Source organism: Palaemon carinicauda, chromosome 45, assembly GCF_036898095.1.
Source record: "Palaemon carinicauda isolate YSFRI2023 chromosome 45, ASM3689809v2, whole genome shotgun sequence".
Taxonomy (NCBI): domain Eukaryota; kingdom Metazoa; phylum Arthropoda; class Malacostraca; order Decapoda; family Palaemonidae; genus Palaemon; species Palaemon carinicauda.
In genome coordinates, this window is record NC_090769.1 from 19,802,531 (window position 1) to 19,867,335 (window position 64,805).

At 36.9% G+C, this 64,805-nt stretch overlaps 2 protein-coding genes across 4 annotated transcripts; both read left to right on the forward strand.

Annotated features, from left to right (window-relative positions):
• Positions 1-5,923: 5,923 nt before the first annotated feature.
• LOC137634776 (mitoferrin-1-like) lies at positions 5,924-17,429 on the forward strand. Its single transcript, XM_068367307.1, has 4 exons — positions 5,924-6,209; positions 11,372-11,594; positions 14,025-14,081; positions 14,909-17,429. The coding sequence occupies exons 1-4, from the start codon at positions 6,093-6,095 to the stop codon at positions 15,664-15,666; spliced, it is 1,155 nt and encodes a 384-aa protein (XP_068223408.1). The 5' UTR covers positions 5,924-6,092; the 3' UTR covers positions 15,667-17,429.
• A 7,668-nt stretch (positions 17,430-25,097) lies between these two features.
• Positions 25,098-59,763, forward strand: Stlk (Ste20-like kinase). 3 transcript variants are annotated; one of them, XM_068367071.1, is made up of 8 exons: positions 25,119-25,252; positions 39,858-39,995; positions 48,681-48,899; positions 52,924-53,156; positions 55,028-55,199; positions 55,394-55,580; positions 56,037-56,285; positions 59,189-59,763. In XM_068367071.1, exons 2-8 carry the CDS (start codon positions 39,891-39,893, stop codon positions 59,266-59,268), a joined length of 1,245 nt encoding a protein of 414 aa, XP_068223172.1. In that variant the 5' UTR covers positions 25,119-25,252; positions 39,858-39,890; the 3' UTR covers positions 59,269-59,763. The 3 variants fall into 3 exon arrangements, with proteins under 3 accessions (XP_068223173.1, XP_068223172.1, XP_068223171.1); XM_068367070.1 differs by lacking the exon at positions 39,858-39,995 and adding an exon at positions 30,916-31,157 and having other exon boundaries at positions 25,123-25,252; XM_068367072.1 differs by lacking the exon at positions 39,858-39,995 and having other exon boundaries at positions 25,098-25,252.
• Positions 59,764-64,805: the final 5,042 nt, after the last annotated feature.

Sequence of the window (64,805 nt, forward strand, 5' to 3'; positions counted from 1 at the left end):
ATTATCATCAAGGAAGACAAGCGTTATATAATAAATTTTCCAAATTTCCTGAATTGCATATTGATAAAGCCAGTAGGGGACCCCTTTCATATCATGTATTGCAATAAAAAAGGAGATTGAGATCTGAAAAATGTCAATTCATTGACTATCATTCCACCTGGTAGACTGATAAAGTCCACTTGAAACTAGCAACGTCAGGTTTAATCCAAGGCCAAAACCATTCTCATATATTCTTTTGGCCTTGGTCTAAGTGGTAAAAGAAATTCAAATCAAGAAATGTTTAATGTATGTAGTTTATTAATATGTACAGTGCCTATTAAATAGCTTATTTGTTGTTATTTCTTTTTAAATAAATTAGTCAACCAATAAATGATTACATAATTTCTTAAACGCACCTATTAAATAGCTTATTTACGTTATCTTTAAATAAATGTCATATTATTACTCGGACAATCTTGTACTCTTACTAATACAGTATCTCTCTCTTGATATCTTTCTCGGAACTTCGGAAGTAACCAACATTCTAATCTGTTAATTCTCTTCATGCCTTCTTCATCATGAGAATCAATACTACACAGTATTCTAGTAGTTTTGTCCCATGTGTGACCAAGTTGTGGAATGATCTTCCTAATCAGGTAGTTGAACTGGTGCAACTTCAAAAGTTCAAATTTGCAACAAATGTTTTTATGTTGAACTGGCTACGATAAAGTTTCTTTTGTTTTAATGTTGTTACTGTTCTTAAAATATCTTGTTTTAATTGTTCAGTCCGTCTCTTGTAGTTTATTCACTTCCTTTCCTCGCTGGGCTATTTTTCCCTGTTGGAGCCTTTGGGCTTATAGCATCCTGCTTTTCCAACTAGGGTTGTAGATTAGCTAATAATAATAATAACAACACTAACAATACTACTACTACTACTAATAATAATAATAATAATAATAATAATAATGATAATAATAATATCTACACTTCATTCACAACAGGGACCGGGTAGCTGTCAGTAAACCTCCATGAGTATGCATTGAGCAAAAGGTCTCAATCATTCGATTTTGCAAGGTGATAAAGTTGCTTGGTTACCGTAAACAGCTGTTTTCGGTGGGGCAATGCAACTTTGACCATATAACGAGTTATTCAGCCAAATCCATTGCCCAAAGCAAACATGCAATGTCTGTTTGGTGATAATCAAATCCAGTATAACTTCTACATCAGCTTTCAATGTGCAATTTGTTTTGAAAATGGATGCTTTCTTCTTCCCAATAACCAAACTTCTACATTGTATTGGCTTTAAATACCTGAATGTAAGGCTGATTTGATAAACGGTGTTTTTACACCCTTTTACCCTTTCTGAGCGGTGATACCCTAACGAGATGAAAAGGTTTTACCTTTTCTGAGCGGTGATACCCTAACGAGATGAAAAGGTTTTACCCTTTCTGAGCAGTGATACCCTAACGAGATGAAAAGGTTTGTGTATCGCCATGATTAGCTGAACTGTACTAGTCACGGACACCCATACTAGGTTAGTTTGCTGAGAGCAATCAGGCGAAAATCACACACCATCAACAATTAACCAGCGTGGTGATGAAAACAGGCCAAACCCCAGACATGAACAAGGACATATTTGAGGCTTTTGTCCTGCAGTACGGACCACACGGCTGCATATGCTGTTGTTGTGATTTTTTTTCTTCTATTTCTACAATTCTTACATTCTATAACCCTTTTCAATAGACGTGAATCCAGGGATATTCAACTCTCTTCGATCATCTCACACCCAGGAAAATCTCAGTGGCAGATTTCTTGAAATATATATTCTTTATTTGTCCTTAGTTCTTTATTCTTGATGAATACGTTCCTTCCCTTTTATAATATTCTTATATTATATTCTTCCTTCTATCTTTTCCCTTCAGATCAACGTAACTGAGCTTAAGACCTTATATAGGCCTTCAAAATACCAGTACAACTTGAAAATGAAAGTTGTAAATCTTGTGATTAAAGAAAAGTAAATGATGGAAATGGATAAACTCCATATAAATTCACCAATGATAAATATATATAAAAAACAACCAATTTGTATTAATTCTCTAAATCATATTTTATCAACTTTCTGGTTTCTGTGTCGTGTTTAAGGATTATAAACATGAATCAGAGTGTCTGATCTCCCAAACCAGTTAGGCCTATAGTCTAATCTTGGTGCCCACGCTATAGGTCATCGGCCACACCTTGGTCTATGTGAGCCATATGATTCTCGAAATGCTTTAAAGGTACATGACAAATATATTTCATGGGTCCTGTAGTGTTCCAAAGCAATTCTGCGAGGACCCAGGATCAGAAAAAAGCAGTTTTCAAAGTTAAAACAAGTCCTATGGATGCTTAATTTCCGTGGGTCGTTGGTCTTATATTGAAATATACGAGTTATTACCTTTTAAGAATTTCATATATCTAATTCAATTTGCTATTTGTTATGTACTACATATATTCAGACCGCCTCTCTCCTTCACTTTTATTTATACATTGTTTCATAGTGATATTTTGAAGAAAAAAAATGTACGGTCTTCATGAATTATACATAATAGGAGTTATATTTATCATATTCAATTATTCATCGTCAAAGATGAAAGAAAATAGGATAGTACTGAAGCACTTGTTTTGTTTAAAATATAAAAAGAAAAAAGAAAACTAGACCGATGTCTGAAATGAAGTGTGACCTAGAGAGATAGGAAAATAAATTTTTTTTTTCTTGTCTTGCGTCACACGCATTTAATTGTCTTGACCTTGTTACCAAGATATTTGCTTGCGGCATTTTCTAGGTTAATTTAACGAGAAATTACAGCTGCTTCTTAGAACATTAACCATGGAGTTTTGTAGTCTAAGAAAGTTTTACAATGGTTTTGATCTGATAGGAAATTCTATATATATAAATTCAGAGGTCAAAATGTCAATGACATACCAGAAAACTTTCTTTTTACCTCGGGGCATATCAGCCATCCATTCAGGAACACTATAGATGCCGGCTTTTCACATGCCAAAAATCTATTGTAATTTTGAAAACCACGTGGAGGTCATAGGCTCATAGCTATTCAGCGTTTTCACCAACAGTGAAAAGTGCCTCAAACGTTTAGAAGACATTTTTGCTTTTATTAAGGCTTGATATCAACAAAGGCGGTATAAATAGCAGATCACCGGAATTGGAAAGATTTAATTTTTCTTTATGACGTAGTATATGGTTCCTTTAATCCTCTTTTTCATTGGATATGTTAGTTACCGATGACAATTTCTACTATTCACAGCATAAAGCTGACTAGAAGCCGCGGGATTTTACCACTGGCCTCCGTCTCTCCTACCACGGTTTCACCGGCCGCCATATTTTGCCACTTCCCACATCCGAGTTGGGAAATTTTGCTTACCATTACTCTGTATGTCCGGCATTCCAAATTTCCATGCTTCCATTTAAATTACATGACAGTAAGGGAATGGCCGAAGAAGAAAAATCATCATTTAAAGTTGATTTTTATTAAATAGTTAGTATTATCAGCAAAATGCATGACATATTAAAAACAGATAGTTATAATTCTAAATGATTTTAAACAGATATACCGTTAATAAACAAGTGTGGAAGATAACCCATATATAAGTTTTTCTTCTGACCATCCATATAGATGGATGAAATCGCTTGGAAATTTTTTCATAAAACGGTATCCACCATCTCAGTATATGGTTATTGTACAGCATAAATTAGTGATGGCTGAACATAAGAAAATAAAATAATTTTTATTCTCGGGAACAAATGAAAGTGCACATGTAACCAAAATGAAGGCCACGTTTGTTTTCTGAAATCGAATGACATAAATTTCCTATACGCGAGTCCCTTTTCCCCGTGGGCCTTAATGAATTAGACATAGGTGTTCTATAAAACATAGTAATAAGTAACATTTTCATAGTGGAATGAAAGTAAACGTAAAAAGAGAAAATCGATGAAACAGACTTACGACGATACAGGGTGATAGTCGAGTCCGGACATCACCTATTGCAGCGCCATCTATAAAAATTGCACTTGGAAATATTCTAAACATTTCCATTGCGAATTTAAACAATTATGGCGTACTTTATTTGTATTTTGTTAATTTGTAAAGCTAAACCTACGAAATAATGGATTGTGATATAAGATAACGACAAAATAATATGGAATAGATGGCAGCACCACCTTACCGCCGAACCGTTCCCTGAAAATAGGAGGTAGCGATAATCAGAGTTGCCATTGCTGCGCCTTTCACGCCAAATTTGGCGCATTTTTAGAGAATTTAGCGCGTTTCTCTTATCTGGCACGGTTGCGCTATTTGACGTCATTTAAACAAATCCAACATGATATTATTGCATTACCAGGTGATAATATATGACAAATCATGCATGAAATATATTTTCTCAGATTGATAGTGTGTAATAAGACAAAATGCTTGTCTTCTAGAGGGTTTTTTCCAGACAACTATATTGAAACAATTTCCGCTTTATCATTTTTTAAAAAAGTTTTTATACTTTATATTTGAAAGATTTATTCTAATTTTGTTACTGTTGTTTTTATACTTTAAATATGGAAGATCTAGTCTAATGTCACTGTTCTTAAAATGATTTATTTCAATTGCGTCTCTTGTAGTTTATTTCCTTGCCTTTCCTCACTGGGCTATCTTTCCCTGTTGGAACCCTTGGGCTTATAGAATCTTGTTTTCAAACTAGGTTTGTAGCTTAGTGTGTAATAATAATAATAACAATAATATATATATATATATATATATATATATATATATATATATATATATATATATATATATATATATATATATATATATATATATATATATATATATATATATATATATATATATATATATATATATATATATATATAATTGAGGTACCAGTACCGCTAAAGAGTTATTGGGTCTTTTGACTGGCCAGACAATATTACGTTGAATACCTCTCTCTGGTTACGACTCATTTTTCCTTTGCCTACACATATGCCGAATAGTCTGGCCTATTCGTTACATATTTTCCTCTGTCCTCATATGTCTAACAACACGGAGATTACCAAACAATTATTTTTTTTTTTTTTACTCAGGGGGTTAACTACTGCACTGTAATTGTCCAGTGACCACTTTCCTCTTGGTAAGGGTAGAAGACACTCTTTAGTTATGATAAGCAGCTCTTCTAGGAGAAATACACTTCAAAATCAAACCATTGTTCTTTAGTCTTGGGTAGTGCCATAGCCTCTGTATCATGGTCTTCCACTGCCTTGGGGTAGAGTTCTCTTACTTGAGAGTACACTCGGGCACACTATTCGATCTTATTCCTCTTTCTCTTGCCTTCTGAAGTTCTTATAGTCTGTGTAAGAAAGATCTATTTTAATGTTACTTTTCTTAAAAATATTTTATTTAAATTGTTCATTATTTCTATTGCACTTTATATATTTCCTCGTTTCCTTTCCTCACTGGGCTATTTTCCATGTTGGAGCCCTTGAGATTATAAGATTCTACTTTTCAAAGTAGGGTTGTAGCTTAACTTGTAATAATGCTTTTTTGTTGACCAGGCGGACATGAGTCTTTTATAGTTTGTTTATGACATATTTGTTTTTGATGTTAATAGTTTATATATGACATATCTGTTTTGACGTTGTTACTGTTTTTAGAATGATTTATTGTTAATTTGTTCTCTTCATTTATTTATTTCCTTATTTCCTTTCCTCACTGGGCTATTTTTCCCTGTTGGAGCCCCTGGGCTTATAGCATCTTGCTTTTCCAACTAGGGTTGTAGCTTGGATAGTAATAATAATAATAATAATATTATTATTATTATTATTATTTTGGCGCTTTTCTGGCGGATTTCAAAACCTCGCGCAGCGGGTTTTCCAAAAAACAGTAATGGCAACCCTGGACGAAATCAGTCAGTCTGCTTTGGGACGGCGAGGTGTGAATGACTGTATGTGTGTTTCGCTGACTGTATGTAGCTAAAATAGTGTAACCCAACTATAATTTAAGTCTCGTACGAAAGCAACAAGTGTAAATAAGTGATCTATTCGTAAATCAAACGGTTTTATTAAAGCAGGAGCCATGGAGTTCGACGATTATGAAAGTCTTCCGACCAGTAATGTGAGAGTGCATATGACCGCCGGAGCAGTTGCTGGAGTCTTGGAACATTGCGTAATGTTCCCCGTAGATTCCGTCAAGGTTAGTTAAGCCCTTCGTTTTTAATACCTACGAGGGATTAATTGATGTATTAATAAACTAATAGACACAAGGGGGCTTTACATATGAGCTGGTAGATGTATGAGTGAATTAGGCTGCCGTAGTCGAGTGTATGAAAGGGTGATTTTTAACCATGGTAGAGTTAGTTAAGCCCTTCGTTTTTAATACCTACGAGGGATTAATTGATGTATTAATAAACTAATAGACTCACGGGGGCTTTACTTATGAGCTGGTGGACGTATATTTGAATTAAGCTGCCATAGTCGAGTGTATGAAGTTGGTGATTTTTAACCATGGTAGAGTTGGTTAAGGCCTTCGTTTTTAATACCTACGAGGGAATAATTGATGGATTAATCAACTAATAGACACACGGGGGCTTTAACTATGACCTGGTAGATGTATATTTGAATTAGACTGCCGTAGTCGAGTGTATGAAATTGGTGATTTTTAACCATGGTAGAGTCGGTTAAGGCCTTCGTTTTTAATACCTACGAGGGAATAATGGATGTATTAATCAACTAATAGACACACGGGGGCTTTAATTATGAGCTGGTAGATGTATATTTGAATTAGGCTGCCATAGTCGAGTGTATGAAATTGGTGATTTTTAACCATGGTAGAGTTGGTTAAGGCCTTCGTTTTTAGTACCTACGAGGGAATAATTGATGTATTAGTAAACTAATAGACACACGGGGGCTTTACTTATGAGCTGGTAGATGTATGAGTGAATTAGGCTGCCGTAGTCGAGTGTATGAAATTGGTGAGTTTTAACCATGGTAGAGTTGACCTATTAAATCCTTATTTTTCAATTGCTACGGCAGAGTGATTAATACATTAATAAACTAATACACATAATTACTTTACGAGGTGGCAAATATAAATTTGAATTAGGCTACCGTAGTTGAGAGAAATTGGTAGACGGGTTTCCGTACGGTATACCACTACAGCAATCTCTGTAGCCTGTAGGTAACAGGTTTTGATCTCGTCATTTTGTACTATCCTAAAATTAAACTTTCTCTAATAGTGTTATGTACGTCTCGTAGTATAGCATTACTTGGAATGGGTTTATACGTACAATGTACGTAAGATATCCTTTTTTTAAGACATGTCCTCTTGCCGTAAGGTACTTTCATTATTATTATTTCTTGCTAAGCTACAATCCTATTTGGAGAATTAGGATGCTATAAGCCCAGGGGCTCCAATGGGGAAAATAGCCCAGTGAGGAAAGGAAACAAGATAAAATTAAATATTGCAAGAACAGTACTAGGTAATGGTCCCCAAACTTCCACCACGAAGACTGCATCCTAGATTAGGTTAGCGACCAGGCATGCTAGCAAATTAGCAAGTAAGCTTTTGATGAGAAGGTTGTATTGCCCTAGAGATGAAGAATTTGAGGAAAGACGGAAGAGCTTGAGGTATATAGGAGCGAGGAATTGGGAGATCGGGAAGAAACAGGTGGAGGATTTTTTATAACGATGGACAGGACCTTCCGCGGTCATACACCATGTAACCTTACTTACAAGGGGTGTCCTTAAACCTAACAGGGACTGGGTCCTCCCTCCCCTTTTTGACTGCCGTATCCTTATCGATAGGGTTGAATATGAGGGAGTTATCAGACATAGCCATTATTATACATACACCCCAAATAGAGATTTTCGTCATCACAACGATGGCATGTAATTAGATTGGATTGCTCTCAAGCTTCGTACTTTTGGGCAATCGGTTGGTAGGGGAAAGTCATGGTAGAAGGTAAGGCTGTATACACGATCATTACAGAATATTAGTTTCATTTGTTTTCATCCAGATTGGCTACTTATTAAAGTTGTCTTTCTTAAACTTGTACCCTAAGCAGAGATAAAGAACTTGGTTGACCTTACCATGTGACATGTGTGTACTGTTTGAAACTAAGGGGTAGTATGTATGTGGGGACAGGCATTAATTTTTTTTTTGTTAGGGTAGGTAGGGGAGCATTTGTATAACAATGGACCTGGGCTCCCGCATGCATAGAAAATGGAAATATGCTTCCTATTACTAGTCATCTGTGAGCCGTGGCTGTCATACCATGTAACCCATGTCCGTTGTTCTGGAAAACTTCTTCACAGAATCACCACCTACCTATAACCTGTGTCGTTACCTACTGTATTTAACTAACGAGGGTGGTTAGACCCCCCTTAGACTGTTGTATGCTTAGCTTACCCTTTTCTCTCCCAAAGTAATAAATTTGGGTGAACTAGATTCATCTAATAATATATATTGATAGAAACAAATACAGTATAGCTGTTCTTGATATTACTCGAAGTCACTGAAGTCTGATGTGGGGTGCTCGTAGGTTGTGGGACAGCCATAAAACTTTATCAATCAGGAAAATGTTGATCATTCCAATAAAGATAGGATTGTGTTATAGGATTTAACTAGAACAAAACAAGCCTGCTTACTTTTATGTTAAAGTCTCTACGAAGTGATGACGATGACTAAAAAATACTATATGTAATTTACTGTTTTAAGAAAGAAATGGAAGATACTGTAATGCGTAGTACCTGAGTAGATTGACCTTTTTTTTTTTTTTTTTTTTTTTTTGCAAAGTGTTTGTTGTCTAAATGTGGATTTGTTTATATATTGAGGCATTTGATAAAAGCAATCCCAGTTGGCTGTGGGGCTGTTGATCCTCTGATGGGCCTTGATAACCCTATTGTTTCAAAGGTAATATTTTGAATTGAAACCTTCATTAATTTTGTTATTGTGGTTGTAGTTATTTTACTTTTATTGGTGGTGTTATACAGTTATTGATACGACAACTGTTATTTCATTTATTTTCAATGGAGCTGTTGTTGCTTATTTGAAAATATGAAACATCACCAAAATAGTCATCAAGTCACGTACCGCTTGCCAGCTATGTAGGAATGTGCAAAGAATGATTACTGTAATTGCGGCCAAGGTGACTCCCACTGAGTAAACAATTTGTTTCAGCGAGATATTGAAGAACGGTCCCATTTGATGGAGGTACTTCTAATCTACCAATGAGCAAAACTTGAACCTTTATTCTTTGAAGGGACCGGGACTGTTTTTCGATCGTTCCTTTTCTTGTTTTGATTGTTAAATGGGTTAGTTTCCATCGGCAATAAATCTATCCCTCCCGATATTCAACACATTTACTCATGAGGGAATTGTAATTATGGGGACACAATTATGCCTTACCCGGCAGAGATGATACATCCTATTATAGACTCTTGCATACTGGGGATTGGAAGCCCCCCTTCTCCCAGATAATATCTTAAAGAAAGCTAAGAATAGCCAGTGACATTTAATAGAGAATTGTACTAATAGTTGGTTGAACTTGACAGTTGTATTCCCTAACATCTCTACTGGCAATACAAGCCTGTCCATCCAAAATATGATTTTATCGATATAGTAAATAGTGCTTTAGAATCAGATATAGCTTTTATTACCAGACCTAGATTTCCAGAAGTCGCTGAATAGGTGTGTCCTCACCTGTTGGAAGAGTTTGACCCTCTAGATCTCACAACTAATTGCCCCAAGATGCCTATAAGTCATAGAAAATTCACGATGCCTTCTAACTCGGTATGGAAGGTCATGACCTTAGGTCATAGGAAATGCTGAAATTAACTCCAGCCTAACTTTGCACACCAGGGCCTGCCCGTTTCTTTTTTAGCACTGTATTGTGGGCATGGGAGAAAGTGGCAAAGGAATCAGTGACTCAGATGTTTTCCTCAGAATTTTATATGTATTAGTTTCATTTCTCTCCATTTCCCACTTATTGGTCTTTGGTGTGTTATACAGTAAACTCTCCATAACCACAGCCAATTGAGTGCTTGTGGAATTCCATAGTTAATAGGCTAGATAAACTCTACGGTTGTTTGGAAATTCCTTCTATAGAACATAGTTCTGTACTGCACATTATTAAATGCTGTACAATACACTTTTGTATATGAAAGTATACTACTGTACCTAGCAGTATTAATAATGCTTATAGCACACTAGTACTGTATAAAGCGCCTTACCATACACATATGTATATGAAAGTACACTACATAGCATTAACAATAATGCCTATAACACGCTATAGTACTACATAAATCACTGTACAATACATTTATGTACTTTTTACATCCACAACACCATACTGTCAAAATCCTCCAGTAAACTATGCTGTACTTTTAAAAAAGCTTGAGAAATTTAAACTACAGTACATTAACATTTTATAAATATAATACTGTACATATTCTAAACACACTACATACAGTACTAGTAGGTGCACCACTCGGATGCCATGAAGAGTGGCTTGGGGATCACAGCAGGTGCATCTGGATCTGTGTCACTGGACGAAAGTTTAGACATGGATGGCATTGAGGAGACAAAACTGGTAGCAGGAGCTGTAGGTGGTTGTGACTTGACAGCAGACGACAACGATGGTACTGCTTTGTCGGCTGACTATTGATGGTGTTGGGTCTTTAACTGTTTCTCTAGCAAAGGTAGCATAACACCCATGGTTTCTATAGTCACAATATGGTTCCAAACATGGTTCACATTTTCTCGTTTTGTCTTTTAAATCACAGGTCATTCTAAAGTTTGATTATGTGGCTCATCATATTTGGTTTCCAGTTGTTGTCTTGCATAAACATCACAAAAACCAAGCTGTTTTGAAGTACTTTTTTTTTCTTTTTTTAAATGAATGTGCAGTTGGACAGGAATTCCTGGCACACCTTGCTTAAGAAATTTTTCTTGTCACACACTTACTGTGCGGCGAGTAACCAAACAGGTCATATAGGAAGGGATGGCAGAGTTGGTGAGTGGGCTACACGCTTTGCAGTTACGGAGTAACGGCACACTTCCTCAGAGAGAGGTTTACTTTTAAAAACACTATTTGTTTCCAAATTGTAATTGTCATATACTCGAGTAATGATATTTGGGTACTGTATATTGTCAAAGACTTCATCTTACAGGTAGTAAACTAATAAAAGACCTGGTACAAGTCAAAGCTAAGATTTATATGTATCAGTTTCTGTTTGGTGGAAGTATGTTGTAGATTCATTACATTAGTAAGAGTGAAGCTGTACGTTACGGCTAACTTATGCAATGTAATCTCAAACTTTTTAATGTTAAACAATTTTTTTTATATATTCCAGACCAGGATGCAGAGCCTGGCGCCATCTCCCGAAGCTGCATACAAAAGTATACGAGAAGGTTTAGTCAAAATGGTCAATTCGGAGGGGATTATGAGGCCGTTGGGTGGTGTGAATGCTGTGATCATTGGTGCTGGACCCGCTCATGCTTTGTATTTTTCTGCGTACGAGGGAATCAAGACAAAGTTCAGTACCAATAACTCTGTTCAAAATCATATTGTTAATGGTAAGTACTGTAGAAGTTTATTAGATATATAATTTATGCTGTATTACAGTATTATTATTATTATTATTACAAGCTGAGCTACAGCCCTGGTTGGAAAAGCAAAATGCTATAAGCCCAAGGACTCCAACAGGGAAAATTACCCAGTAAGGAGAGGAAATAGATAAAACATTCAAAATGTTTTATCTATTTCCTATTGCTCCAGCTACAATATGAACTTTGGCATTATAATCCCTTTCTGGATTCAGAAGATTTTGTAACTCAAAATAAATCTTTCATATATAAACCCATAAATGATTTAGAAAAAAAATAGAGGAAGAGACAATAAGATAGAATGGTGTTCCCATGTATACCCTCAAGCAAGAGAACTCTTACCCCAAGACAGTGAAAGACCTTGGTACAGAGGCTATGGCAGGACTAGAGAATAGATATAAGGTTAGGGGAAAACTTTATAACGTACCATGTGCATTTATGCAACTGTGGGGTTTTCCCTCCGTGCTGAAGTCTCCTTGTCCCCAGTCAACATTATGAATCCAAAGAAACTCAAGTTTCAAGATTGAAGGAGATATTTGTTTTATTGATTTACTGAATGCAGTTGTGAATTAGTTCATTATTGTCTGTTTTATGTTGGTGGTTGCAAGCAATTACTGAAAGAAGGTAAAGATGGACACGTACATAGGCTCAAAGAGTAGAAAAAGTTCATGTGCTGTATGTTTGTAAAGTAAAGTTTCACAGCTAGAAAAGTTAAAAGTATTTTCCTACACAAATACTGTACTTCACTGAAGGTGGTCAGCTAATTACTCACTTTCGACTTCGTCTGAAAGCAGTATGCTAGTACTCTTGTTGCCTCTCAGATTTTGGAGGTGTTAATAGTTTTTCAATTCCCTTTCTAAATAATTGATGTGGGCAGACAGATTGATGTGTTTAGTAAACCTAAAATAATTAATAGAAAGTATAAAGATATGCAGTTTTCCAGATAAGCCACTAGTGTTCCATAATCTTGCAATTTTGCCATTGATCTCATCATCCTTTTGGGTGCCATGAGTGTTCAGAAATGTTCTCTTGCTGTGTGTTGCTGTACAGCAATGACAAGAACCTGAACCTAGAATGTTGGTGTTCCTTTAGCTTCAATGGTGCTCTGTCAGCAAGAGAAATTTGTTTTGCCACCTCAAAAGCTGCCCCCTGTATTATTGCCCTGATTCCCCCTTCCCTTGTGGAGGCGTTGAAGTGTGTGTCACATGCTCATGGTGTGTGTGCTGTTTTTGAAAAGTCCCCTGTGACCTCTTTCTCCTTGGGAGTGCCATCTTAGGTTGCTGAGACCTCGACCCCAAAGAAGACTGGTAGGCAAGAAGAATCTTATGTACTTCTCCGCCTAGTTCGTCCTCATCCTACACTGCCTTTTCTTAGAAGTTAGCAAAAAAGTCTAGGAAGACCAATTAACAGGAGTTGTGTAAGTTTCGACTGATCCCTCCCTACTTAAGCTAGAGAGAGACTTTGCAGTATTGAAGACTAACTCAGATCTGGAAGGCCTCTTGGTTCATGATACAGTGGCTTACGCTCCTGATATCAATGCTCAGTCTTGTACCGAAATGAGCAGGCTTGCTGTTGATTGAAGTAAAGGGCCCAACCCTTCTTTCCCCATGTTCCTGGATGCTCAAACTCTCTCTTCTCTATAGAGGAGTGGTTCAGTACTGAGGCAACCCAAACTGTTAAGCTGTCTCTATGTGCTCTACTCTATCAATATTTGGGGTATCTTGTCGAATCAAGCATGCACCATGTCATCCCTTCCTTTAAACGGATGGTCGAGGTATACCTCTGTATCTCTCCATAAGGATACTGTACCCTGTACTTTCATTCCGAAAGAAGAGAAAATTGCTCTTTGTGGTGTGAAAGGAACTAGCGATTGGTTTCCTTGCTTTTACAACTGATTGGGCATTCCCTTAAGTGAATGGGGTTAGGAAATCGATCCTTAGTGTACTTGTGGTTGGTCACTGCACGTTCTCCTTGGGAGGTCCTCGGGCAACTCTTCCATTTGTATGTTCTTTCCCGTGTGGCCAATCCATGCGCTGGGAAGATCCCACGCACTTGCACTTACCTGCAAGTTTTATAAAGCATCAAATTGCCCTTTTCGTGGTATACACAAGACACACCTGCTCACTACTCGATGCCTGGCACACTTTCATGCTCCTCAGAGGCTTTAAAGTATAGTACTGTCTATGGGTGCGTAATGGCGAAGGCAACCCTGTTGTTGAGTTGGAGAAAGTAATTGGGCTTAGTAAGAAGCATTTGTTCAAAAGAATAATTTTTTACTTATTGCAGAGTTTGTATTTTGAAGCATACTATGTAGCATGTGAATATTGGGTAAACATTGAAATGAATTTTATAATGAAAATTTTCTTTACCCTCTTACTGGATATTATTTTTTTTTAACAGCTGGTGCTGGTTGTGGGGCAACACTTCTGCATGATGCCATTATGGTTCCTTCTGATGGTAAGTGATGTTTTGAAACTTTGAAATGTTAAGTACAGTTGTGTATATAATTTTATTTCGGAGAAATTTTTTAGGGTTTTAATGAGAAAGCTAATGTATTGAAGAGTTATAAAGTAAAAAAAAAATCAAGTTTTCTAGGAATGTTTTAATTGGGAGTCTGCATTATTGGATATTATGTTGTATGTTTTTTCTAGGACTTGATGAAAATTATGAAACATTACATCATGTTTACAATGAGATACAGTTTATACTTTTGCAAGCTTTTTTTTCCAAAGAATAAAAACAATTCAATGCATAATGATCAATGAGCAAATGGAAATTACTGCAGTGTTTTACAGTCAAAGTGCTATTCTTGTAAAATTAAAGTAAGGAACAAGATGTCCATAACAGATCTAGTTCATTTAGATAAACTTTGTGATTGTATGTATGGAATGCTAGTTGTTATTGAATGATTTTCCTCAAGGTAAAGTAGGTTCTCAACTTAAACATTAGTTCCAAAAACCTGTTAGAGAATTTTGTTAAATATTGATCTAGGGTAGCCCTGACCTGAATTCCATGCCTATGATTTCCAGCTACAAAAGTCAACAAATAGCCAGGTTTCATATGAAATAGATATCAGATTATTACAAATGTTTAGCTTAATTTATCAAATGATACAGTATTTCTTTATCTTATCCTTGTTATTTTCCATTGGATTTTTGTTTGTATCTCTGATTGTTTGTAATTTGAGGGCCTTCTGTATTGTAAGAATATAAAAATCCGGTTATAGTGATTATTCGTCCTATCATTAGACAATTATTAATCTTTATTCATACTCTCCTTTTCAGTAATCAAGCAAAGGATGCAGATGTTTAACAGCCCATATCGCAGCTGCCTTGAATGCATGAAGAGTCTCTACCAAAGCGAAGGTCTCGCAGTCTTCTATCGCTCTTACACAACTCAGCTGGCAATGAATCTGCCATTCCATGCCATACACATCATGACATACGAAAAATTACAAAATCTTCTGAATCCAGAGAGGGATTATAATGCCAAAGTTCATATTGTAGCTGGAGGCGGAGCAGGAGCAATAGCAGCCGCATTTACGACCCCCTTGGATATGTGCAAAACAGTGCTTAATACCCAAGAAACCTCAACTCTTGCACAACTGCAGCAGTCAAGAATTGTTGGAATTTTTGGGGCTTTAAGAACTATCTATGTTATGAATGGAATATCTGGTTTCTTCAAAGGAATGAATGCAAGAGTTTTGTACCAGATGCCAGGGACGGCGATATCTTGGAGTGTGTACGAATTATTTAAGCACCACATGTTCAAATCCAAGAGTAAAACGGATAGACCATCTGCCACACACAGGGATAGCGATTTGATTAAAGATAGTGTCATTAGAGAAAGTGGAAATGTAACATCAAAAGTAGGTAATGATGTTGAAAGTCCAGGAATAGGGAAAATAATGTTCCAGGAGAAGCCTTTTGTAGCGCTTGGCACCACAACGAACAAAACAATGGAGAGACTTAGATCTTTGCACATGCCAACAACACTGACAGCTAATTGTGCGGCAGCGGATGAGAATTGGCTACGGAAGTAGCATTTGCACCCAGAGTAAGTGCAAGAAATTGAAAGTAACGCTGGTGCCTTGAATATGTAGTAAGTAGGCTAAGCAAGGATAAAGACTGTCCCATAGAAAATGTTTCTTGCGTACGCGTCCTGTCCAAGTTGGACAGTAAGTAATCAAATACAGCATGAAAATTATATTTGTTTGACTTGCCATTGGAAAAAAGTCAAGAAATCAAATTGCCATTGCATTCAGTCTAGTCATTGTCAGAAATGAGGTAATAATTACTCAATAATACGACCAGAAAGGGACGGGTTCGGAAGAGAGAATATTCTTATCGGAGCAAAATTTGTGCCGGGCTAAAGTAAGTTTTTTTTTTACTTTTTTTTTGTCTGAGGAAGGGCACCAAGATGTGAATGGAAAACGAATTGTGATCTCCTGTCTACCTAATTTTTAACCAGGATTTCAAATAGAATTAAAAAAGAAGGATGTAAATATTTTTATAGTTTTTTTTTCCGTCAGTTAAGTAGAGTTGTTGGTGCTTTATTCAATGTGATAAGGTCTTACGATGCCCTAATTTAATTTTCTTTCTGAGTAATTTTCTTCCGGTAAGTTACGAATATAGTTACCTCACCCGTTTTTATTAGATGTGATATTTTTTTTATTTAATGTTGTCATTGTCAAGCAGATTTTTTATATTAGATATATTATATCTAATACTTAGAAAAGGTTAAACCATACATAATGTTTCCCTGGCTTCCTAGTGAACTGGATTAAAATTCTTAGCAATATACAGATTAGCTTTGCTATCATATTCTAGCAATGGCTCGATGCAGTATTCTGAAGGGTAGCGTAATTGATAATGCTTTTAGGATATGGGTATCATGATTGGTATTTGATCAATACGAGGTTTTTTTTTTAGTTATCTGCAGCCCTACTCTATAGGTGCGCCTTTGGTTACATCCATGATACATATCTTTTAGCAGGATAGTATGATTCATGCTGCTGTATATAGATTTTTATGTCTGGTTCAGTAAGAGTAGCTGTTTAAGATCCAAAGCAAACTATTGTATTCATGCTGTATTTTCACCATCATAGATTTGCAAATTTCCCAGATTAACTTCTCCATATAGAGTATGATTAAAAATGCACTGCACAGTTGCAGAAATCTTTCTTACAAAGAGGGTCATTCCAACGCACAGTAAGATGCCTTCGTTGATTGACCTTTGCCATGGTTATGTTATCAGCAAGTCACGCCACACAAAGAAATATTAAACGTGGCATTCGGTTGGCTGGCTGAACACCACCCGGAGCAGCTTGTGACTCGGAACAATTCCCTGGTTGATTGCTGTGGCAGTTCCATTACAGTAGGTTAAATGAGAATGCTGGATTACACGGTAGATGGTCTTTCACAATTGTGAATGATTATAAGCTGTTTGGTTTGAGAACTGATATTGTAAACCATGTTAGGTGTTGGAATATATTTAAGCAATGCCTGTTATAGACAGTTAAGCGCTACTGCATTATAGTGGAAAGGTTTCCGTAATGTAATTCAGGATTTGACAGATGCGTGGCCTCCTTTCACCATTTGGCATGCCTTGTAACTCGCTATTTGATTTTAATGCACAATTTGGGTTCTGTCATTTTTTTCTTGTTTCCCTCCTGTTAGTAATGATTTGCCCATCAAAATGACAAATGCATATGCTCAAGTAAACGAAGGTTTATATTCTACAAAATATTTTTGAATGTTTATTAGTTTCTATGCAATGATTAAAGGGATTTTGACGAAGGAAAAATCTATTTCTGGGGAGAGACCTGTGGCGCCCGGTGAAATTCCAAGGCCTTGTCGCAAAGGATGTAAGAGTTGAGCTTCGACAAGTCCAGAACTACCCTCAACGCCGACGAGTCTTTCTTCGGGACTGTAAACAGGCGGCCTTGGAATTTCACCGCCCGCCACAGGTCGACCCAGAAAATTGTTATTGATGGTACCTCATCCTGAAAGCTAGACTTAGCATTTGTTAAATCCTGAAATATTTATGAACTGGCTGTCTTAAGTAACTGTGTCTACCCCTTACAACATCATTCCTATGCATGATTATTGGATATTTTTTCTCACCGATTTGTATGTATTATAATGTTGTTGCATCCCGGGATTACTGCATTTGAAATCCCTCGTATAGTTTTTTTTCCTGATCTATATTTTCTAATTTCTGATAGTTTGAAATATCCAATAATCTATTGTAATATTTTTGTTTTTTTTTAAGTTTTCTGATTGAGGGATTAGATGCACTTTCTTTGAACACGAACTGTAGCATGGCCTTCTGGAAGAGGAACACACGTTCTGCTTTTAAAAACATCCGTACGAAAAGCAGTTTTGAACACCATCATGAGGCTTTTAGAATCCCAGTGGTATCAGTGCTGTCTCCGCCTTTATTGTCAGTATAGTATTTTAGCGTGTCTGTACTAATGAGTTGTTTTCGAACAAATTAATGAATCTTGTAGATTTTCTTGTGTTTTCAAGTTCAGGTCAAGAGGATGATTTAACTGTTGTAAGATTTTTATTTTATTGTATTTTAAATATTCCATGATTAAGAGAATCATCTGTTAGTAATGAATTTTGTAGGTATTGTTGAAGTTCTCAAATATATTGTGGTAGAGTTTAGTTTTCTTATTAATTGAGCTTCATTGTGTGTAATTTTTTTTTTTTTTTTCATGCTTAAATGGTCAATGCACAAATTGTTATATGTAAATTAAATATTAGTGCTTGCAAACCGTAATGCTATAGTTCCTGTTACGCTTTAATATTTTTGTAACAATTATGTTAACTTAACCTCACTTCGTGATACATATCTGATGGTAAAATGAAAAAGTGACCATTATTTTGCCATGAACATTATGGAATATTGTGAGGTTCATAGCCATCATAAGGACTAATGAATGGTTTTTGTAATTGTAAAATGTTTTCGGTCACCAGGGAGGTTTTTCATCTTTTTTATTGTTCACCAGGGAGGTTTTTCATCTTTTTTATTGTTCACCAGGGAGGTTTTTCATCTTTTTTATTGTTCACCAGGGAGGTTTTTCATCTTTTTTATTGTTCACCAGGGAGGTTTTTCATCTTTTTTATTGTTATCGTTGTGTACAGACTTGTCAAAATATTCTCTGTTAATGAGGAGTCGGCAGCACTGATACAAGATTCTTCAATACTCTTGGAGAAGCTTCAGGCCCAGGGAGGTTTAATCTTTTCCAGTATTGTTGTTAATCTCAAATGTACAGAAGGACTATTTAATATTGGAAATATATTTACATTTTATAAAGATGTCGTTTTATTTCCCATTATATCTCTTATTCCATATGTACAGTATTTACTATTTCCTGAAGACATGGTCGTTGTATGAGGAAATATGGTAACTATATGCATGTGTTACATTCACTTATAGTAAACTTTAGTATATTCTTTCCATAGTAAATTCATTGTAAGATTTTACTGAAAATGGTGCAGACATCAAATTTCTCATCCTGTATGGAGAGTTTTCTTTCTCTTACTATATGCTTGCGATACAATTTATCCTTGACAAGGTCGATTTCCACTAGTCTTTGTCTCCGTAAAGGAGTATAATGCCATCAGTACACCTCGAGTGTTGTAGCAAGGGTCTTTGCATCATTACTTCAGCTCCTAGCTGCACATTACTTTTTTTCTTTGTAAATGTACATTGAATGACATGGCAGGGTCTGGTCTGCGTAGCCCAAATTCGTTATATCCAATTGACTATTGCATATTCCCAAAGCTGTGATGCCATTCGTGGTTCATCTCTCTATGCTGGAGATGTGATTATTTGCCTGGCATTTTATCAGTTAAAGCTGTAAAATTTCCAAAGATGATAAATTCTAACTTGCCAAAGATGGGGATTCGAGAACTGATGGTGCCAGTCTGTGAGTGCAGTACTGTACTGTACTTCACTGTCGGAAGTGAATTTTTCAAACTGCATAATTCAGTCATAAAGTCCATGGATTGACCTATTCAAGATTTATTTCATATCCTGCATGCATACTGCAACAAAGATTCTGTTAAAGTAAGGCTTCACTTAAACTGAATTTTCCTTTTTTAAAATTTTTATTTTTCTCTAATCCTTCGATCCATTTCTGCACTCGTGTTCAGCCTTTTATCATTCCTCTATTATATGCTCTTCTATCCATCATACTATTCATCCTCTTATCAACTACTATTACCTCCAACAACGAAGTTGGAAGAAAGTTATGTTTTCGGCCTTGTTTGTAAGTACCTTCCTAGCCACAATTTCAATTGTAGAGTAATGAAACTTGCAAGCATTACTGTTATGTAGAAAGCTGGAAATAATTAAGTTTTTGAAGGTCAAGGTCACGGTCAGGCAAAATGTCCAATTCATGTAATCAGCCATAACTTAGTACATATTGTCCCAGAGACTTCAAACTTGGTTCATCTTTGAGTGTATGAAAATCCACGCCAATTAATACATGTCAAGGTCAATGTCGAGAAGTAAGCTGTCTTTGAAACTGTCGCAAATACAGTACTTTATTTTTTAGGTGCGAAGGATTGCTGTTGGTTTAAAATTGTCGCAAATACATGATTTTTTTTATTTAATAGGTTATACGGTTCTCTGTACTGTATTGTGAATGACCGAATCACCGAAGATATGACCCATTTATATCAAGGGCTAGTTGTACATTTTTAACATTCATCAATTTGGTTAGTCAATGACTAACCCTTTCATTCACGGGATAACGAAACGCAGATTGTTTTTTTTTCAAGTTTCTTCATATTTCACTTTAAATTGTTTTATTATATGTACCTTTGGAATATTTGTAACTTTATATATATATTAACCAACCCTTTTGTTCACAGGATAACCAAGTTAAGATTGTTTTGTAAGTTAATCCCTTCATATTTGACTTCTGTTTTTTTTATTAACCTTTTGTTTATGTGCTAAAGGTTTTCAACATTTAGCTTTGCACATCTTTCTAAGATGGCCTTACAAAGATTGTGTAAATTTTGTGAATATATGCATCAGATAAGTTTATATGACCACTGATTTGAACTAAATTCCCTTATGATTTTATCTTGTATAAAATGGTATTAACCCTTTTACCCCCCAAAGGACGTACTGATACGTTTCACAAAAGCCATCCCTTTACCCCCATGGACGTACCGGTACGTCCTTGCAAAAAAATGCTATAAAATTTTTTTTTTCATATTTTTTATATTGTTTTGAGAAAATTCAGGCATTTTCCAAGAGAATGAGATGAGACCAACCTGACCTCTCTGACAAAAATTAAGGCTGTTAGAGCAATTTAAAAAAAATATACTGCAAAAAGTGCTGGGAAAAAAATAACCGCCTGGGGGTTAATGGTTGGAAATTTCCAAATAGCCTGGGGGTAAAAGGGTTAAGAGTCCAAATTAGATTATCAGGTAAACTTCTAATGTCAATTATATATACTCATTTGAGTTCATAATATCAAATGCAATCAAATTATTCATGTCAAACAATTTTATTGATAAGATGTAGAGTTAAAGAAACTTTAAGTCCCAGATGCACGTGACCCTTTCAATTTTTATTTTCTGTGCTGTCGAAGTGAACGATCCTTGTTCTAAGGTGAGACCCTATAGTCCTCATGCGTCATTGTCTTTAATTATTATTCAGATGTTTCAGTTGGGGTGGATTATCCCATACTGGCTGTAGTGCCTGAACACTGTTGTGGTATTTGGACTGACAAATCCAGTATAGAGAAATCTCTTAGCTTAAAATCGTGTGGCAGTTGGATAATCACTGTAGTTTTATAACTTGTTTGGTGTGGGAGTTGCTCCAATCACCCAGGGTTGGTATCTGTTGTAGATACCCGATTGCAGGGAGGTCTTCCCAGAAGTAATTTCCCCCACTTTTTAATTTTTCACACAATAGTGGTAAGAAACTCTCTCTCTCTCTCTCTCTCTCTCTCTCTCTCTCTCTCTCTCTCTCTCTCTCTCTCTCTCTCTCTCTCTCTCTCTGGTCAGTTCCCTTTCTTAACCCTTCCATGATGGTTATCATCATTAGACATGCAAATACCTTCTGATGTTATGCAGCTGTTAGCATCTATCAACATATATGCAGTCCTTATGAATCACAGGGCAGAAAATAACTTTTGTTGTATAGGCCGACATGATTTAATCTACTACTGTACTGTAATTGGTATACCCAAATTTTCAACTGGGCTCCACAAGGCAATAGAAGAGTTGGAGGACCCAGGCTTACATGGCTGAGGACCATGAAGCGTGAAGTGGGAGATGATGAATGGAGAAGTATTGATTTAAAAGCTCAAGATAAAGACGACTGGTGAAATCTAACCGAGGCCCTTTGTGTCAGTAGGTATGGGAGAGGATGAGGTCAATTGGTATACCCAGTACAGTATTTTATAGTTCTTGTTCGAACAAAGTTTGTAAAGTTTCTATTAATAGAATTTTTCCACAATTTTAGGATAGTTTTGTTAATAAGGTTGTGTGTATTTGAGAGAGAGAGTTGAATAAAATGTAGGCTTACTGAGAAATAGAGCATGTTTTATGATATCTTTATATAACATATATGAAATCAGATGTAACTATGAAGAGAGAAAGTGAGTTATTCTGAGTGATGAATTACATATTACATTATATTTCAGATATTTGGTGTGTTCTTTTGATCATGATTGGTGTTTATTATAATACCTGTGTACGTGACCTTTAAAAAATGACGGCTAAATATTTAGATAGATATGTAAGCACACACAGTGGATCCTTCTCTCTTCTTACGGTTCTTTCCCTATTCTGGCCTATTCTTTACAGATTCTCCTCTATTCTCATATAATTGACAACACAGAGATTACCAAACAATTCTTCACTCAAGGGGTTAACTACTGCACTGTAATTGTTCAGTGCTACTTTCCTCTTGGTAAGGGTAGAAGAGAGAATTTAGCTATGGTAAGCAGCTCTTCTAGGAATAGGCCACTCCAAAATCAAACCATTGTTCTCTAGTCTTGGGTAGTGCCATAACCTCTGTACCATGGTCTTCCACTGTCTTGGGGTTAGAGTTCTTTCGCTTGAGGGTACACTCTGGCACACTATTCTATCTTATTTCTCTTCCTCTTGTTTTGTTAAGTTTTTATAGTTTATATAGGAAATATTTATTTTAATGTTATGTTCTTAAAATATTTTATTTTTCCTTGTTTCCTTTCCTCACTGGGCTATTGTCCCGGTTGGGGCCTCTGGGCTTATAGCATCCTGCTTTTCCAATTAGGGTTATAGCTTGGCAAATAATAATAATAATAGATTCAACCCTTTCCACCCTTCCCCATTTCCTCACTACAACCCCTCTCACTAGGGTATGACTACTCTCTCTCCCCACTACCCATGGGACGGGAGTGAGTAGCTATATGTCTGGCAATATTACTGAACGTGATAAAATAAATATTATTATTATTAGTTAAGCTACAACCTTAATTGGAAAAGCAGGATACTATAACCTCAAGGGCTCCAACAGGGTAAAATAGCCCAGTGAGTAAAAGAAATAAGGAAATAGACTACAAGAGAAGTAATAAACAATCAAAATAAAATATTTCAAGAACAGCAACACAATTAAATTAGAGCTTCCATGTATAAACTATACTGTAAAAACTTAAAGAAAAAGAGTAATAGAAATGAGTTAGAATAGCATGCTTGATTGTACCCTCAAGCAAGAGAACTCTAAGACAGTGGAAGCACTAAGTAGACCGCGCAAATTCAGCCTTTGGTTATTAATTAGTGGAACAAAATACAATTAATGAGTATCCACAATTATATTAATTGAAAACCTCTATATTTCATAAAAAAAAAGTTTCATCGGCTGTTTCTGGATTTTTGGGTACTTTGTAATTTTTCAAAATATGTGATTTTAGAATATAAATATTTACCTGAATAAATGCAGCTAATTAATGTCACTAACCCTCACCCCATTAAAGTTAACAGTCAATTCAAGTTAATACAAAATACAAACAAATACTAATGTTATTAATCAAAACATATCACTCATAACCTTACAATACAGTAATGTTTTCACTCAATGTAGGAGTCCTTATTGCACTGACATATATGACATTAAATATTGATAATCGCAAAAAATAACCATCACAATAATAGCATTTGGCAGGAGATCGATCCCCGCCCAGGACCTTGAGTTTAAGCTGTTTACTTGGGAGGACACTGCTGTGGTTGAGCACCATAGAGGGCTGCTGGGCTTGCCCAGCTGACGTTCTGGTGAGTATCTACTCTGATGAAACTGGCACTGAAAAACCCATTTAACCTCTATTTATTACTTGTATATTTTTATTGTACTTTCTCTCCAGCACTCTTTATAAGATATTCCTATTTGACACTACAATCTTTCAATAATCCATTTCCTTACGCAATTACTATATTGCAGAATAGCGCACACACACACACACACACACACACACACACACACACACATATATATATATATATATATATATATATATATATATATATATATATATATATATATATATATATATATATATTGTCCTGTTTTCTACAGGTTCTACCACTTCAGGTCTTTTAAATGTTAAGAGTTCTCTTGCTTGAGGGCAGCATACACTCGGGCTCACTATTCTATCTGATTTGTCTTTTTTTTTTTAAGTTTTTATAAGTTATATATGAAAGATTTATATTGATTTTTTACTGTTCTTGAAATATTTAATTTTAATTAATTAATTCTGTTGTAGTTTATTTATTTCCTTGATTATTTTTCTCACTGGGTTATTTCCTTATTGGAATCTTTGGGCTTATAGCATCTGCTTTTCCAACAAGGGTTAAAGCTCGGGTAATAATAATAATAATAATAATAATAATAATAATAACAACAGTAATAGATAATAATAATAACAACAGTAATAAATAATAATAATAACAACAGTAATAAATAATAATAATAATAATAATAATAATAATAATAACAACAGTAATAGATAATAATAATAACAACAGTAATAAATAATAATAATAACAACAGTAATAAATAATAATAATAATAATAATAATAATAATAATAATAATAATAACAACAACAGTAATAAATAATAATAATAATAATAATAATAAATAATAATAATAACAACAGTAATAAATAATAATAATAATAATAATAATAATAACAATAATAACAACAGTAATAAATAATAATAATAATAATAATAATAATAATAATAACAACAGTAATAAATAATAATAATAATAATAACAATAATAACAACAGTAATAAATAATAATAATAATAATAATAATAATAATAACAATAATAACAACAGTAATAAATAATAATAATAATAATAATAATAATAATAACAACAGTAATAAATAATAATAATAATAATAACAATAATAACAACAGTAATAAATAATAATAATAAACGTCAAAGTGGTGAGAGTGACCGATTCTTCTTCTCTAATTGATCAGCTGTTCCGTTTCAAGCAAAACAAATCCATATCGGGACGATCTTGACACTACATTTCTTGTAACTTGTTTAACAGTCAACGCTCAAATTCTACATTTGCAACAAAAGAGGTCCTCTACAGTTGCAGGTTAGTGTCTTAATATCACAGTAATTAAAACCAGAATAAGGGATATTGTATAATTTAGGCGGAAATCAAGGATTTAAGTAAGGCCTATCCCAGGCGAACTATGTCCAATTCTTTGCCAGTCTCCAGTGTACATAAATTTTGACTTCGAGTTCGTGTAGGAATCTTGTTAATTTATTAATATGTCTATATATTATGTAGAAATTGGTAAATTTGTATTGTATTACAGGGTGTGATTTCGAACAGAAAATATATGATTTCCTATAGTAAATAACGTGATTTAACCGAGTTTGACCTTCATTTCAACCTATACACTACAATGAAACCTAGAAATTTTGTTAATTTATTAATATGTCTATACATTATGTAGAAATTTTGTTAATTTATTAATGTCTATATATATTATCCAACCTTAGTTGGATAATATATATATATAGACATATATGTATGATGACGGCTGGCTAAGAATACGGCAGTCAAATGGGGGTAGCATAGGACCGTTAACCCCCTGCCTGTAAGACAAGTAGGTAAGGACCCAGCTTGTAGGTTATATTAGGCTGGGGAAGTTTAAGTTAGGCGGTAGGGCTGTATGTATGATAGCGACCATCTGTATGAATGATTACGGCTTAACATAGAATGCGGCAGTGTAAAGGGGGTCCCACGGGGCCGTTAATCCCCTGTTAGGTAAGTAGGTAAGGATACGCCTTGTAGGTTAGGTTAGTGGGGGAAAGTTTAGGTTAGTTGATGTCCATTTTTAATCCACACGGGAGGAACTGGCAGCTGATATACAAATGCTCCAGGTGTGTTCTTGTGTAGAGGTTTTGCAGAAAGATGCTTATGAACGACTTGGAAATGGGATGAAAATTTCCATTTTCTATGTACGTGGGAGGAACTTGCCGCTGATATACAAAGGCTCCATAATCTCCCTTTTCATGAAGAAATAAGGAAGTTTAGGTTACGACTGACTTTAATCCTGCTTAACCTTTGGCTCTTCAAGTGAGGCCCGATTTTCGTGGTGTTTAATTTGTATATAATTTTACTTTCTATTTCCATTCTATCAGGGTACACCACATTGTTAAACTTTCTAATAGAGGGGATCTTGGATCAGAATATGAAAAAAATAAAACAAGGTTAAATTTAAGTTCTTTAGTTTTGGTCTACTTGAGGTAATGGATATTATAGTTTAGGATGAGAAAAACTTTTGCAGACTTTGTTTATTAGGGACCAATTCCTCCCGCGTGCATTGAAAATGGACACCAACTAACGTAAACTCCCCCCCCCCCCCCCACCTTACCTACAATGCATGTCCTTACCTACTTACCTAACAGCAGGGGCTAACGTCCCCCTGCGACCCCCTATACACTGCTGTATTCATAATCGGCTGTCATCATACATTCCGTTGGCCGCTATCATGCATACACCCCAAACTTTCTTAATAAAAAAAATGTGGTTTTATCTAGAAAAATTCCCATCTGAAACTATGATTCTAATGGGGATACAGTATAACCATAGCAGATTATGTTGTAAACTACTCCAATTATTGCCTAAACTTAACCATGGAAGTCTATACCTACTGCTATATTAACCTTCTATCATAAAATAGATCTATGGCAGAGATTTAAGCCACTCATATCGGCTATGATATGGTAGGATCGCACCATAAGGTGGCCTGTGGAAATGTCTATCTGTTAGCAACAATATAAATCAACAAGGAAAAGTTTCTGTGAATGGAAGATATCACATAACTAAATCTGCAGTTTTTGAGTTATTACCCATCAGGGGCATACAATTTTATAGACATTTTCATGTGCTTTCTGGAAATTAGACAGCACAGGAGGTCCTCGACAGCAGTTGACTTACAAACATTTGGAGATACAAACACAAATCCAACAGAAAATAACAAAGATAAAGAAATACTGTCATAAAATAATATATCATTTAACACCATAAACAAAAAAAATATTTTTAATAACCTGATATATATCTATTTCATATGAAGCCTGACTATTTATTGCTGGAGATCATAGGTATGGAATTCAGGTTAATTTTAACAAAATTGGACTTGCTAACAATTTGACTTTCAAACAACATCTTGGAACCAATTAAGTTTGTTGAGAACCTTCTGTATTTTGTGTTGAGGATGGTTGATAACTCCAATACAACCTACTTTTACAAATGATCTTTTGCACATTCAGAAATCTTGTTAATGTTATATCCCAATTGTACTTGGTGGAATAATTAGAGATAATACCGATGTCCTTAAACCTTCTTTATTTGTCTTCAACCGAAGCTATAGTAATCCTGTTAATCCAATATCTATACACAGACTCGTGAGATAAGTATTTACATAGCCAGAGGTAAATGTTAACTGCTCTTTGGTAAATGATCACCAACCCAATATAACAACATATTTATAAAACTGCTCTACTTTAAACAAGTACTTTGTCATATTACTAATAACAGCCAGTTATACTCTCTTGTTCTATTATAAATAAACATATATGTAAGGTATATCATTAGGCTTACTGACTTAGACGTGACCAACACCCGAAGTTGGGTTTGATAAGAAGTTTCTTTTCATTTTTTATTTAAGCCAAATAATCAGTGTTGCGCAGCAGGGGATATTGAGAGTCCCTCTCCTAATGTATATTGGTTGGGAGGATAGTGAGAATGTTTCACTTCTTAAGGAAACTACAAATGCCCGAGGAGAATAGCCTCGAGCAAACCATTGTTCCAGTTTTTGGATTCATGGGCACTTATAGAAGAATCCCACTTTAGCCCTTCAGTTGTCCCTTTAGAGAGTATCCTTATAGTATCCCTTACACACCTCACTATAGATTGTAATACACCTTTGCTTAAAACTTAGCTAACATATTTAACTTTTAGTCAATTTTCAATTTCATTTAGGAGCAATTCAGCTCTCATTGAATTACTGTCTGAGGATTTAGACGTGTGTATAAGGACAATTACTTTATTCTAGTACTATTCATATTTATTTACCTAAGAATTTGTTATCTGCCACATCAATTCAGAAAAAAATAGGAGCAATTCAGCTCTCATTGAATTACTGTCTGAGGATTTAGACGTGTGTATAAGGACAATTACTTTATTCTAGTACTATTCATATTTATTTACCTAAGAATTTGTTATCTGCCACATCAATTCAGAAAAAAATATTAGAGGTATTTTCCATGTGAAATAAGGTAATCGAGTTGAATTAAGTCCATGACATTTAAACTAAGAAGCCAAGCACTTGGTTCCTTCTAGTTATTTTGCACTTGAGACAGGAAAGGTCCCCTCTTTGTTTTTTTTTTTACTTTTATGTCAGCTACCCCCCAAATTTAGGGGAAGTGCCTTGGTAAATAGGGATCTTACAATAAATAAAGAAAGCTCCTTAGATGAGAAATTTGGGGTTAATATATTTGTGAAATACTGATATGTATATAAATACAGTAAGCATAGCTATTTTATGGCTGGAGAATCATACCGAAAGAGGAGTGTGTTTTACATCGTTAACTAGTTAAAGACTGAGATTTCAAGATCATTTCTATGTAACATGTACACATATCTGATTAATTTTTTTCCGATGATTCCTTTTACTTGTCAAGGCATTGAATGCAAATTGAAAAATTATAAGGTAGATGGTTCTCTTCAGCAACAGGTTCTGTACTTATGAAAATATAAAACAATTGGTTAGAGAACCCTTTTTGTCTGTTGATAACATTGCATTTATCCAACTGCGGTTTGTGTACAATATATGGAAGATAGCAATTATTCCAATTTTATTTAAGTTGTTTGTAAAAAAAAAAAAAACTTCAATTTCAATTCTGTAATCTCCTCCTCCTACTGAGCAGCTCTCATAACTACTAACAGCAAGAAGCTTTTCTCAATGAGAGATTTGTCATCCATCTAACAGCAACATAAAATTCTTGTGAATGATTCAGTGTTTGTTTGTTTGTTTGCCTGATTTATTAACAAGGCATGAATGAAAATAAGGCATTTGTATCCTTTGAATAAAATTTCATAAAAGCTTATAATTAGCCCCAGAACTTCTAAGAGTCTATTTGCTAAAACCAATATTAGTGAGGAAGTAACTACAGTATTTGAACAAAGCTACAAGACCATTTAAGTGAAAAAAGGACCATAGACTATATACTGCATGTGTATCACATACTCATGCACTATAATGGTATTTCTGTTTTTTTGTATATTATCAGTATTGCTCTCCCCTCGCAATGATGACCTGTTTATCCCTGTGTGTTCTTGAATCACTGTTTGAATTTTTGTGCTGTTCTTGCTTAAACAGGTTATTAGTGCGAGGGAGAGTGATAACGATAATATACAAAAAAACAGAAATACTGTTACAGTATACGAGCGTGTGTTATACACGTGCGGTACAACTAACACTATGTTGTAGGAACCTTTGGAAAGATAAGTATTGTTAGGTTAGGTTAGGTTTTTTTATCACTTCTGTTCCCGAGGTGTCGAGACATTATGACAGTAGTTATCAGTCTAAAGAAAAGCTTGTTTTCACTGATATTACATTTTGTGATGAATTGTTTTATGTGTCGTTTGCTTTTCAAAATCTAAAATTCTAATACATTTTCCTTTTTTTGATGACAGTATTTGTTAATCTTACAACTCCATTTTAAAAGACTTCGATGATTACCTGTATTATAATTTACTGAAAGATGTACTAAAGTTCCAAAGGGTAAATCTTCTGACTAAAGGATTTAAGATTAGTTTCAAGGGTGATGTGACTAGGTATCTTTGCATTATAGAAATAATAGTACTCATGTAATATTTATAATTTATAATTTGAAAATTGTTTACTATAGTCCATTTCTTTTAGCGATGCATATTTGCACCGACTCGCGGTGGTGCCCTTTTAGCTCAGAAAAGTTTCCTGATCGCTGATTGGTTAGAATTATCTTGTCCAACCAATCAGCGATCCGGAAACTTCTCCGAGCTAAAAGGGCACCGCTGCGAGTCGGTGCAAATATGCATCGCTAAAAGAAATGGACTATAGTCAGGGATGAGTAAGGTGACTTATTCAGATCAAGGAGTAATGGATGACTTCATTCACTTTCAGTTACATATACAAGTGGAAGATAGTTATTAATATTGTTATGAGGCATAATTGATATTAGTCTGTTATTCTACTATTCCAAATTACATTACAAGTAGGTGGTAATTTACTCCTAAATTGCTGTACTGTAATCCTATAATGTCCGCTAAAAAACATTAACCCTTTAACTCCCAGGCTATTTGGAAATTTTCAGCCCTTAACCTCCAAGGGGTTATTTTTTTCCCAGCACATTTTGCAGTATATATTTTTTAAATAGCTCTATCCGCCATAATTTTTGACATAGAGAGGTCAGGTTGATCTCATTCTCTTGGAAAATGCCTAAATTTCAAAAAATTATCAAAAATATAAAAAAAAAATGTTTATAGCATTTTTTTGCAAGGACGTACCGGTACGTCCATGGGGGTAAAGGGATGGCTTTTGTGAAACGTACCAGTACGTCCATGGGGGTAAAGGGATGGCTTTTCTGAAACGTACCAGTACGTCCTTTGGGGGTAAAAGGGTTAAGATATTGCTGTCTTGCCACTGTTTACACCATTACACTTAGTTTTGAGTAAAAATATGTTATTTCTTATGGCAGGCATTGGAGTGACATTATATAAAGTTGTGTGTCATTGGCGTTGATCCCGGGACTTGTCTGAGAACCTTCACCTACTCTTCCTTCAGTCATTTTGAGAAAGTGTCAGTGTCATTGTCAGTGTGTGGGTCATGTCCTGCATTGAGTGTCCATGTGCGTGTTCCCGCATAGCCAGTCTGGCCGTCTCCCCTGATGTGCGCATAGATGTGCGCGTAGGTCATACTGACACTGCATACAAGCCCCTCGTAAGATCCTGAGCCTATGTAAATTGCTGCCCGGCTCTTTTAAGATGCGGCACTCATTATATTGTGCATGTAAACTCTACTCGGTAAATACAAATTGTAGAGGAAGATCCTAGAAACTACAGTATAGGCATATATCTTGAGGGAGGCTCTTATGTAGTCATTTAATATCCATTATTATATTAACATTTTATTAACACCCTTGATAATATTTGCTTTCGTAGAAGCATAGTGCAAAAGACTACAACTGGTACGACTTCACTATATTACCCCTTTGTATATGAGTCTTTCAGTCGAGAAACATGCCAAGTGCCATTTTTAAAAAGTGTCAGAAATCGCGATTGAAAATTGCCAATTTTCAATCGCGAATTACTCGGTAAATATAATAGCTAGGAGTTTCATATTTGTTATAAATAGTAGCAAATTTTATATTTATAACAAATATGAAACTCCTAGCTATTATATTTACCGAGTAATTCGCGATTGAAAATTGGCAATTTTCAATCGCGATTTCCGACACTTTTTAAAAATGGCACTTGGCATGTTTCTCGACTGAAAGACTCATATGATAGTGCTTGACTTACAACGCTCTTTATATCACATTATTTTTATAAGAATTGCTTATCCCCTTCTAACTATTGAACTTATTAGCACCGGAGTTATATCTGTAGCTTTTAGGATCTTAATGATTTTTTTGTCATTCTTACCTCTCCCAAGTACAGTGCTGTATACCCAGGAGTACTGATTGGTATAAGGAGTTGCCTGAGAGTTGCCTGAATTGTTTGTGTTGCGGAATGCAAAAGCATCGTGCAGTGTGTAAGCTTCCTGTATGAAACTTGGATGGTACTAAATCTGAACTATCTCTTAACCTAAAGTCACCCTTTCGTATGATATGCTTTAAAGGTTTTTGCTGGATCGTGGTTTGTATTGAGGTTACACAAAGACAATATTTTCTTCTTGTACTCTGTGTATCATAAAAGCCTATTTGACTCTATCCACCAAGTCTCTTTTAAGCATTTTTGCATGCCTTGCGGCTTCTGTGATGTGTGAAGGAAATATTACTGGACTTGCATAGCTTCTCTTTTATTTAGTTGTTTACCTTAATTTTTATTGACCGATGTGGACCATTGACCTAAAATAATTTTTTGCTATCCTTTTCCGAGCTAATTGTGTAAAATAAAAAAAAAAATAAAAAAACCTACAAAGGGTATTTGAGTGCTTGATGTCAGTGTTAAAGAATTTTAAAAGGTTTTAAATACTAATGGGGTCATCTAATCAAGTGTCAATTATGTACTGATAATCATTAAGACAATGATTAACACTTTGAGAAGTATCCCTCTGCCAGAAAATCCCCTATTTCATCTCTTGCATCAATTCATCTCCACCATTATTTTAATTGCACCAACAAGATCTGTTCAACTTTTTTTCCATACTGCCATCCCACTTTGTTTGAAAAGTCAGTATAAAAGGTTTAGTTTAGTTACTATAGAAATATTTCAGGAATTTGTTCCTACGCATATACAAACCTTTCGTCCTTTGAAATAGGTAATGTGTTCAATGTAAACCGAAACGGTGTAGGTTTCAATAATGAGGGAGTTAATGACATGCAGGCAACGGTGGAGGAGTGGAGAACTTCTTCGCAGGACTTCTTGATACATCGTGGTGTCTCTTTCAAGGGCTCTGGCTCTTTGAGAGTGTCTGCAGCCAAACCTTAAGATGTAGCTATATTTGCAGGATCAAAGGTAAAGAAGGCTGCAGTGATTTCTCTAGACCCCGATCAAGGTCAGGAATGGAGGTGGTGAGAAGAGTGGAGTTAGAAGGGGATGCTGATGTTAGCAGTACGGGATGCTGTCATGCCATTGTGAAACCCGGCAGACACCAATGCAAAACCCAGCAGAAACACCAATACGTTTTCAAATGTTTGGAGGCACGCAAATTAGTGGTTGTTTTTTTCATCTAGCTCAGCCCATAATTGTGGAAAATACAGGCTTTAAATCTGAAACAGTTATAAATAAGCGAAGAGCATACTCGAAAATATTGTTAGAAGTTGGAAGCCTTAGCTTTTGTGGCCAGGGTTTTGAATCTTTGCAAGATGTTATGCCTCCCAAATTGGCAGAATTAACAAATTATTTTGAGGGTGCGTGTATTGGTTGTCCCTTCCACTGCCGTAGGAGAAATGCTATTTCTAAACCTGAATTATAAACTACATTTGATAAGGTGCAAGTAAACCTACTAAAGTCCAATAACGCGATTAGAAGGGTGGCAGCAAAGTCTTCAGATAAGATTGGGTTATAACAACCCAACCTTTTAGAAGTTTGTGGAGTTTTTAAAATTGGAGCAAGACAACGCAGAAATAAAGTGATACTAAGAATCAAAGCTGATCACAACGATTCCAGAAAAAAAGTAAATTATTAGAGAACAGCTAACGCTATAAAAAAACCTAGTTAGTGAATAGGGAATCAAGCAAACAAATTGGAATGCTTACAAAATATAAGCTACAACAATGAATTACTGAAATTTTTTTATATAGAAATGCTTTATAGTATGTTATTTCAATAAATATTTTATTCTACTTTTTAAAATTTGATAATTAGTTACAAATAAAAACTAATTTGATCACTTTTCTTAATTTTTAACGTTTTTAGTTTTACTTTATTTTGCCACATTGTTTTGCGCTGAATAGTTCTTGCACTGGAATCATGATGTTCTGAATTGTCGGCCCACGATTGTCCTGGGCGTAATTGTTGGTGCTCTCTGTTGATCACCCCAGATTTCAGGATGATCCAGGTTGCAGCTAGATACCCTCAAGCTGTGTGGAATCCCAATCTGTTAGCTCTTATAGATGAGCTCTTAAGAGGGTTTGAACTCTCCTGGTCACTGGAGTAGTCTCTACTTTTGAGCAATTTCGAGCAGTCATGCCCACCCCAGGATTTCAGGTTTCCTGAGTGGGATGTGACCCTTGTTGTCAAGGCTCTACCATTGAAAAAGTCGTCAGACAGAGATCTGCCTCTCAAGCATTCGCAAAGAGAGAAGCCGAGTTTCCTGGTCTCTCTTATGAAACAGCCCACGCCGAGGGTTAGAAGGAGGTTTCCATTAGTTTCGTGCCCTAGTTCATGCCTATCACCCACATCCCGTTGTGGCATAATCACTGGTTTGGGACCTCCATTCTATCGCTACGCAAAGTGTCGAGTGGTAACTAAGAAGAGATACTTTTGTGTTGTCATGAGGGCTCTGTGGTTTTCTATCTGAAAAGGAATTGGCACCTCAGGGGCATGTGTGTCAGCATCTCTTTCTTAGCATGAACAGAATAAAAAAAGAGATGTTGAAGAACACAGTCTCTTTATGGCTTCGTGAGATGATCTGTTGAGCATATGCCTTGATTGCTGAGAGGGTCAAGGTATCAGCTCAGATTAGACTTCAAGAGAAATCTTGCTGTTGGCTATGTGTTGAAGGCAGGAGTTTGGAAGCTCCAAACAACCTTCATAGCCTCTTACTTAAGGGAGTACAGTATACAGTACTTGCAAATCCATCAACACTTTTGTTCTTGCTCCTGTGGTGAGTTTGGAATGAAAGGTAGAATGACTGGCTGTTCAGCTTCTTTATTCTTTACCCTCTCTTGGGAATGAAGAGGTTACACCGTTACTTGCTGGATCTAACATTAATGTTGGTAAGCTATACTTCTGAGCACCATTATTATTAGTTTCCCTCTGGTCTACTTTTAGTGAAGGGTAGGATGGTAGAATGAATATCAAACCCATTGGTCATCATATGCCTGAATTTTAATTCCATACTGAATTTTTCCTTCTGGGTGAAGGATTTGTACTTGCCAATTACAGGCGAGGCCCTATCAGCCTATTTATCCCATAGATGGCCAGATAGGGGTGTGTTGTTTGAGTCATCTCCCTTGCTCCTACAGTATTTGGGATGAGGAAAACTTGACCAGTTTGGTTTTATGGGAACTTCCTACCTACCAATAAGTGAGTCGCCCTACTATAAAGGACAAAAGCTTTGTAAACTACAGTATACACGTATGAGCATATCAAATTTTTAAGAGATTTGTATTTTTTCTTAGCTACCGTATGCAAACCTGATTCTTCCACCTTAACCACCCCCTCTCAGCCTTCGTTGAAAGTCAAATGTGAGTGAAGTGTTTTTTGGGTGAGGCCAATTGCCTACATGCAGCACCTGTCGCCAATCGGCCGTGCGCCTCACATGTTGTTAACTACCTTAAATGAATTCACCAGTCGCTCCAGCGCCATATTTGTACAGTATAGCTATGAAAAATAGAAATTTAAATAAAAGTTGTATTTTTTTCCAAAATAGGTTAAAAGGCTTTAAAGACTGCTCAAGAATGGCAGAGGCAAGAGAGAGAGTGACATTGCCCTAGCTAGCAGGACAATGCCCTAGAGACTGACAATATATAGTGTACATAAGATCAGCGCCCAAGCCCCCTCTTCACCCCAGCTAGGATGCTGATGACTCGGTAGATAGACCTATAGGCTCCCCCCCCCAAACCACACCCCATCCTTTGCTCACAAGGATGGTTGAGTTGCAGTGATCAAAGGAACATACGAGTTTGAGTGGGTTTCAAACCCCACTCTGGCGATCACCTGGTAAAATTTATTATTCCAAAAATGCTTAGGGCTCCGCTCCATTCAACCCAGACCTTGCTGTTACCACTTTAGTTTGCACACTTTTTCATATGTAATACCTTCTGAAGTTGTACCGCATTTTGTCATCTAATTTTATTTGGAGTAAGCATTAGATAATTAAACAAGGACTGTGTTAAGTAATATAAATTTTGGAGAGTTAGGACTATTTGCACCATTTAAGAGGAGTACTCATGAAATCTGAGAATAACAGTGGAAATCTACAATCAAAACAACACTAATGTACTAATTAAATAATTAGCATAATTATTGCATAGAACAAGCTGAGGAAACAATTAAGTAAAATGAGAATGGGCTGTATGATTTTAAGTACTGTAAACAAAACTCTGATAAAGGCCAGTTTACACGGGGGATAGTATACTGGCCTCAGCAAACTATCCCCTTGCAAAGGCAAAGTGTCTCGTGCAAAAGCTTACTATCCGGGAAAGTTAACTTGCCGCTAGTTACTAGCACCAGCGAACTATCCCCGTGTAAACCAGCCTTAAGGTTCTTATTAACACTGACTGATAGAATTAAAACAACTGCTCTCCTAATGTGCAAATTTTTGGCTGGCTACTTTTCAAAGTACTGAGGTACATTAGCAAGCAGTATTAGGGTACTGTACTGGTTTGTATTTTTTATGACCGTGTAAAGCAGAATAAATGCATGGTAAGATCATAATGTCCACCACTTGAAAAATGAAAGATACATCAGAGAAATGTTTTTCTTTCATAGCATTGTTTGTTTGATTGCCGCCTAACTTGATTCTGTCTCATCTTGAAGGAATATAAATACTGTATTGTGCATTAAAATATGCTTATTCCCACAAAAATACAAACCATCTTTCTTTAATAGGATTATAACTTTAGTGAAGCTGGAATGGTTATTAAAAATTAGACGACGTGGTTATAACCAACAGGTGGTGGAGAAGCCCCGCCCACCAGTCAGTCTGCTAGCCACTCACTTTTGACTTCCGGTGCAAGCAGTGCACACATTATCTTGCTGCCTCTCTGGTTTTGGCTTTTTTTTTCTATCTTTTTGCTTCCTTGTTCTAGAATAAATGGGTAAGAGTGCAAACAGGCTGATATGTTTGGGTAAACCTGGTTAAATTGAAGGAAAAGTATATGGTCTTTTTGTTGTTTTCCTGATAAACCGCAAATGTGCGACAGGTTTACGCAAACCTGCCATTAATCAAGTATAAGGACTTTTAGTTGTTTTCCTGATAAACCGTAAATGTGCGACAGGTTTACGCAAATTTTCCGTTAATCTTTTCTTTTTTGTAGCTGCAGGACTGTTTGCAGTCCTCCCTTCCTATTTGTGGCTGTACAACCACAACGACCTGAACCTAAAAAAGCTGGTAGTCTTTGGGTATTGCTGGTGCTCTATCGGTAGGAAAGACTTTTTGGCGCCACCAAGACTGTTAAGGCTGTCCCAGCAGTATATTCTCAACTCCTACATCTCCCATGGTGACTCTTATGCGTGTGGCACCTGCGTGTTGTCGCTACTTCTTTTGAAGAGTCCCCTTTTCCATGGGAGCATCGTTGTTAGTTTCCAAGACCTTGACATGAAGAAGGCTGGGTAGGAGAAGCATATGCATACCTCCTTTTATTTTTTCCTCGTCTTTGTTAGATTCTTCAGACGCTGATACTTCTAAGAAGAAGAGTATATCATTGAAGAAGTACAGGATGACAGATTGACAGGAGTCGCGTATGACTGTGACTTACCTCTCCCGTTTGCGAGTGAGAAAGACAGTGCATTACCGAGAATGAGAAGACGTATCGTATGGAACCATGTACAACCACCTTTGGTTGAGATGAAGGGCCCACCCCTTCTTTTCCATCAAACTTGGCTTAACTCTTTTCTCTTATAAGAGAGAGAGAGAGAGAGAGAAGCCTTGCAATACCAAGTGCCAACTCAGACTGGTAAGGTGTTTTGGTACACTATATGGGTGGTTGCACTATTGGTGCTCTGTCTCATTCCAAACTAAATATGTGCACAGTTCGTTGGGATGAATTGTGGCTATGTAGGTTTCCCTCAGAGGGACATAGAGGCCATGGTGGAATAAGGCTAGGTATGACTCCCTCATCCCCTCTGTGCATTTACCTTTAGGGGCCCAGGCCCTTCGAATGGGAGCTGCGGGGAGACCTTCAGTCTCTGTCACACCGTCAGTGTCAGCTTTTAAGAAGCTCTTACTACCTCTAAAGCCAGACTAGAACCTCAAGCAGCTTTTTCCTCCAAGAAAAATGCAGACAGTGCTCAACCCTTCATTACCTAACCTGACAGTTCAGGATTGGCAGTAAAGGTAAGAAGAGATGAAAGAGACACTAAAGTTAGGAGTCCCATTCTCCAAGTGCCATGAGGTTGTATGCATGTGATGCCATTGGGCATCGTAACAGCTATATGGAGTAGAGCAGCAGGAGGCAGAATTCCTTCGGGATAGATACCTCCTACCCTTCCTAACTTTTTGTCCCCCCCTTTAATTGCACTCTGATGACATTACGAAGTTACCCTCTGAAAATGCCGAAAACTCTGGCCTCAGTGACAGGTGAAAGTGATGCAGGTGAGGAATGTGCTTGTAGTCATTTGGGACACTTCTCTGGTATTCTACATTCAACTCTTCTTGGGGGAGCAACAGTGGTGGCTGCTATGAGCTGTACGTGATGTCAGGTGTAGTGGAGCTTCATAACCAAGTAACGTTTCTTTTCAGACAAGGTCTGTTAAGAGGTGTCTCCCCCACCCTCCAAGACAACGGGGAGAATGGATAAAATATATTTAAACCCATGTCTTTTTATACTGTACATTGAACTACCTATCCTACACAAGTATATAAGTTTTTCCGTGAATGATTGCCATTTATTCTTGGTATGGGTCTAACCTAATGCCTGTGCCATCTTCATTCTCAGACTGTTAGTATGTTAGCAGGAATCATCACTTATGTTCCTATACTGAACTAGGGCTCTGGTATTTCCTGGGAAAGTAAAATCAGCGAGATTTTGGTTCATAGGGACATCCTCCTCCCTAAGGATGAGTCTCTGGTTAAGGGACAATAGTTTATATTCATGTAGTAACAAATCAGACAAATTTTTTTAAATTTTAGGGTATATTTCCTTTATGTTATATTTCCCACCTTAACCACCACTCAAGTCCCAACCCTAAGGTTGAAAGTGAGTGTCTAGATGGCTGAAAGGTGTATGGGGCTTCCTTACCAACCCTAAGGTTAAAAGTGAGTGTCTAGATGGCTGAAAGGTGTATGGGGCTTCCTTACCAACCCTAAGGTTAAAAGTGAGTGTCTAGATGGCTGAAAGGTGTATGGGGCTTCCTTACCAACCCTAAGGTTAAAAGTGAGTGTCTACATGGCTGAAAGGTGTATGGGGCTTCCTTACCAACCCTAAGGTTAAAAGTGAGTGTCTACATGGCTGAAAGGTGTATGGGGCTTCCATACCACTTGCCGGTAGTTATAACAACAGTATATTGTTGAATTTTTTACTGATGTTCCCGTTTTAAAGTTATGCTCCTATTAAAGGTCTCAAGGTTGTATAGTTAGGAAAAATACTAAAAAAAATTGTGATAATTTTGTAAACGTTGATTTTAACTATTAATGAACACTAAGTCTTGGACACAAGTCTTGTAAATTTTATGGTTATCTTTCCAGCTTATTAAATTATTGCATTTGTAAGGAGAACCATCTAAATTTTCACCATATCTAATTCTTCTTAAGTTTAAAAAGAAAAATTATTGCAATAATTTTGTTCAATCAGCTAAAAGATTTTTTTTCCATGCATGTGACTTTGGAAATTTTAGCTCCCGATTTTAGTTAGATGAACAGTATGATTAATCATAATTTACCCCTAACCAACCAGCTATCATTCGTTCTTCAGGTACGGACTTACTCGTGTTCTTATTCTCGATTGCATGTGAATCTGTCAACCCGAATTACAAATTTTTCTTGGTTTGAAGATCAAATTAGTGAGAAGTAAGGTAAAGAACCAGACTGGTCTTTTGCTCTGAATAAAAGTTTTTTTCCTGGCCCATGGCCATTTTTTTGTTACCACAGTACTGAAGATTTATACAAGGAATCCTAATTATCATGGGCAGTACATTCCCAAACAGAACTTTATTGAGTGGACACTTTAGAACGGTTTGCCTCAAGAAGAGATTGTGGAATGAACGATGGGTTCTGTGCCGAACCAAGGTAAGGGAAAAATTACCGACGGGAGGCACCTTAAATGGCTTTGTGACGACCTCAATGGTGCATATTTTTAGGCGGCATTACATAGCAACTGTTATGCTAAAATTGCTTATGCTTTCTAAATACTAGGAGTCATGTTTGGACTTTGGTGTAAATAGTATTTTTTGGCATTTTGTTAGTACAGTGTAGTCACAGATTTCTTAGAGTAGATATTTCAATGTGAACTAAATTTAGTAAGCTAGTATAGATTATGTAGCAAGCACACATGCAAGCATTAGTGTTTATAGGGGAAATTACATTTTTATATTCGGTGCGAATTAGTTACCTTGTATACATAGTACCCGAGATATGGGAAACATTTTTATTTTCCTGTTTGCAAAGGTGAAAATATTCCAATTATAGTTTGTAGAGGAGTATCTTTTTGTAGGGTTCTTTGATAGATTTTAGAGCTTTGGCAGGTAAAGGTAATTATAGTAAACAATTGTCATTATCTATAATGAAAATACAGTGAACCCTCGTTTATCGCGGTAGATAGGTTCCAAACCCGGCCGCGATAGTTGAAAATCGGCGAAGTAGGGACACCATATTTACGTATTTATTTAACATGTATATTCAGACTTTTAAAACCTTCCCTTTACGTAGTACTGTTAACAAACTACCCTTTAATGTACAGAACACTTAATGCATGTACTACAGTACCCTAAACTAAAACAGGCACAAATATTAAAAGCGATTTTATATCATGTGTTTCCTAAACACGCCAAAAAGCACGATGGAAAATGACAACCAATGTTTTGTTTACGTTTATCTCTGATCATAACGAAGAAACAGACGCATTTACACATCTGTGTATAGGTTAGTTTTTGCATCGACAGCAATCTTACCAAGTATTGATTATATGTTGACTTTGTTATTACCAATGTTCTACTTATTTTTCTTAGAACTTCCAAATAAATGAAATGAATGCCATTTATATAATGTTTTTCTTTATGATGCCGCCTGAAACGGAAACCTTCCATTTGTTTACGCTCCATCTTCGATCATAATAAACAAACGAATGCATTAAACACACATGCTCAAAGTGATAACTAATGATATAACAAACATTTAGTAAACATTGTTATTACAAATATTTTACTTACCGTATCCATATAAATTACAGTACTAAATTTGTATCAAAGCTGGAAATTTATTTTTTTCCTTATGCGTTTAATCCACAATAGCAAACTGCCGCTAATGACAGAATGATAATTTACGATAATTTTAAACTGTTACGAAAGGTAATTGTTCTTTCCATATCCAAAATACTTTTCCTAACTTCAGTTATAAGTCAACTTGTACCCACCTCACCATATGCAAAAATGGTAAAAGAAGAAGAAAGTACTAGGCCATTTTTAAAGTCATCGAAAAATTAAGTTACCGCTATTACGTTCGATGTGACAGAGAGAGAGAGAGAGAGAGAGAGAGAGAGAGAGAGAGAGAGAGAGAGAGAGAGAGAGAGAGAGAGAGAGAGAGAGAGAGAGAGAGAGAATGGTTTAAAATGTAATAAATAATAAATATGTTAGGTTATAACACATTGGTGCTTATGTAATATTAACTGTATAGATGGTTTGAATAAGTTAAGAAATGGTGTACAGTAAACAATTCTTTGTTAATGTATTCGTACCGCCCACATTCTTGAGAGCAGAAGCTAGACATCAGCTGATGTGATCACAGCCAAAAGTAAAAAAAAAGAAGTAAAAAATACTCGATTTTTAAAACACACCCAAAATTTAAAAACATAAGTACATGTTTTATTATAGCGCAATTGACTATTTAAAGAGTATAAGTTTTCTGGAATAGAATGGTGTTTCCTAAAAAATAGTAGTTTGCTTACAAAATCGGATACCGTATTTTAAGCTATGATTGAAATGGATGTATACATGGTATAATTTTTTCGTTTTGTATTTAATTGACACTTTAAGAAACCCGATTTTGGTTTTTTCATCTATTTGTAATTATTGTATAACACGAGAGAGAGAGAGAGAGAGAGAGAGAGAGAGAGAGAGAGAGAGAGAGAGAGAGAATCAGCTGTTGTAATCGAATGCCGTGTTTTTGTTTCTTGTACCTCCTGAAGCGAGGAATTGATCGCCACAACTAACAATATTCATGTTAATTTCATTCTTAAACTCAAGTTGCCATATGTGAACTAAGGTTTTATTTCTTATGAGAGAGAGAGAGAGAGAGAGAGAGAGAGAGAGAGAGAGAGAGAGAGAGAGAGAGAGAGAGAGAGAGAGAGAGAGAGAGAGTTGTTTTAAATGTAATAAACAAAAAAATATGATAGGTTATAACATATTGGTGCTTATGTAATATCAATTGTATAGATGGTTTGAATAAGTTAAGAAATGGTTTAAACAATACTTCGTACGCGCATATTCTTGAGACCGGCAGCTAGACGTCAGCTGATCTGATCACAGCCAAAAGTAAAACAAAAAGAAGTCAACAATACTCGATTTTTAAAACACACCCGAAATTTAAAAACAAAAGTACACGCTTTCTTAATGTGCAATTAACTATTTAAAGAGTAGCAATTTTCTAGAATAAAATTATGTTTCTCCCAAAAATAGTGGTTTGCTGATGAAATCGGATGCCGTATTTAATGAAAAAAGTCCGCGAAGTCGTGAATCTGTGATGGTCGAACCGTGAAGTAGCGAGGGCTCACTGTATATTTACTATTATTATCATCATTATACGTCTCTTCATGTATCTTTGCAAATCAACAAGAGATATAGAACGACTAACGAGCAACCTTGGCTCTCATTAATTCCTCAACCAGCCCCTTTTGTAAATTTCTAGTTGCGTATTACTCATATAGAGAGGCTGTTAGATAAGAGTACAGTACTTTAAATTGTACAGTCTTCCATTTAGGAGAGGAACAGATGAGGATTTTATCTTTCAAGAGCATAAAAAAATAAGAAGTAATTGTTATTACTCTAGAAGCTAAAATTAGCACACTCTCCGACCCCGGGTTGCCTCAGGGCGCGTATCACTCCGCCTGAGGTCACCCATAGAAAATGGGAATACTGTAGGGTAAACTACACAAAATTCTGGTCGGTTGGGAAAGAGTTACCAGTAACTCCTAAGAAAGTAGTTCTAGGTAAGTATGTTAGGAAAAATACAAATTACTTAAAAATTTGTGATTTAACACCTGTTTGCGGAAGTGCCATCAGTGCAATTCATGTGGTGTACTGTAAACGTTACGTAAGGGTCTTTCAGCATTCCTTCAACCCATGACTGTACTAACATTATATCCTTCTACTTTACCACCTTTCCTGTTTTCTTTATTCTTCTCTCCAACTTTTAACATTTACTTCGTAGTGTAACTACAGGGTTTTCTCCTAGGTGCACTAGGTTGCTGAATGGCCTTGCAAGCCTGACTGCTGGATTGTATAGCCTAAATTCATAAATTAAATCCCATCTAAGTTAACTTAGATGGCCTGATTGGTAATGTCTCTGGCTGGTGTTTGCGTCCCGCTCAGACTCGTTAGTGCCATTAATGTTTGTAACCTTACCATCCTTGTGAGCTAAGGTTGGGGGGTTTGGGGGAGCCTATAGGTCTATCTGCTGAGTCATTAGCAGCCACTGCTTGGCCCTACCTGGTCCTAGCTTGGGTGGAGAGGATCATATAATATATGGTCAGTCTCTAGGACGTTGTCCTGATTGCTAGGGCAATGTCACTCTTCCTTGCCTCTGCCATTCATGAGTGACCTTTAAACTTTTAGAACCTTTAAACTGTATGTGATACAGATTCTGTCAACAGTCCTCGTTTCTTGTGTTCTCAAGCATATCTTCTCTACCAATTCTAACTTGTTGATTCAGGTCATGACTTTCCACTCTTCTAGAATCTTTAGATGTCCAAGTAGCACCCTGTCTCTCCATAGGGGCTTCGTGCTATTAGTACACATCACCTCGTGTGCTATAGGTTTTGCTAAAGGGTCTAGCAACATGCCTTTCATTCCTATCTGTCCCCATCCTGGCTTGAAACCATAATTTTTTGATTGATTGAAGAATTACGGCAAAAGGTGGAAACACGTACAAGTCTAATTTCAACCATTCCTGTAGCATGCTATCTATTGCCAATACCTTGATTTCTTGCACTGGTGACAGGAGAACTTTAATTTTACTGTTGAGAGAGGTTGCACACATGTCCAGCATTGGTCCCCCCCTTTCTATAATTCCTAAGGAACCACAGGATAAAGCAATCACTTTGTGGTTATGAGTTGGTTTTTCTGACTCTGTAGATCTGCTAACACATTCTGCTTGCCCAGAGCAGAGTGAGGTAGCTAGGTTGTGTCCCTCTCTTCCATCCAATACAGCAGCTTTTGAGCTAATGGTTGTAAGATTTTTGATGTGGTACCGCCTTTTTTCCCTATTTAAGCTACTGCTATTATTTTACCTAAGTTAAGGCCTAGGACCTCTCTGATCAAGTCCTCTGAACTTATCATTGCTCTAATCACCGCCATCAGTTCCACACAGTTGAAATGGAGCTCGCTCTCTCTTCCGTTCGTATTCCTGAGACGATGAACCACTATGGTCATGTCTGGTATTCTCTCTTCTTCAGGCTTAACTCTTCAATCAGTCTCTGATGACATCATAAATTTATCACAGCAAACTAGTTGGTGAAAGGTGGGATTGAGACTGATATATAACTCGGCTTCCTGTAGTAGTGTTCCTTTAGATGAAAACGAAGAGGCCATATCCTCAGCTTTTTGTTTGGAATGGACGCCATCATCCCTAACGTTCTCATCCACTTGTGGGATGAGAACTCCTTACTCCTTTTGAGCTCCTTGACCATACTGGAAGGACTGGATCATTTTGTTCGACAGGAAAGCTCGAAAAGAATTTGAGGCTATCGTCATCCCCAAATAAAGAATTGAAGAAGAAACTTCTCGAGGTTGATCAGTGCTTCCAAAATCCTCAACAGGCTTAGAAGCAAATGCCAAAACTTCTCAATGTTTTCCTTTGATGAGCCCCAAATTAGTGAGTCGTCCAGATACAAGAGGACCTTTATGAGTAACAGGCGCAGCCATATAGCCAGTGATGCCATGAAACTTATAAAGAACTGTTGGGATATGCTCAAACCAAAGATAAGGCATCTGGAATAAAACACCTGCCCCCCACACATGACCCTGTATGGGGATATTGCTATCAGTACACCTCAGGGAATGCACTGTAGGTATTACTAAAGGTTATTTGTAGCATTTTTTTGGGGGGCCCTAGCTGCATTTTCTTTATATCCTATAACTTAACCTCCGATCTTACCGTCCAACCTCTTCTGACTTTTACGTTATGGTGTAACTCTAGGGTTTTACCCTAGATGCACTTGGGTGTTGATTACTCTTACAGGCCCCAACGCCAGGCTATGTAGCCCAAATCCATAAATCCATTGCCCACACATGAACCTTAGAAACTTCCTTGAAATGGGATGCAGGGATACGTGCAGGTATGCATACGACATCTATTGAGAACATCCAATTGCCCTTCTAAATTGCATCTAAGACTGACAATGGAGTTTCCATGAAGAACCTTGTAACCACTAGGCACTCTTTGAGCCTGGAAACATTGAATATCGAATGCTAACAAGCCTAGGATTTAGGTACCAGAAACAACAGGCACTAGCAGAATCCTGGGCTGCACCCTTATCAACCAAATTTCAGACCTCCAACAAAAAATTTTAGGCTTTTTCTGCATTGTCCTGGTAAGACTGCGGCAGGACTGGCTTATCCGATAAGGGGGTATGGAAATAGAATACTACCTACCTTCTCCCTAGTTTCCTAGACTGGGTTAAGTCTATTAGGGGTGCAGATATCTATGGTTATCTACGGATACGGCCCTGATTATACACGATATCTTTGGATAGTCATTCCGGGGGTTAGAACCCTGTGATACCTGACGGTAATTCTCTCGTAATATCACTCGCAGAAATATTATACAGTAGGAAGCTGCCGGAAGGACCTTCCATCAGGACGACATGGCTATCTCACCCAAAAATAGATTTTTCCTATGTGAAAATCTGTTGTAATGCTCTCGCAGTTGCCCAGATAATATGAGAACCTGCCCCATACTGGACGATAGGGCTGATACTGTCACTTGTTGAACTTGACAGATGCTACTTTGTTAGTCAGATCAAGTCTGGATGAATGGCCCTCTCCTCGGCAACAGGGTTTTCTGTAGACCACACATTCCCCTGGGTTGACAATGAGCAGTTTGTTGAGCAGAAGGTGGTACTAAGAAAAGGTGAAAGGCTTCGTGATCGGAACAAGAGTCATCATGGAGAACAGATTCCTTGCTGGCACATGCTCTGTCACCTAAGCAAACATTTATGTCTCGAGGATGGGCTCCAACAATGAGAAAGATATCAGAACCTGTTTCTCATTAAATTTAGAACTACTCAAAAGAGAACACATGCATTCTCTTCTTCAAAACTCAATTAGCATATGATTGTGGCAACTCTGTTGAGCAATCTGACATCATGATCCTTACACTCCAAATATTCACATAATCTACTGAAACTCCGAACCCTTCTTTACCTACTCCTCTAAGGTTTGAAAGACCACACCTGGGACTGAGTTGGCAAAGGAGTTTCTTTCCAGGATTTTCTTTCCAATGCATGCCCTAGACTATTGACCAAAGCCGATGAGACTATCTATTGAGATCACTCTACTCCGACAGGGATCTACTAGCAAATTCATACCAAAAAGTATTGGGGAGGTACCCCATTTGGCACACTGATGACCTCTCCATTCTATATTTTAATTCAATAAGCTATTTTATTATTAATACCAAAGCTTTATATGAATGTATGAAATCCGTTTTGGTCCAGTCTTCGCTGGCTCACAGGATTATGCTAAAGATTCCAGGCTTTTACCTTGTTTGATCAGACTAACACTATCACATCAGTTACAGGAAGGGGAAAATGTAAGTTTAAAATTTTTGTTGGAGCAAATATCACATGATTTTTTAAGTAAGTATTGAAATAATTGATTGTTATAGAATATGTTAATATAATCTCATAGATTGAAATTGTTCATAAAACTTCCTTCCAGTCATTATGTAATTTTTTCTGGTCATGTTTAGAGATTTTATTAATTAGAGGAGATTCATGAGTTTGGTTTGTTGAGTAAAGGAAAGTGGAGACAAGTTGGTAATATATATGATATTGACCAGCCCACTATGAACAACCTTTTCCCAGTTGTGATCCGATTTCAAAATCCAATTGATTTATTTTGGTAATTCATGAGAGAACAACATTGGTAATCACCAGAAAACTCTATAAAATTAACTTGCTGACTTCACCACGGAATACTGTTTCTGTACTGCATAAATGAGAGGCTGACCTGTGTCACCTGGAACATAGTCACACTATTTATATACTGTATAGCTTTTAGACTGGGGGTCTGTCTCGTCCATTTTGTCATAACTACTGTACTTATTTTCACTGACAGCGAGGCTTCATTTTTATTCATATATTGGGGAACGTTAGATATTTCTAATTTAACCCTTTTACCCCAAGGCTATTTGGAACTTTCCAACCCTTAACCCCCATGGGTTATTTTTTTTCAAGCACATTTTGCAGTATAATTATTTTTAAATTGCTCTAACAGCCTTAATTTTCATCATAGAGATGTCAGGTTGGTCTCATTCTCTTGGAAAATGCCTGAAGTTTCTCAAAAAATTATCAAAAATATGTAAAAAAAAAAAAAAATGTAAATAGCAGTTTTATGCAAGGACGTACCGGTACGTCCATGGGGGTAAAGGGATGAGTTTTGTGAAACGTAACAGTACGTCCTTTGGGGGTAAAAGGGTTAATGTGGAAAACAAATTACTGTAATCTCTTCTGAGTCAAGGAGAGGGGTTTTTATTTAGAAGCATCTTAATTTCTTATACTTATTCATTATTGGATGTTTCATAATTTAGAAGTCATGAATTTAGATGTGCGGATATTGTGTTTCGAATATCTGAATGTTGTGAGTGTTCTATCAATGGAAATTTCATATTTCTATTTTGTAATTTTTTCTTTTTGTTGTCATTGGTCCTTACTTTTCGTCTCCTTTTATTACAATTTATTCTTGCTTTTTGTATGTAAGTTTATCCATAATCAGTTAACCAATCTTTCATCAGTAAAGATATTAAGTTCATAATGAAAAATTGATTTGTATAATTTATGTTAATATTATGGTTATACTGTATCTTATTTTTTTTTGCATGTTTAGTTTTTCATTTTTCCTAGTACATATAATAGAAGTGTATTTGATGCTGCACTGCTTTATAGTAGTTAACTGCCTTGTTTGGCTTTGGAATGAAATGGCTTCTTAAGGAGAATATGATACTCACATGACACTTTGGATATTTTTAAAGGGGGAGAATTGTGATATACCATATTGCATATGAAGTCTGCTTTGTCACAAATATTGCATTGCCAAATTTTTTATAACAAAATCTTCCATTATTTTTATGAAAATTTAGAATGTACATGCTTTATTGTCTGAATCTTTAGCTTTACATCTGTTTTAAGATATGTGCTCATGTTTGCTTCGAAATAACATTCCAGTATTATAGAGGCATTGCTTATTTCCGAATGGAGTAAATGAATCTTCATTGAATTAATGTCTACCTATTTATATTCATAAATAACTCTCTGTTCTGTAGAGTCGTATCAAATCTGAGAGCTTTGCTTTGGAACTACGTTCACCCAGCATGGTGTCCTTTGAGGCATCTGCGGAAACATACGATGTCTGGAGTCACGTTGGATCAGTGTGCGGAGGCATGGGAGCGGTATGGGTTGCGAGGCATAATCCAACCAATAGTCATGTGGCTATTAAGATCTATGACTTAGATAAATGTGGAAATGAGTTTGAATTAATTCAGGTGAGGAATTTTTAAATGTTATTTTCTGTTGAATATACTGTACATTATTTGATGAATTTGTAATATTTTCTCATATTAATAAGTAAGTTAATTCCATTAGCAATATTGAATCTTTTTATTTGTTTTGCTTCAAACCCATAGCTATGATAGCCTGAAATATTATTAGCTCTACTTCCAGACACAGCCTTGAAAAAGAAAATCCACTCCAACTGTTAGTTCAAAAGCACCTTTAATGGCATAAGGACATTTAGTTACACTTTTAGTAAGATCTTTTGATGTTAGGCTGCTGTGTAGTTCCCAAAGGCTTTCCTCAGGTCACAACTATTCTGGTGATAATTTTGACCTTCACAAGGGACGCTAGCTGGCTGACTCTGTGAGGACATAACAGGCATCAAAGAAAATGTCTGTCAATCTTTAAATTCTGCTGTCTCAATTGTCTTGGGAATTGGGCGAGAATGACCTCAGGAAATGCTTGCAGCTCTATGGAACCTTCAAACTCTTAAGGGTAAACATCTGAAAATGAATTACTTTGTAACAGGAGGGAGGAATACCCTTCCTTTCCCTCCATGTTTGTTATTTCCATGCCCCACCAGTTCCGGGAGTTCTCGTGCTCCTGTTCCTTCCATGTTCCAACCTGAGGATGTTGTAGTGCTTGGGTCCTTGAGCAATCAGGCCAAGGGGAAATCCCAGGAAGGTTCACTTTTCTGGCTTATATCCTCCAGGTTCAGTGAGTGGGGAGGAGGGTGTAGGAGTGGGTTCCTTTATGTATTTATAAGATGGGTACTCTTGGGCTAACCCCTGGCAATATGACATGGGATGAGCCTACTGGCCTTGCTCAAATTTTTTGTTGTAAAGGTGTGGACGTTCGCTTTGATGAATTTGAAGACTTAAGTACCTTTACTCTTGTCATCGCTGGCATATCAAGTAATCATCCCATATGTTTCCTCCTCAGCTCACCACCAAAGAGGTGTTACCACACTAATGACATAAACATTTATTTTCAACAGTCTAGCGGAATTGGTCTTAGATGCTGGGGTGTAATTTTCAAGTCCCCGCCCCTTTGAAGTAACTGTTGTTGAGATAAGTACCGAGCCAGAAGATATGATTGTTGGTAAATCCAGATAGGTGTGGAATTGCTGAAGGATCTGTTGCTGGAAAGCAGTTCCACCCTCCCCTAAGATTGAAAGCCCTTTCTTAGAGGTTTTTCCTAAAGGGTTTGAAGGTATCATGGAACTGCAAGGGTTTTGTGAGGTCTTTCTTGCCTAAAAACTGGATGCCTTTGCAAGCACAAAGCAGCAGGGTGATGGTTTACCCGTTTCCGGAGGCACCAGGACGGTGGAATTCAATGGTGGGCAGAACGGCTTTCCCCGTCCAAATGGTAGAGATTGTGACTACTGTATGCTAGTAGATGGTACTTTCTACTCTGTGACTGGTACTTCCAACCACCCCCTATATCAAATCCTTAGGGATGGGTAACTGGCAGACTGGAAGGGGTACTCGATTTGGAAGTTTTGCTTTGGGCATGCAGGTTTACTTTTTTCTACCCTTTGCTTGTCAGTGGGTTTTAGGGAGAAGGATTATCTCTCACAGCCGTTTAAGGCCCCTTTCTTTATCCTCCAATGGAGGGTTTAGATTATCCAAGGGGTACTTAGGGGAATGTGTTAGCCCTCTTAAGGATAAATATTTTATCTGGTCAAGTGGCCTACTCTTACTCCTTCAATTTCCTATAATAAGCTGTAGAATAGTAGTGTGGTTACCTTTTTCCCTTAGGAATGGCGGGGGGAAGGTGGGCCATCTTCTGTAATTATTGTCATAGAAGGGATACTTCTCTAAGTTGGAGGCTCTGCAGTTAATTGCTGATTTTCTTGTCTTCCTTCACCTAAAGAAACTTTTCAGGCTCAGTGGTGATAGGCCATCATTCAGCCTTGAGCCAGGTCTTCAGACTGAAGGCCTTAGCTTTTTTCTTCTCCTTGTCTATGCTTATGAAGAGCTTTGGGCAGTCTCTCATACCTTGGTACCTCAAGCCCCAGAGTAGGGTGTGACCCATGTTCTCAAGTCTTTTACATGTCCCACATGAATTTCTGAGATGGGTTTTAGACAGATGCGACACTCTAGTAGCCTTAGGTTTAGTGAAGCAAGTTGACGAGCCATGTGCCATCTTGGATGTCACAGGTAATTCTGGAGTCTGGAAGGACTCCTTTACTTCTGTTCCTGAGTTTGTGGCCAAGACCCAGAACCCAGCAGTCCATGATACTAGGTTCAAGTCCTATCTCATCTCTTCAGGAAGGGTCCAAAGGGAATTAGGATGACTTTCTTCTCGGTCCTGTGATGGATCTACAGCGCTATCTTAAGAGGACTCGCCACTTCAGGCCTGAGCAGCAAAGACTATTTATTAGCACTGACAGCATCAAGAGAAAAATGTGCAAGAATGTTGTATCATTCTGGTTTCGTGGAACAATCGGATGTGCCTATCCTTCATCCAATAAGTGGCTTGAAGGTTTTACGAAGTAAGAGTTATCGGCTCCACCTTAACTTTTAGGAAGAACCTTTCAGTGGCTCAGGTATTAGAGGCCCAAGTTTAGAAATGCGAGACACTCTTTACTTCCCATTACCTATTGGAGTACACCTACATCTCCTTGGATACCTTTACCCATAGTCTCGTTGTTGCTGCTCAGCAGATTGTGTAGCCATTCTAGCTCCTTTGTATGACAAGAACATCTTTTCTAAGATAGCAATTTCTACATAAGCTTGGAATGAAAAGTAGAATGACTGGCCTTCTACACTTCTTCCTTCCCCTTTTTTTGGGGGTGCTACAATCGTGGCCATTATGAGCTGGACCAGACGGCAGATACAGGTAAGCTTCATAACCGAGAAAAATTTCTTTTCAGAAGAAATTTGTTTCTCATATAGCTACAAATAATTTGGACAATGTCCCATATAAGGATATAAATTCTCCTGTAACCGAGTACAGAACCACTTATTCTTGGAACTGGCCCAACTTAATGCCTGAGACAGCTCCATGCATAGAATATTAGGAGGTTGGCAGGAGTTATCACATTTACTTCTGTAAAGACCAAGTGCCTTTATAATTCCAAGGGAAAATTAAACCAGCTACAATTTGATTCATAAGGACTTCCACCCTCCCAGGATCAGTTGGCTGTTAAATGAGGATAATTTATATTCGTGTAGTAACAAATCGTAAATTTTAAAAGTAATTTGTATTCTTCCTAACTTCAAATCTGATTCTTTTAAGTTACATTTTCCACACCAACCACCCTGCAAGTCCCAGACCTTTCTTGTTGTCTGATGTGTGGGAGGGCTTACCCACCACCTGCCTGTAGTTATAACTACCTCCTTAAATTTTGATTTTAAAAGACTCAGGTTTGTATAGTTAGGAAAATTACAAATTATTTCTAAAATTTACGATTTTAAAGAACAAAAGGTTATTATGGAAGTAAGAACAAATAAATTTCAAAAGTATTGTAATTTGTATTTTTCTTTGCTATACAAACGTGAGTCCTTCAAAGTTATATTTTCCACCTTAATCATATCTTTGAGTCATGAGCCAAAGGTCAACACTGAAAATTGTTGTTTTCCTCGTTAATAAATTCACGGTTGTTCTAGCTCCGTTGAAGACACTCACTCTTTTTAAGGACTCCAGTTTATGTATGTTAGAAAAATACAAATTAGTCTTAGAATTTTTATTTTTAATGTAATAGATGAATATCTTATTTGCCTCTAAAGCACTGCCTTAGATGAATATCTTATTTGCCTCTAAAGCACTGCCTTAGATGAATATCTTATTTGCCTCTAAAGCACTGCCTTAGATGAATATCTTATTTGCCTCTAAAGCACTGCCTTTATTATCGAGTATTTATTTGATAGTAAAATAAACTTTTTTTAAGTGTAAATGATGGTGTCATTAAATCCACGTTACGTAATTTCTTTATCAAAGTTTTTACTTATCTCTAGAGCTTAGATCACAATGAATCTCATACTGTATTAATTTGCGTTTTATTTTCAGCACGAAATCAGAACTGTAAAACAGCTGCAGCACAGAAATATAATCAATTACTTGACGTCCTTCACCACCTCGCAACAGCTATGGATTGTAATGCCCCTCTTAGGATTTACTTCAGCGTCACGTCTTGTTGCTTCACATTTTTGTGAGGGATTACCAGAACCTGCTCTAGCTCTTATTGTTAAAGAAGTTTTACATGGTCTACAGTACCTCCATTCAAGAAGTATAATTCACAGGTAGGCTATAGATTAATAAGAAAAAAGATGAGCATGTTTTCATTCAGCAATGCCATTCATTTTATGAATTGGAAGCAATTTTAAAATCTTAAGTGCTGTTTTGTGAAGAAATTAAAATAACTGTTAGTTAAAAAAATGTAGAAAATATGCAATTTCCTATACAGAATTGATTACTTTTAATCATAGCAGAGCCCATTCTGTAGTAAACTTCTGTCATCACAATTTAACCAGTCAAATATATATCCTTATTTGCAGTCTCAAATGTCCCCACTCAGTCTTTGGTCAGACAAGTAGAAGCATTGTAATCTAACAGCTCAATTGCCACTTGAACCTACGGTTGTGTTTCAGTATACCTCATATTTCATAAGTGCATTGCTGTAAATAGTTATTGCAGCATCTCTTCAGCTTTTTTTCTCTATAGGATCACCAATTTCAGCATCATTTAAGTAATTCTTCAATATTTATTTACTGTTCATTTCAGCCTTTTTAATGTTCCTCCCTGATATAGGCAATTAAAGTAAATTAACACCATAGTATTTATTTTTCAGTCACTGATTTCTAAATCTGGATATTATAGAACAGCATTCACCATCCCTTACTGTTGGAAGTATTGTGAATGGCCTCCCATGCAGTAATCACACTTTCCTAAGATGATCTGCCAGTCTGGGTACCCAAGGAGTGTTGCTGTAGATATATCTTGATTAATTTATCTCCTAGTCCTCTGCCTTCAGTTTGGCAAAATAGTTACTTCTTATAGTTTACCTGGTAATGATCAACGAGTGCAAGTGTAAATTATTTTTCAGCTCTGTTTGGTGACAGTTGCCAGCCCAATGCTTTAACGAGACACGTGCCTTCATCTTCTGTACGATTCTCTTTTTGAATTTTAGTTGTTTGTTATGGCTTTCTTTTATTTAGGAATTGATAAGATAACGTCTTCCAAAACATGATAAGACAAATTTTTGTTGGAAATGTAACCGTAATATGCTATTACAGTAACAGCTAAGACAGGTTCTCTTAATTTGTCTTAAACCATGGAGGATGGATGGAAGGATGGATTTGGGCTATATAGCCCAGCACTGGGGCCTGTGAAACCACCCAGTGCGAAAGGGCATCTTAGGTAAAACCCTAGAGTTATACAGGTAAAAGTTAGAAGAGGTTGGACAAGATGAAAGAAAGGAAGCTAGAATGGTGGTAAAGTAGAAGAAATATAAATCAAGCGCAACTAGGTGTCAAGATTGCTCCATGGAAGAGGATTGCTCCGAGTGTATCAGCTTGTAAGGTGAACAAATTGGAGGTTATTTACATATAGTTGAGAGTAGACAAGATAAATTAGCTCATCATGGAAGGTGAGCATGTAGTGAAGCATTAGGTTTTAGTGCACATTCTTCTCCTTCCCTATTACCGTTGCCCATCAGACCAAACCCTATGAGTTAGGTCAGGTTATTGAAGTGAAAGTTTAGACAATGCAAACTCTTTCTTTATAGAATTCAAAGGGATTTTAAGCTCAAGAATGTTGTGTTAAAGATATTGTTGGCTTTTAAGGTCGGGAGCACACTAGCGACTCTATGGCGCTACAAAGCCACGCCATGCCTGTGGCGGGGATGAGCGACAGAGAGCCACAGTCGTTTGCCACAGTCGCTAGTTTGCACGCCAAAACTTGAAAACAATGGAAACCTATGGGAGACCACATCCCCGCCACACGATGCTGTGGCTTTGTGGCACCACAGAGTCGCTAGTGAGCTCCCGGCCTAAAAGATAATTTTGTAACTATGCCTTTGCATGTGCATGAACTGTAATAACGATCTTTCAGTCAATACAGGTTTTGTATTTTCATCTTAATAAGAAATACAGTATATCCATTTGTATTTCAGGGCAATACGAGGAAGTCACATACTGATAGAAAGTAATGGGCGTGTAGTTTTAAGTGGATTGCGGCACAGTATAAGCAGTGGAGATAATAATAAATGGAAAAAAAATATTCATGCTTATCCCCCTCAAGCATGCTACAATCTCAACTGGGCTAGTCCTGAATTACTAGAGCAGGTTGGTCTGAATGTGAAGTAAAAAAGCATACAGTATTACTTGGAATGACATCTGAAATATTCTGTTACTTTTACTTCAGCTTTTTTCTTCTACAGTCTAATATATTTTCTATCTGGGGTAGACAATACTATATATGTCAATACTATTTTATATTTTCCATCATTGTTATAGTTCACATTAAAATTCATTTGCAGGATCTTTATGGATACACAGAGAAGAGTGATATATATAGTTTAGGTATTGTAGTATGCGAATTAGGTAATGGAGAAGTTCCCTACAGAGGCATACCACCAACATTAATGCTCTTGGAAAAGTTAGAAGACCGTGTTCCGTACCTATATGATGCTTCTACATGTCCACAAACAGGAGAAAATGGTCAAGGTATGAATTATTCAAAAGGGGTTTGTTAGTACCATTAGATATCTAGTTTTTTTTTTTTTTAAATATCATAGTGTATAGTAAAACCTAAAAAAAATCTCGATTGTTGAGGTCCATATTTTATTCTCCACACATTTTCTTGTGAAGAAAATAGATGCAAGAAAAAGTACGATTTCAAATTGATAAATGTACTGTATATATTTATATATATCTTTTGTTTTACTTTCTGTTAAAACTTTAGGTGTTTCGGCTAAAACTTTATAATAATAACGATAGTGTAAAAACACATGGCTGTTTGGAAAACAAGTTAACTAAAATGCTTTTGGATAACAAACACTGAATTATCAATTTCTGTGCGAAGAAAATGGGTGAAAATAATTACAGAATCAAGGGATTTTGAGGAAATTATATAATAATGAATTAATAAAATCGTAATCTTTGTATTTTTTTGTTCCCAAGGTATGGCAACAGATTCAGGTGTTGGTGGAAGTGTTGGCGATAACCTTACAAATTTGGCTGCTGCTCAACGTTTGTTTACACCTTCTGCTCACGATATAGTTTCGAAAACATTAGCCCGACATCCAGAGCACCGTCCCTCGGCAGAAGATCTACTCCATCACCAGTTCATTAGACAAATTCGAAGATTTCATGGCTCGCTCCCACAATTTCTCCATCCAGTTGTACCCATTACTCAGCAGACAGAAATAGGTAAGTTTAAGCGAGCTACAGGACTTGTGTTTTAGTGTAGGATATTATATTTTCCGAATGTGATGCAAACATTTCTTATAAAAAATTTCTTACAAGCAGTTAACCGTTCATATCAATTGTAAAGAGGTACTTGTTACTTTTCCTCTCGTTTTGTCACAGGTGAGGTGGGAAAGGGATTGTTGGGTTTATGGAGCAGTCGTCTCATCTATAAGTTGTCATTCTGATTACTAGCTTTGATGGTTCAAAGCAGTGTATTTATTTTCACGGCTTTCCATTTTGTAACACACTGATGTAACATATACATTATAATATTCTATCTGATATTATGGAGTAAATGAAATTTGATTCTAATCATAACTGTTTGATCCTACGTATATAGATACCTTTCGTCCATTAAAAGAGAAATATTTTCGGTGATGCTAGAACCGTCACTGGTAATGGCAGTTGGCGCGAGGATGAAGCCCTGCACTCCTGCATGTCACAGAATATAGTAAATTTTTTGGTCTTTTGCTGCAACCAATATGGAAGTACTGTTGTGCTGAAATCTCAACTGTTTGATCTTTTCTATCTTTGTTTGTGATGAGTGTGGGTTTTTTTGAGCTTGCTTTTTGCAAGAGCTTTTGATTCTAAGCAGATGCACACCGAACGGTAGTAGGTTGGCCAGGTCACCAGCCACCTGGTGAGATACTACCGGTAGAGTTATTGGCTCTTTTGACTGGCCTGACAGTACTAAATTGGATCCTTCTCTCTAGTTATGGATAAACTTTATTTTGCCTACACGTACACCGAATAGTCTGACCTATTCTTTACCTATTCTCCTCTGTCCTATTACACCTGACAGCACTAAAATTACGAAACAATTCTTCCTTGCTCAAGGGGTTAACTACTGCAATATAACTATTCAGTGGCTACTTTCCTCTTGGTAAGAGTAGAAGAGACTCTTTAGCTATAGTAAGCAGCTCTTTTAGGAGAAGGAGACTCCAAAATCAAACCATTGTTATGTGGTCATGGACATTGCCATAGCCTCTGTACCATGGTCTTTCACTGTCTTGAGGTAGAGTTCTTTTGCTTGACAGTACACTCGGGCACACTATTCTATATTATTTCTCTTCTTCTTGTTTTTTCTTTTAGTTTTTATAGTTTATATATATGAAAGATGTATTTCAATGTTGTTACTGTTCTTAAAATACTTTTTAATTGTTAATTTCTTTTTTGTAGATTACTTATTCTCTTCCCTCACTGAGCTATTTTCCCTGTTGGAACCCTCAGGCTTATAGCATTCTGCTTTTCCAACTAGGGTTGTAGCTTAGCAATTAATAATAATTTGGTGAAAGGGAATTTGTTCCTTAAAGATAAAACCTTCCAAAGCCCCATGTGCTGGGTACCTTTGTGAAGACATGACTATGAGCAACTTCTTCACCTTCAAAGTGTTCTGATCAGGAAGAGGATGAACTCAAGAGCACACCACCCCACTTATGGTAGATTCTCTGCTTCGTGAGGGAGTGACCCGATATGGACTGACTGTTGTGCCTATACTTGGGTGCCCAATAAAGAAAATTTTTGGTCTTTAAAGCACACCTGGCACTGACAGTGTTCTCAGGTGGCAACCCCTATGTATTGCAATGTCATACTATTCCCAGTGCTTTCCATTATCAACGGTCACACCGAAAAGAGGAATAATGATCAGTTTTGGCAGTTTTTCACATCTGTATTTAACACTGACCGAAGCAAAAGGTGAATCTTCTCTGACTGGAGAGGGGGCGGGGCGAGAAGCCTCGCATCCTCACTAATTGCATAACTGCACATTATACAACTTCAACTCACAATTCCAGCTCGCAAATATGTAATCGCCTTAATTAATGGATGTAGGTTTGTATAATGTGTAGGAACAAATGATTATTTGCATAGCTTTTCTAAAATGTTTCAACAGGTGCAGAATATCAAGGTATCGATTTTGTAATTTGTTCGTATTTTCAAGTAAGAAAATTAGAAGTTAATGAGTTGCATTTTCTGGTTAATGTAGATTTTTAATTTTTTTAATTTATGACAAAAATTAAAAATTCTTTACTATAGGAGAAGGATAACAGCTAAGCTGGAATACAGCTACTGTATTGTATTTGACTTAAAACTTTAGAAGCATCATTTAGTTATTTTCCATATGTTGTAGAAAAATGTATAAATTTAATCATCTAAAGCCCTGTCCACACGATCGAGCATGCCCGACGGGCAAACAGTGATACGAGATCACAATACTGTAGTTAGTAAGAATGAGGGTTAATGACGTCAGAAGCGGGAAAATCACAGACAGGGATCTGGCATCACACAGTGTTGCCAGATCCCTGCCTTTAGTTTTCCTGCTTCTGACGTCATCAACCCTCATTTTCAATAACTATTGTGGCCTGGTATCACTGTTTGCCCGTCAGGCATGCTCGATCATGTGGACAGGGCTTAACTATTTCAATGAGTGTCACAGGTAATAATTAAAGTTAATTTAACCCTTTTACCCCCAAAGGACGTACTGGTACGTTTCACAAAAGCCATCCCTTTACCCCCATGGACGTACCGGTACATCCTTGCAAAAAAAATGCTATAAAAATTTTTTTTTTTCATATTTTTGATAATTTTTTGAGAAAATTCAGGCATTTTCCAAGAGAATGAGACCAACCTGACCTCTCTATGACAAAAATTAAAGCTATTAGAGCAATTTAAAAAAATATATACTGCAAAATGTGCTGGGAAAAAAATAACCCCCTGGGGGTTAAGGGTTGGAAATTTCCAAATAGCCTGGGGGTAAAAGGGTTAAGTATTTATTGCATAAATGTTCATCTATAATAACTTGCCAAGCTTATGATTAATGTAACAGACCATATTTTAACCAGCTATTTTGTTTTTTTGCATTGCAGAAGACGCTGTGCCTGACTTGTTACAAGAAAGCTTAGAAAAAATTGACCTGAATGATGATGATATAGATTGGGACTTCTGAATTTTGAGCATAAAAAGGAAAATATTGCCTCACTACTATATTAACTAATCTGCTTAAAAGAATAGAACTGGTCTATCTTAGATCTTTTTATATTAAAATTTTTTTTTATTTAATTTCAAAATGTATATATCACATGTTCATCTGTTGAATTAATTTTATGCATCTACAAAGAATCTCTAAACTAAAATGTACAGCCATCATGTTTATTTCCCAGTGACAAAATTATGTACTGAAAGAAATTTAAAGAAATAAGATAATTTGTAGAAGTGAAGTGAGGTCCAAAGGTATATGTACTAGTCTATTTTATATAATTTTTTCGTGGATATATTTACAGCCATTATAAATGTAACAACGTTTGTACTTGAAATACAGAACACAGTAACTGTAATTTATCTTTTTCTTGGTCTTATTATACAATAGTATTGTGATGACCGAAAAACACGCAATAACGGAATGTAGAAATACAATAAATAACCGACTTGAAAAAACAAATTATTCCAATTATATATGGGAAATACTGTTTTTACAATCAATTGGTGGATTATCTGAAGATACATCCTACATTATTTTAGTATACAGTACTTTATTTACAAAATTACTGTTTTGAAAAAGTGCAAAAATTTAGAATTAAGTTTAACGACACCTCGTAGTAACGAGGTATTTTGAGGAGGGATAACTCTAATTGGAAAGGGAGCTCTGGTAGTGGTATCACTCTCCCCAGTTTTAATACCGACACCCTTTAGGGGTGAGCGAGCTGGATATATTCCTAGCATTCCATGCAACTTTTTTCTCTGGTATATTTAGCAGTATTTATACCTTTGAAATGGTGCTTAAGAAGCATTTCACTAGGCGACACAGGTTCCTCGCCCAGAAATAGATTTTTCCTTCGTCAAAATCCCTTTTTTATACAAGAAATGAACTACTGTATTACCATACCTAAGTAGATTAAAATGCCTTCTTTTATGGAGAGGCATTTGAAGTAGAAAGCTCAGACTAGGACAATACCATAAGGAAAGGATTGTATGTTAAGTTGGCCATACGACTGTCAACTTGCTGTAGGATCTGTGAACCCAAGAATTCAGGTGTTTGCTAATCACCTGGAGCACTGATATGTCACATCCTGTAAACTAGCAAACTAATCTGAGCTGATATTTCAGCACCAGTTAGTAGAATGACTTTAAAACTAGAACTAGTACACGGTAATAACGCCAGTCCAAAAGTATTCAGGCAACGATAATTTTATTGGTTAAAGCTATTGAACACCCACAGAAACTTTGCCAGAAGTGTTTAATTCATTCTGGGAAAAAGCTCATAACCTAAAAAAAATTCTCATAAGAAATAATGGAAATTCACTTGATGCATTTAACATGTCCATATATATCAAACTTTTCAAGTGAATTGTATTTTTCCAAACTATACAAACAGTCTTTAGGTGTATGCTTTCAGCGAAGCTTGATTTTTCTGTTATAACTTTAAATGAAGCAGTGACAATCATTGCCTGGGAAGCACTAACTACCCACCTGACAAGCCAATGAGCCCATGGGGGGAGCTATTGCAGTTTCCTCGAGATATGGCCTCAAGTTACTACCTGGTGTAACAGCCTTCAACCCGAGGTTCAAGCTGTCTTGAAAAAAGTTGGAAGTTACACAGTGCCTTGCTGTGAGTGAGAGACATTGACGGCTACCCATAGGGTAGGCCTACTCTCTTGGTCGAAGGCAACACCGGGAGAGACCTGTCCTCGGGATTTGAAGATCGGCTTTCTAGATGTACTACGGGTAAGTAGGCTTAAACTCTGTGAAGAGCAATGATTGGAGACGAAAGAGAAAGTAAATCTTTCCGATCTGGAGGAGATGCTCGAGGAACGAGCAAAGGTCTTCCACTACCTAAGTCTAAGAGCGGGATTCCTCTCAATGACAATTTTGAGGGTCTATTACTAGAATAGCGCCCTCGAGAAGAGATACAAACATTACCTGATCATCACGGAGTATCTAGTTGTAAACGAACTCCTTAATGGGTTCTCCGATGTTGTGGATGCGTCACTAGATTTGACATGTCTATTAGGCAATACAAATCTGATGGGCTAGCAGTCTCTTAATGAGACAACTGCCGACAAGACCTGCTCAGTGGCAGGGAGAAGCCATTTTTTTTCTTGTTTTCTCAGAGGAATTGCTCGAAGGAGGGAGCCCAATAGGTGAAACCAGTCTTTCTACAGCAGGAAGAAGTACAGTAGGTCAATGCCTGTCATTGATATCCACTCTGCTTCCCGAAGGAAGCCCTCTAAACAGAGGCTGTTGGAGGAAGTCTCCCGCATTAGGGGTTGATTGGATAAAATCCAAACCCGTAGACAGGATACTCCAAAGGGGAGACCACGTAGGTGCAGGAAGTGATTCCCGCGAACTGGAAAACACACGAATCATTGCCATCAGCGTGGGAAAATCTTCCCAAGAGAGGAAAAGCTTTCCAGGAGATTAAGAGACGGTATCATTTGTGCTCTGACCATAGTCCTGAGGACGTGTGGTACTGTAAGTAGCCTTCCCCCCCTTTTTTCTTTGATACTTTCATAGGAAGCTTCAATTCCATGAAAACCTAGGAAATCGCCTCTGGGAGAGATTCTCATCTGGCAGCCTCTTTATCAGGACAGTCTCTTGCTTGGATCTTGTAGAGAACCAGAGGAATGGACGATTCTTGGTGCTGAAGGACCTGGGATCTGGCTAGTCCTGAAGAGGTAGAATTTGACGGGGCCTGATACGGTCTTGTCGAACATGTGGAAATTTCTGCAGGCTGACGTCCATGTCTATAGATACCCGTATTGGATATGACAGTTGGGTCTTTCCTTAGATTACTCCAATTCTCAGATCATGGTAAACTCGAGGAGATGTCTCGGAGGGGCTCGAGACTGTTAGGATCAGCCAATCGTCCGAAATCTTCGGAGATGGGGTCGATTCTGTACAGGAAGCAATAGGCTAACTGTTTGATTGCAAGACCTTTCCCTTGCATGACAGTGTTTGAAAGTCAAAACAAGTCTAAAACTGTAGACTTCCTGACCAAAGGAGCTCGACGATATCTTGAAAAACAGCGTCTTCCCATGAGATCGAATGTTCCAATCGCGAAAAAAGAGACACCGCTTCCCATTTCATGAAGGAAGATGGGAGAGACAAGAATGTATCTCTTGTAGCCTGGATATGGACTCTGTCCTTGGCGAAAAACCTAAGCCGAGTATTTAGAGCTCATGAGGAGTTTTCCAATACTGGAAAATCTTCACTTTAGGATGAAAAAAGGATATATTCATTTCAAACAACTCCGGCTAAAGGGAGAGCTCCGGTAACAGAAGAATCATTGTCTGAGTTTACGAACAAGACTAAGTCTCATGAGGGGTTGGGCAAATATATTTCCCTGGGAAAGGATTTCGCGGATGGAGGTTGAAGGTGCTCACACGACGGTCCAAGGGAGTAAATGCCAACGGAGATCGAGAGTACACAAAACGCCGACAACCTCTGGCATTCTTTTAGGTCATTCATCCCGGGCTGACCCAAATTCTAGTGATTAAGTTGCTACCGCTGTCGTGTTAGACAGCCCTGAATTCAATTCTCTAAGAAGCAGAGAATGGGGATGGGGCAGTAACCCCATGGAGTTGTGCCTCCCGATGCAGGGGGAGGAATGGATTCAAGGGATCTGCCTCCACAACCACGTCTGAGATCCGATTTGCTGCAGGAAACTGCCTAACTAGCACAGTTCCTATTAAAGCAAAGTTGGCTCACGAGGTAGTCCTATACTATTGTATAACAGGGTTTTTACGTCAAATGTTTTGTCAAACCTGGTTGTCCAACCTGCTTCTCAAACAGACAGTCAAACCAAATGTACATCACATCTTAGTCCTCATCCTGGTGTTTGTGAAGCATAGATATGCTTCTTTCTTAGGTTGGCTTGATTGATATTGGCTTAGCGATGGCACTAAGGAATAAAAGATCAAAGTGGATGAAGAACTGGCTGTTAAAAAAAGATGAACTTTCACATACCAATTTGCTTGTTGTTTTGAAATTAGAGTAAGATGGCTGGCATAATTATTTGAGGATGGACAAAGAAACATATAGATCTACAAAGGCGAGTTTGATATTTGATGCTTGATCTCACATACAAACGGTTTGGCAATGAATGTAGCTCCGCCCATAAAAGTCAGGCTTTATCAGACTTTGACTATGTGATGCCTACTTAAGGCAGCAACTGACATGCTGCCAAACAGGAACAAGTACAGTATGATGGATTGTGGGATAACAGAAAGTTGCACAGAAACTGTGACACGGCAAGTAGCAAAGAAACTTTGACACGCCAAATTGCACAGAAACTGCGACACGGCAAGTTGCACAGAAACTGACATGGCAAGTAGCACAGAAACTATGACACGGCAAGTTGCACAGAAACTGTGACACGGCAAGTTGCAAAGAAAGTATGACACGGAAAGTTGCACAGAAACTGTGACACGGCAGATTGTCTGCCAGAATGTTCTTCTTGCCTGGAAGAAACAAGGCTCACAAGGAGATCGCATTACCTTCTGTCTATCGCAGGATCTCGACAGATAGATGGCATATTTGCTGTAAAAAAGTATCACCTTACTTGTTTGGATACGACACTACCGTCGTGTTGTCGATCATCAACACTACAGAGTGGCCTGAAAGGAGCTGTTGGAAGTGTTGAAGGAATAGGAAGGCTACCTTCAAATTCAGGAGGTTTATGTGGCTTTGCCAATCAGAGTCGTACCACAGGCCAGAGGCCCTGTGCTATAGCAGGTGAACTCCCACCCTTCTTTTAATGCATGCATTTAGAACATCAGGTCCGGGGGAGGGGAAAAGAGATCTACCCTTTTGAGAAAATTGGAATCTAGCATTCACCAAAAGTCTTTCCTCTGCCCCGACCCTACCAGAATACTGTAAGCAAATCCATAGGGTCTTCAGCTGCCACTGATGATGAATGGAGAATTATTGAATTAAAAACTCAAGATAGAGACGACTGGCGAAATCTAACCGAGGCCCTTCGCGCCAAAAGACGTAGGAGGAGAGGATGATGATGATGTCTACAACCACCAGTTCATTATATTAATGCGATCATAGACAGTTCTATCATGTATGAACATGAGCACTTTAATTAACTGTTATATTACCAATTTATATAGTTTGAGACTTTGTGTGTACATGATACTTTTATAAATGGATTACTGTACATAGTATATTTTTAAAAAATAATGCAGCATGAGCCCTCTGCAGATGTTGATTGTGCAGGCAAGTGTTAGACTAATGACAATTTAAGGGATGTGATAAGAATAATAGGCAATTGTCTTTAACTGAATGCCACTTACACAAATAATACTGTATGTGTTTCTAAATTATGTAGTGTTAAACATGCATTTCTGACCAATAATATTGCTATAAATCACTCGTTTTCTGTGTTTCCACACAACCCCCCCAAATCATGGGATTCTCCAAAATTATTGTATAAACTGTGATTCCCCACAATTGATATTATGGACGGGTTTGAAAAATCAT

Bases quoted from the DNA above. Each gene is read 5' to 3' on its own strand.
- LOC137634776 (XM_068367307.1), top strand. From the start codon at position 6,093: ATGGAGTTCGACGATTATGAAAGTCTTCCGACCAGTAATGTGAGAGTG. The intron at 6,210-11,371 runs GTTAGTTAAGCC...TATATATTCCAG, and splicing joins TCCCCGTAGATTCCGTCAAG to ACCAGGATGCAGAGCCTGGC. The intron at 11,595-14,024 runs GTAAGTACTGTA...TTTTTTTAACAG, and splicing joins TCAAAATCATATTGTTAATG to CTGGTGCTGGTTGTGGGGCA.
- Stlk (XM_068367070.1), top strand. From the start codon at position 31,044: ATGTCCTGCATTGAGTGTCCATGTGCGTGTTCCCGCATAGCCAGTCTG. The intron at 55,581-56,036 runs GTATGAATTATT...TTTGTTCCCAAG, and splicing joins AACAGGAGAAAATGGTCAAG to GTATGGCAACAGATTCAGGT. The intron at 56,286-59,188 runs GTAAGTTTAAGC...TTTGCATTGCAG, and splicing joins TACTCAGCAGACAGAAATAG to AAGACGCTGTGCCTGACTTG.